Source organism: Carassius carassius, chromosome 41 (assembly GCF_963082965.1).
Source record: "Carassius carassius chromosome 41, fCarCar2.1, whole genome shotgun sequence".
In the NCBI taxonomy this organism is placed as follows: Eukaryota; Metazoa; Chordata; class Actinopteri; order Cypriniformes; family Cyprinidae; genus Carassius; species Carassius carassius.
The window spans coordinates 22,983,737-23,055,825 of NC_081795.1; the positions used below are offsets into that span (position 1 = coordinate 22,983,737).

At 40.1% G+C, this 72,089-nt stretch overlaps 2 pseudogenes; both read right to left on the bottom strand.

Annotated features, from left to right (window-relative positions):
* Window positions 1–25,442: 25,442 nt before the first annotated feature.
* LOC132123253 (uncharacterized) lies at window positions 25,443–28,875 on the bottom strand (annotated as a pseudogene).
* A 33,561-nt stretch (window positions 28,876–62,436) lies between these two features.
* LOC132122836 (olfactory receptor 4L1-like) lies at window positions 62,437–62,938 on the bottom strand (annotated as a pseudogene).
* Between the last annotated feature and the right edge of the window lie 9,151 nt (window positions 62,939–72,089).

Genomic DNA, 72,089 nt, shown 5'->3' on the forward strand with positions numbered 1-72,089 from the left:
ATTTTTTGAAGGGTGAAAGCCCTGCAAGAACCAGAGGTGGAAAGTCCAGGAGCCAAAGAGTAAAAGTACCACAACACCACATACAGAGAGAGATCTAGCACAACAAGTCAAGGGTCAAGAGCACAACTAAATCAAATACTGATCTCCATGATGGTGGCATCATTTTAACCAATAAAACATCAACATCTGATCCTCTGTAATTCTCAATAACAGCAGGTGTTCATCGCTAATGCACAATCATCATTTAATTAGTCACTATATCATCTCATTAACTTTAACCCTTTGAGGACTTGGGATTTGACTCAAGACTCGGTTGTGACTTGGAAGGAATGACTTGGTTCCTCCTCTGGTGAAATCAACTGCTGAGTTCATGGGTGGAGCAAAAATATGGCAGTAATATTTTTACTCTTTGGCCCCTGAACTTCCCGCCTCTGGTTGGAAAGAGCCAAATTTCCCAAATTCACAGTGCGAGAGATCCTTTCTTAATGTTTTCTTTAGACATTTATGTCTGTTAACTGTGCTAAATTTGGAGGGAAAAAAAAACTTTTATTCTTTCTGCCTCAACAAGAGTCACCACCGTGGTTTTGTCTTGTAAATGTGGCATGGTGTTCTTGTAGCACAACAAACAGTGTAAGACCTTTCAGGCTTGAATAAAGGTGTCTTCAGTGAATGGTGCAAGAATGAAATATCCCATAGTTGTGTTTGTACTGAGTGGACTGACTGAATGGGAACATTTTCACTGACCATTAAAGAAAATACATGCTTCTTTCCAAAAGGGAAAATCAATTTACACTGAAATTACATTTTAAGTAATATTACGATATTAATGTTTTAAATTTTGAATATAGAAACATGAAATCTTGGAAAAACATTATGCAATTATATATGAAACTAAAACTGTCAGTAGTGTGGCAGCAAGTATTAATCATTCAATTACAGAATCATTTGTTTTACTGATTAGTTCAAACCGGCTAATTCATTCATGAACTCAAATTGACGGTTCCTTGTTTTCTCATTCCTATCTCCTCCAAACCATGACCCAGATATCGATCAAAGTTAGCCATCTTGTAGAACATCTCAATTCCATAAATGTTCAAAGAGGTGAGAAGCAAGGTGTCATGGTTCATGAATTCACTGTTTTGTTCGTGTCCCGTGTATTTGTTGTTCTGTGTGTGAGTGGGCGTGACCGCTCGTTACTGCTGATCAGCACGCCAGCTGATCTCATTCACCGCACCAGCTGCTGCCTATTCACTCACCTATAAAAACTCATCGCACTCTCCTCTCTTTGTCAGATCGTTGTTTTGGTGTCCTCAGTGTGTGTGTCATCGTGTGCCGTCTCCAGTCCTGTTCCTGATCCTAGTTTACTGTTCGGTGTCTTTGTGGTGTTCGTTTCATCTGGATGTTCACCGTCACTGGATTCACCATCACCGGTCTTCACCAGCACGCTGATCATCTAGTTCCTGCGCCACCAGCCCACCCGAGTTCCGGTACTTCTTTGCATCTCTTGACTTTCAATAAATAATTATCACTTGCATCATTGCTTCCGCTTCTTATATCATGACGGACCGATCTGAATAAGCGATGGAAGCAGCAAGCGGATCCTCTTCACCTCTTCACGGATGGATGCCCAAGAGAGGAACATGACGGATTCGGGTTGGGCCATTCAAGCTCAATTATAACATCTACGAGCTCCCACTGCGCCACCCACACCAGCCGCTTCCCCTGTACCGCCACAGAGCGTCTCCCAGTCAGAGCCCCGCCTACCGGTTCCCGAGTTATACAACGGTGAGCCCAACTATTGCAGAGCATTCCTAACACGCTGTTCTATGCATTTTTCTCTGCAGCCCAGGACCTTTGCCACCGAACAGAGCAAGGTGGCATTTGTGCTCACACTACTGACTGGGAGGGCAGCACTATGGGGAACGGCGGTGTGGGAGAACCAAGATCCATGCTGTGCCTCGTTCCAGACACTCGCCGCAGAGATGAGGAGGGTATTTGACCGTGCAGTCGTGGGAAGAGAGGCGGCGCAGATCCTTGCGGACCTCAGGCAAGACGGAAGATCTGTATCTGATTACACTATCGAGTTCCGGACTTTGGCGGCAGAGTGTCAGTGGAACGAGGAGGCGCAGTGTGATATGTTCCTGCATGGGCTGGCTGACCGCGTCCAGAGAGAAACCTATGCTCTGGACTTACCCACTACGCTCAATGGGTTGATTGAACTGGCGCTTCGTGTGGATTCCCAACTCTCCCGAGTCGAACGTTTGAGGTATCCCACTCGGATCTCTGGAGCGGCTGAGACAACGCGATCCAGCGGTGGGGACGCGGTCAGCCCTGTCTACGATCACGAGCCCATGCAGGTCGGGCGAGCTCGGCTTTCCCGGGAGGAGAAGGAGAGGCGGAGGTCCCAGGGCCTTTGCCTTTACTGTGGGACTGCGGGACACTTTGCTTACAACTGCAGGGCAAGCCCGGCAGTAAATCTGAGGCTACTGTCGGGTGGGATCTCCGCTGAGAAGACCTCATCAACATCTACGCTCCTCCCGGTAAGACTAAGATGGTCAGCCAACACTCATGACTGTCGGGCACTTTTGGACTCCGGGGCAGAAGGTAACTTCATGGACTACACATTTGCATGCAAGACTCAAGTTCCCCTCTTACCTCTCACCCGCTCCATTGCAGTTCACGCTCTTAACGGCCAAGCTCTTCCTACCATTTCATTCACCACTGGACCCATTACACTCATTGTATCTGGCAACCACACGGAAACTACTTCCTTCTACATTCTGGACTCCCCCCTCGCACCCATTGTTTTAGGACACCCCTGGCTCATTAAACACAACCCCAAGATTGACTGGCAGCAAGGATCACTGGTGGAATGGAGCAGTAAATGTCATGAGTCCTGTCTTGTGTCTGCCTGTTCGTCTGTTTCTGTTTCTGTGTTTCAGGAGGAAGCAGTGGATTTGTCAAACATGCCCACGGAGTATCAGGACCTGAAGGAGGTGTTCAGTAAGTCTCGAGCTGCTTCTCTCCCTCCACATCGTCCCTATGACTGTGCCATAGAGTTACTGCCAGGTACGTCTCCGCCTAAGGGCAAGTTATATTCACGTTCTGTTCCAGAAAGAGAGGTTATGGAGAAATATATTTCTGATTCTATAGCAGCGGGGTTCATCTGTTCTTCCTCTTCTTCAGCGGGGGCGGGGTTCTTTTTTGTGGGGAAGAAGGACGGATCCCTGCGACCTTGTATTGACTACCGGGGGTTGAACAGCATCACGGTAAGGAATACTTATCCTTTACCGCTGATGTCTTCAGCCTTTGAGAGGTTGCAGGGAGCGTTGATCTTCACTAAATTGGACTTACATAATGCTTATCATTTGGTCCGCATCAGGAAGGGGGATGAATGGAAGACTGCTTTTAACACCCCCAGGGGGCACTTTGAATACTTGGTGATGTCCTTCGGCTTGTCCAACTCCCCAGCAGTCTTACAGGCACTCGTCAACGACGTGCTGCGAGATATGGTCGCTCAGTTCATATATGTCTACCTGGATGACATATTGTTTTTTTCTTCTTCTCTCCAGGAGCACATGCAGCACGTTCGACGAGTGCTTCAGAGGCTGCTAGAGAATGGGCTTTTTGTCAAGACAGAGAAATGCGCTTTTCATGCACAGTCTCTTCCTTTCTTAGGGTCCATTGTGTCATCTGAGGGAATGCGTATGGATCCTGAGAAGGTTAAGGCTGTGGTGGATTGGCCAAGTCCAGATTCCCGTAAGGCCCTACAGAGGTTTCTGGGGTTCGCCAATTTCTACTGGCTGTTCATTCGCAATTTCAGCCAACTAGCCTCGCCTCTGACCGCCTTGATCTCCCCCAGAACTAAGTTCAGGTGGTCTGATGCAGCTGAGGCTGCGTTTGCCAAACTGAAAGGCCACTTTGTTTCAGCCCCCATCGTAGTTACCCCTGATCCATCACGTCAGTTCGTGGTGAGGGTCGATGCGTCAGAGGTGGGGGTAGGTGCAGTGCTATCCCAACGTTCTTCTGCAGACGACAGATTCTTTATTACGCTTTTTTGACCGTTCCGATCGCCCGTCTACTCCCGAGTGCATTTTTCCGGAAACCCTAATTGTCTCTACACTCTCATGGGAGGTCGAATCGAAGGTCAAGACGGCCTTACAAGGGGTAACGCCTCCGGTCGGCTGTCCACCCAACCGTTTATTTGTGCCAGAGGGATTACGGTCCAACGTTATTCAGTGGGGGCATTGTTCCAATGTGGCTTGCCATCCAGGAGTCAGTCGTACTACATCTTTAGTCAAGCAACGATTTTGGTGGCCATGTATGGCTCGCGACGTTCACAGTTTTGTTTTGGCTTGCTCAGTTTGTGCCACTGGTAAGACTTCCAATCGACCCCCAGATGGGCTCCTTCAACAGCTGCCGATCCCTTCGTGACCCTGGTCCCATATCGCTCTAGATTTTGTAACCGCCCTCCCACCCTCTCAGGGTAACATGGTAGTTTTGACCATGGTGGACCGATTCTCGAAGGCGGTCCATTTCATTCCCTTGCCCAAATTACCCTCAGCCAAGGAGACAGCATTAACAGTCGTTAACCACGTCTTTCGGTTACATGGCCTCCCGACGGACGTGGTTTCCGACAGAGGACCCCTTTTTTTATGTCCAAATTCTGGCAAGAGTTTTGTAGATTACTGGGTGCGACTGTTAGTCTATCCTCAGGGTTTCATCCCCAGAGCAATGGCCAAACTGAGAGAGCCAACCAGGATTTGGAGAGAACGTTGCGATGTCTGGTCTCCAAGAATCCTTCCTCATGGAGCCAACATATGTCAGAATCAGAATCAGAATCAGAATGAGCTTTATTGCCAGGTATGTTCACACATACGAGGAATTTGTTTTCGTGACAGAGCTCCGCAGTGCAACATAACAGCGACAGAACAAAAAACACAATAAGGAATAAAAAATACAAAAAAATACAAATAGGTGGGTAAGGATTGACAATATACAAATTGACAATGTATGGCAGGTATATTAAAAAGAGCATTTATGTATGTACATGTATATTATGTGGAAAAATTGTAACTGTACGCTAAGTATGTGTGTTTGGATAAATAAGTGTATGTGTATATAAATATAAATATAAGTAGTATAGTGTGTTCCATGTATGTACATGTATATTATGTGCAAAAGATTTACGTGTACGCTAAGTATGTGTGTTGGATAAAAAGTGTAGTGTATATAAATATAAATAGTGTAGTGTGTCCCACAGTTATTATATATGTCAATGGTGGAGTACGCCCACAATTCGCTACCAGTATCATCTACGGGCCTATCTCCGTTTGAGTGTAGTCTAGGTTACCAGCCACCGATTTTTCCTAGTCTGGAATCTGAAGTCGCGGTTCCCTCCGCTCACGCCTTTTCCAGAGGTGGTGGCAGTCCGCCTCAAACTCCCTCCAGTGTACAGGAGGATTCATTCCGCCTTCCATGTTTCCAGAATAAAACCCGTATTTCATTCTCGTATTAATCCGCCTGTCCCGGTTCCTCCCCCGCCGCGACTCGTAGAAGGGGAAACTACATATTCGGTTAACCGTATTGTGGACTCAAGGCGGAGGGGACGCGGAAGGGGACTGGGCGTGACCGCTTGTTACTGCTGATCAGCACGCCAGCTGATCTCATTCACCGCACCAGCTGCTGGCTATTCACTCACCTATAAAAACTCATCGCACTCTCCTCTCTTTGTCAGATCGTTGTTTTGGTGTCCTCAGTGCGTGTCATTGTGTGCCGTCTCCAGTCCTGTTCCTGATCCTAGTTTACTGTTTGGTGTCTTCGTGGTGTTCGTTTCGTCTGGATGTTCACCGTCACTGGATTCACCGTCACCTGTCTTCACCAGCACGCTGACCATCTAGTCCCTGCTCCACCAGCCCACCCGAGTTCCAGTACTTCTTTGCATCTCTTGACTTTCAATAAATAATTATCACTTGCATCATTGCTTCCGCTTCTTATATCATGACACAAGGAGTGAGGAAGTTTTCAGAGGAACTATGAATGAGGATACACAGGTGTATCCTATGCGGCAGTGTTTCTTCTTCTAAAAAAAAAAAAAAAACTTAAACACTTTTTAATATGCTGGCCATGCAAGAATTGGGATGTTTTCAGCTTCCAGGAATTCTGTACAGATCTTTGCAACATGGGGCATTATCATGCTGCAACATAAGGTGATGGTCGTGGATGAATGGCACATTAAAGGGCCTCAAGATCTCATTACGGTGTCTCTATGCCTTCGAAAAGCCATCGATAAAATTCACCCGTGTTCGTTGTCCATAACATACACCTGACCATACCATAACCCCACTGCCACCATGGGTTACTTGTTCCACAACACTGACATCAGCAAGCCTCTCACCCACATGACACCATACATGCTGTCTGCCATCTGCCCTGTACAGTGAAAACCAGGATTAATCCGTGATGAGAAAACCTCTCCAAAGTGCCAGACGCCATCAAATGTAAGTATTGCCATTGAATGTAAGCATTCTACATGGCCTACATGACCACACTAAGTGTTGCACATCACCTCGGACTACAGTTCCCATCATCCCTTGCACTAATTACACACATACAGCTGAGGAGGGACGAGAATCTGGAAGTTCAGCTGAGACGTGACAAGACTCTGGCATGGCAGCCATTTTGTAAAAAGTCTTCTCAGCAACTCCCACAGTGAAGGGTGAACCACAAATTTGCAATGCAATGTCAATATAATGTTCAAGCATCCAATTAGGAGCTGAGTGACTTGGAAAGCCCTGCATGAAAAGAAAAAAAATTTATTAAACATACCTCATCCAATGAAGTTACAGTAGGCAGAGACGGATTGCGAACTGAATGTAACAGTCATTACATATAAGGCATACATGGATTAAAAGCTAAATGTTTTCGTTTCGGTTCATTCTTGGTTAGATCTACAGAAATCTTCAGGTTCCATATGCAGAGTCCAATGAGAACAATCCAGCATTTAGAAATAATTCTTATTGATTTTTCAAACTGCTAACACTTTGCATTTTTGGATTATGGCTTTACTGTGTGATGCTTACATTGTTGTAAAGTGAAGGTAGCTAAAAATATCATGTTGGTACATTAGCCTATAGAATTATTTAGGCCTGCCGTTATTATTTCTAAATTTAATAAAATGCAACTCTCACAAACTTAATTTATTTTTTATTGTGTTTTAGTGTATTACAAACAAACAAACAAAAACATGCAGCAAACGAAAATAGCCAATTAATCGGTTCAAATGTGTTATTGTGGGTTAACAAATTTACATTATGTACTTAGGAACAGAGTATGGGCCTAATATAGGCTATGCTGTTAACTATTTACAAGTTTTGTGTATGTTTTTATCAACCTTTTTTCCCACTGCTTCTGAAAATGACTTTGTGCATGCGCATTCACTTCGCACGCTCAACCTGCCTCCCACATTGCTCAGCTGTGGACGAATTTCAAAATGTTTAATATAAAGGTTGCTGTCACATTTTATATAGGAATTGTTCATAAAAAAAAAAAAAAAAAATTCAGAAACCAAGCACCCACTTTTTTTAAATCTATTATTCGCTCGCCTATCTGCTACTGTACAAAGTTTTTTAATGTTTTTTATTTTTTTTTGAGCAAGTCAGGGGAGTCAAAAGATAATTACATCATCAGTAGAGTTGCCAATTAACTTCAGCAATGGAAAATAAGGGCTAATTGAGGTTCTTTAATTCTTTATTTATAATGTTTATTCTTTTAGAAAATAAGTGTTTATTCTTTAATAAAATAAGGGATAGAATAAGGGACGATCCAAATATTTGCAATGTACAATAATATAGGCCTATATCTGCCTGCAGTTAAAAAGTTATCATATTTCTTTTGATTCACCCATTTATGTAGGCTATAATTATTCAAAAAAAAAAACTGTAATAAATAATGTCATTAAAAATGTCATCGGCCTGAGTAAATTTTACCATTATAGAATTGGGGTAGTAATTTAGGAGGAGAAAATACTGTGAAATTACAAATGGCATGGGATTTTAAAGTATAACAACTGAAGGTCTATGAAATGTTAGCCAATAAAGCATTTTTTTAAACAATGGCACTAAAATATTATTTCAACCATATTGCCTGTGAATAAATAAAATGCATACTTTTCAATGAAAGAACACTGAGAGTGTAGGTTGCTTCTGGTGTTTGGAGGGGGCATCTGATGGAGGATTCTGCTTGGTCTTAAAGCCTTCTTCAAACACCTAGGTTTACAAATAATGATTTTCACAAAAATAATGATTAATTATCAGTAGTAATTATTCTACACCTTCTGTGATGATGATTTATGACTTTGACCTTTGACCTTTTGACAGGTTGAACTTCCGGTGACCTTACGATGGATGGGCTGAACTTCCGGAATGAGTTCATGGGCTAACCTATGACCCTTTCCCACGCATCGATCATGTGGTTTTGACAGAAAGTTTTACCCTATTGACCTAGTTAGTTCTAAATTATATATTTTGACGGGTAGTTTAAAAGGTAAAGGAAACACTCCCCACGCATCGATCATGTGGTTTTGACAGAAGCTTTTACCCTATTGACCTAGTTAGTTCTAAATCATGGTTTTAGGAAACCCTCCCCTACGCTGTTTGAACTTTGTGTCAGTTAGCTTGTTTGAAGTTTATCCCAGTTATACGGTTATGTGTGTGTGTGTGTGTGTGTGTGTGTGTCTCCCACCCCCATTACATTCCTGAGCGGTGTATAAATGGGATCAGTGTGTTCTACGTTTATATATAAAACATCCTATAATTTATATAATATTTATATAATTTATATAATATAATTAATTATCATGCTAAGGTTGAAAAACATTTCAGTTATTTCACATTCATATATAAAACATTATATCATTTATATAATATAGTAATTATCATGCTAAAGTTGAAAACATTTTAGTTATTTCACATTTATATATATATATAATATATTTTTATATATATATATATATATATATATATATATATATATATATATATATATATATATATATATATATATATATATAAAACATTATATAATTTATATATAAAACATTATGGAATTTACTAAAACAATTAAAGGTTTAAAACACATTTTAGTTATTTCATATATGAGACATTCAGTTATTTCACATTTATATTTAAAACATTCTATAATTTATATAATATAATTAATTAAAGGTTTAAAAAACATTTTATTTATTTCATATATGTGACATTCAGTTATCTCACATTTATATATAAAACATTCTATAATTTATATAATATAATTATCATGCTAAAGTTGAAAACATTTTAGTTATTTCATATATGTGACATTCAGTTATTTCACATATATATATATATATATATATATATATATATATATATATATATATATATATATAACATTATATAATTTATATGATATAATTAATTATCATGCTAAGATTGAAAAACATTTCAGTTATTTCACATTTATATATAAAACAGCCTATAATTTATATGATATAATAATCATCATGCTAAAGTTGAAAACATTTTAGTTATTTCACATTTATATATAAAACATTCTATAATTTATATAATATTTATATAATTTATATAATATAATTAATTATCATGCTAAAGTTGAAAAACATGCCGTTCTTTATATTCTATCTTTTATATAATATACATAATCTAAAAGCAATTTAACTAAGGTTGAAAAACATTGTGTTCTTTTAAAAAGGTTATAAATGAAACGTTTATAAAAAATATACTGAAACCGACGGTTTCAGATAAAACAAGATCCATTTTTTTAGGGGGGGCAGAAGAAGCTGTTTTCATATCAGCTTTGATCCTGACCCTCTGTGTCCCACTGTCTACGTCTGCACGCTACAGTGCACACTCGTCCGAATTTACTACAAAATCACAATATCTTCAAAGCCATTGCTAATTAAAACTAACGTATCTCACGTAGGAGTACCGTGTTTTGACAGTTTTCTGACGGTTCACCTATGAATTACGGTTGGTGCGCGGCTAGCATCTCTTGTACCCCTCTCTCTCTCTCTCTCTCTCTCTCTCTCTCTCTCTCTCTCTCCCTCTCATACATTCATTTGTCTCCAAGTCTTATTTTCTTCTTTTAATGAATATAAACACATTACACATTCGCAAACAATATAAAACAAAACATTTACATTAGTTTTAGTCATCACTAAAAATATACATATTACCAGGATCGGGGAAAAAATATATAATTGAACACAATGAAGAATATGGTCTATTGAGGAACCCGGATGTGTCATTGACACAATTCAGTTAAATTCATTTCACATTAATCGTTGCAAAACATTTTCTATATTATATTTAAAACCTTTTATATCCATCTTTATATCATATCTTTTTCAAAAAGCTGTTTAATTATTTATTTTAACCGTACACCTACAGTACCACCACACACTAAAATGCTGCATGCACGTACATTTTTAATTAAATTTAGTTTTTAAGCGATCTGAATTATGACTACCCTATACATTTAATCATAAACCACACGTACCTTGTTATATCACTATAATATCCATTCCACTATACAATTTTGTATTCTGATAAACCATATAAACAAGCGGACATACATATGAACATATCAAGTTAAAAAGAGACTTATCTATTTTAAAAAATATGAAAAAAAAAAAAAAAAAAAAATATATGACAACGTGTTACTAAACCAGAACACACGTTTTAAACAAGTATTCATCATGTTTATAAAACACATCACAGTAACAGACATGTTACTAAACCAAACCAAATCATTTATCATACATTTTTAATCATGTATTCAACATATACTTATAACACCAATGTCTGGGGGAGGCCAAAATACCTCCAGTCACCCCAAAACCCACTCAGACTCCAGGGGTTAAAGAATATGGAAATAAATAATTATATAATGACATCAGGCTACAAAAGCAATTCATTAAACAACAAAAAAAAGTATTAAACATTTAAGTTAATCAAACTTATAAAACACACCATTCTCTTCTTTTTAAAAAAGAAGAAGAGCATTTTTCTTATTTTAAATCTGATTTTATATATAGCATAGTATATAAAATAAACATTTCTTATGATACATATAAAAAAATATCCCTTACATTTTTTTAGACCGGTAAGATTTGTCCAAACATGAATGAAATATCCCCAAAATAAAATAATACGACTTAAAAAAATAAAATAAAATGTTTAAAGTTAAAACAAGATCTCACAGGTCCTAGTCCGGGTATTCTTCTGTATGTGAGACCTGAAGGGGTGCTTCACACACACCAACGCGCGGCGAGGGTGGAGTTCCAGACCGTATGATCTAAGTCAATGGGTACATTATTTCAAAGCTAACATTAATGTAATGTTTGAATAATCCGATCCCTCACTACATCTGATGTAATTCATTACATCTGTTTAAATGTTTCTTAATTCAACAAAATGATGATATATATTACCTAAAATATTTATATTTTTATATAATATTATATAATAATTATTTATATCATATCATAAATATGATTATATTATATTAGATGCGTTATGCATTAATCACTTTAGATTCTTTAAAGTTCTTATTTTTTGCACGATCTTCAAAGTTTTTAATACCATCTTTCTCTCTCCATCTCCCTGTCTCTCACACCCACGCACACACACACACACACACACACACACACACACACACACACACACACACACACACACACACACACAGAACAGGAAAGACATTTGCAAGGCCTCTGTTTAACCGTTCCAAAATACCTCCATTTAAAAGCTTCGGGGCTTTTTACGTAGTGCTTTTCAGTTACTGTAAGATCGCTTTACACTAGTGTAATGAAAGTTAACTTTTCTTAAAGTTTATAGTTGTATTTTACTGTATCCGCATCCTTCTATCCTGTAGATTGTATGTGTACTGTAAAATAACAAATATACATTTTGCTTAAAGTCAGTAAAATAATTACACCTACAATTTGAAACGAGTTTAAACACATTGTGTGTCACTAAAGCAAGGCACACCGTCTATCGTCTTATTTTTTAAATAACCTGATGACCGGCATCGTCTCTTCATATAATTTATGCACCCGAGTGCTTTTCTCACACGAGTAGAAAACTCTGTCTCTTTGGATGTGTTTGGCAGAAACATAATTTCTACATCAGAAACATTTTTTTAATGTACGGCTGAACTTTTCTCATTCGACAGAAATACTATTTTCAAATTATTTACCCGGCCTATAACACTCGGTGTAAATGTTCTTACCTAGAGCAGAAAGCATATGCTTTGATTATTTTGTAGGCATCGTGTAATGTTAAATGGTTTACTAAAAAAATTAAAGCACCGGCAGCTGTAATTTTCAAAATGAAAGAAATGTATGAGCTAAGGATGTGTCAACTATTATCATCATTTCCTTTTGAGCCCGGATAAACCGGTAATTAATTTTCTATGCGAGTGACACAATATACAGTTCTCATACTATAGGTGTAAATAGCCGTGCTAAACATTTATGACTATTGGTGTAAATAGCCGTGCTAAAACATTTATGACTACTTTGCAGGCCAGCAGATCATGTCAAGGGTGTTTCACATCTAAGAATCACAAAGTTTTGTAAATGACATTTTTCTTACACCTCGAGATTATCAAGATTTTCGACGGCCGTACGTTTTTAGGTGATCTTTGTGCGCCGTCATCGTAATAGAAATAAATGAAAATTAAGAAATTAAGTTAGTCTTTCTCTTCGAGATATTTCTTTTAGTGCAACTTTGTGTCTGTCCAAAAAGTGTGATCGCATGAAGCATCGACGCAAAAATGAAGTCTACCTGTTTTACACTTAAAACTATTACAACCTAAACAAATCAAACGGTACACTCGTTTAAGTTTGAGCGTGTTAAAGTTTCCACACTCTTGGTGAGATACATTTTTTATCCATAACCTTTCGTGTATTCGAGCGACCAAATCACTAAGAAAGACAGTATAGCGAGAAAACTAACGTTTACAACGCATATAGAATTCAGAATACAATTGTTAAATTTTTTTTTTTTTTTTTGTTAAATGTTGATTTGTAAATTATATTTTTATTACTCCGTTAGATTTAGTCATTGTGCTCGGATAGCCTATGACACAATTCACATTTTGTTTTAAGACTCCTGTAAGTTCATGCTAACTCTCACGTGGGGTGAGCGCATTCTATTCATTTAAGAAAAATTATTAAACATTTGCCCAAACTTTTTTTTATTATTTTGACAAAACACGACGACATTAAAGAATGTTATCAGTTCCTACGGCCATCTTCTTTGATTCAAATAAAGCAACATCTCTGCTGTACGTGTGTATGTGCTAAACATCTTTGCTTCTCCACTCCTCCAGATTTGTTAGATGGGCTACCGTTGTAATACAATCACATTTGAGAACTACGATGTTCTCACTTTTGTAACGGTTATAGAAAAATTCCGTACACACTTTTGCATTTCACAATTCAGTGATTTTAGCTGTAATGAGCACATAAGACAAAAATTGTCAATGTGTGACTCGTAAACATGTATAATTTTATTTATTTATTTTTACCAGAGATAGGTGACCGATCTGTTGACACGTTGTTTTGCAGTTTTCTCTGACTGTGGTCAAAGAGTTTTCTCTGACTGCGGTCAAACATACAGTCCCTGTTCATAGGAATTTTACAGCATAAAAATATCGCCCCTACATCTAGAGCTCTTGTTCATATAGCCGATGACCACGTTCACATTTTACTCGTCGTACTTGTTTCAGCATCTCCGCTTGACATTAAAGAGTAGGCCTATGCCCCTCGGTCGTAAGCATTATCATCTGCCGTGTGCTGAGATTTTTCTGCTTTGTCCACTTTTGACGGATTTGCTAGGGGACTATGTCACTTTGTTGTAACGTGATTACGTTTAAGATCCATAAGATTGCGCTAAATGCCCTTGAATAGGTTATAGACATACTCTTTTATACAGGAAACGTGTATCAGAATAACAAATACCTAATAGCTGTTGGGAACTCAGAAACGAAGACCAGGAGACTCTTGGGTAATCGTCAGCAGGATTCTTTATTGAGTACGGTCTGCGTGGCGCTGCAGTCATCAAGAAGTCTAACTTGTCCCTAAGACATTGTAGTTTATGTACATTTTAAGGGGGCGGGATACACAGAGGTGGAGACAAACCTACACAAAGCATGCAAATGCATTTAGGAAGGTGCCAGACACTGGCATCTTCCCAGCCTTGATCTCATCAGCTTAACAGTGTCATTTAAATACAGAGGTGCCTGACAGTATCACTGATACCTTCACATTATCATAGAGACAAAAGGCACAGCTGTGTCTTGAGCTTAAAAAGCCAAATGGCAAGGAAGAGACAAAAGGACATTATCTCAGACAACTGATTTTCCTGATTTACCTCAAAATGTATATCAAAACGTTTTCAGTTCATATGCTATTACATTGGAACCTAGATTTAACATTTTAGAAATTTGTAATCCCACATAGCGAAATCCAGTATTCTAAACTATTGTGAAAGTTTTAATCCAGTATTCTAAACTATTGTGAAAGTTTTAATGCAACTCTGTAAATAGCTTCTTTTTTTTTTTTCTATTACTGTATACATTATTGTTTGGTTGATATTTTTTGTAGAAATAGTTTACTGTGCTTGTACATTAACAACTTTAGACAGTTTATGGTGTAATAGCTTTAACCATGTGCTGTTTTCTTAGTGTAATGCGATGAGAAAGTGTGTGGTTTACAGTTTGCTATGGCGCGATGAGATCTAGAGTCCGTTAAACACGGCAAAGTCAAGAAATCTCGCAATTTTAGGGCGAAAGAGTTAAGCTATATTGAACTCACGGTCATTATAAAGTTTTGTATGTTTATTTTCATTTCAACATATTAATGAACACTGTTACAGATTTTGTCTTAGTAACACGCATACAATAGTTTGTTAAAAGATAACGCTATGGGCTGTTTGAGTAACACCGTCGTCTACGATGCTTGAAGTTTTCACCGCTTACAGGCACCCCACTAACCTAAACCTGTAACTCTATCATAATTATTTAAAATAACTATAAACTTCATGCGTGACGACTATGTAACTGACTAAAACTAATATGTATGCTAAACAAAACATTTGCAGTTGTGAAAAAAAGAAGTATGGGAAGTCGTGGCCTGGTGGTTAGAGAATCGGACTCCCAATCGAAGGGTTGTGGGTTCGAGTCTCGGGCCGGCAGGAATTATAGGTGGGGGCAGTGCATGTACAGTTCTCTCACCACCCTCAATACCACGACTTAGGTGCCCTTGAGCAAGGCACCGAACCCCCAACTGCTCCCCGGGCGCTGCAGCATAAACGGCTGCCCACTGCTCTGGGTGTGTGTTCACAGTGTGTGTGTGCACTTCGGATGGGTTAAATGCAGTGTCCAGTGTCTGGCACCTTCCTGATTGCATTTGCATGCTTTGTGTAGGTTTGTCTCCACCTCTGTGTATTCCGCCCCCTTAAAATGTACATAAACTACAATGTCTTAGGGACAAGTTAGACTTCTTGATGACTGCAGCGCCACGCAGACCGTACTCAATAAAGAATCCTGCTGAAGATTACCCAAGAGTCTCCTGGTCTTCGTTTCTGAGTTCCCAACAGCTATTAGGTATTTGTTATTCTGATACACGTTTCCTGTATAAAAGAGTATGTCTATAACCTATTCAAGGGCATTTAGCGCAATCTTATGGATCTTAAACGTAATCACGTTACAACAAGGTGACATAGTCCCCTAGCAAATCCGTCAAAAGTGGACAAAGCAGAAAAATCTCAGCACACGGCAGATGATAATGCTTACGACCGAGGGGCATAGGCCTACTCTTTAATGTCAAGCGGAGATGCTGAAACAAGTACGACGAGTAAAATGTGAACGTGGTCATCGGCTATATGAACAAGAGCTCTAGATGTAGGGGCGATATTTTTATGCTGTAAAATTCCTATGAACAGGGACTGTATGTTTGACCGCAGTCAGAGAAAACTCTTTGACCACAGTCAGAGAAAACTGCAAAACAACGTGTCAACAGATCGGTCGCCTATCTCTGGTAAAAATAAATAAATAAAATTATACATGTTTACGAGTCACACATTGACAATTTTTGTCTTATGTGCTCATTACAGCTAAAATCACTGAATTGTGAAATGCAAAAGTGTGTACGGAATTTTTCTATAACCGTTACAAAAGTGAGAACATCGTAGTTCTCAAATGTGATTGTATTACAACAGTAGCCCATCTAACAAATCTGGAGGAGTGGAGAAGCAAAGATGTTTAGCACATACACACGTACAGCAGAGATGTTGCTTTATTTGAATCAAAGAAGATGGCCTTAGGAACTGATAACATTCTTTAATGTCGTCGTGTTGTGTTTTGTCAAAATAATAAAAAAAAGTTTGGGCAAATGTTTAATAATTTTTCTTAAATGAATAGAATGCGCTCACCCCACGCGAGAGTTAGCATGAACTTACAGGAGTCTCAAAACAAAATGTGAATTGTGTCATAGGCTATCCGAACACAATGACTAAATCTAACGGAGTAATAAAAATAACATTTACAAATCAACATTTAACAAAAAAAAAAAATGTAACAATTGTATTCTGAATTCTATATGCGTTGTAAACGTTAGTTTTCTCGCTATACTGTCTTTCTTAGTGATTTGGTCGCTCGAATACACGAAAGGTTATGGATAAAAAATGTATCTCAACAAGAGTGTGGAAACTTTAACACGCTCAAACTTAAACGAGTGTACCGTTTGATTTGTTTAGGTTGTAATAGTTTTAAGTGTAAAACAGGTAGACTTCATTTTTGCGTCGATGCTTCATGCGATCACACTTTTTGGACAGACACAAAGTTGCACTAAAAGAAATATCTCGAAGAGAAAGACTAACTTAATTTCTTAATTTTCATTTATTTCTATTACGATGACGGCGCACAAAGATCACCTAAAACGTACGGCCGTCGAAAATCTTGATACGGCTAAATCTCGAGGTGTAAGAAAAATGTCATTTACAAAACTTTGTGATTCTTAGATGTGAAACACCCGTGACATGATCTGCTGGCCTGCAAAATAGTCATAAATGTTTTAGCACGGCTATTTACACCAATAGTCATAAATGTTTAGCACGGCTATTTACACCTATAGTATGAGAACTGTATATTGTGTCACTCACATAGAAAATTAATTACCAGTTTATCCGGGCTCAAAAGGAAATGATGATAATAGTTGACACATCCTTAGCTCATACATTTCTTTCATTTTGAAAATTACAGCTGCCGGTGCTTTAATTTTTTTAGTAAACCATTTAACATTACACGATGCCTACAAAATAATCAAAGCATATGCTTTCTGCTCTAGGTAAGAACATTTACACCGAGTGTTATAGGCCGGGTAAATAATTTGAAAATAGTATTTCTGTCGAATGAGAAAAGTTCAGCCGTACATTAAAAAAATGTTTCTGATGTAGAAATTATGTTTCTGCCAAACACATCCAAAGAGACAGAGTTTTCTACTCGTGTGAGAAAAGCACTCGGGTGCATAAATTATATGAAGAGACGATGCCGGTCATCAGGTTATTTAAAAAATAAGACGATAGACGGTGTGCCTTGCTTTAGTGACACACAATGTGTTTAAACTCGTTTCAAATTGTAGGTGTAATTATTTTACTGACTTTAAGCAAAATGTATATTTGTTATTTTACAGTACACATACAATCTACAGGATAGAAGGATGCGGATACAGTAAAATACAACTATAAACTTTAAGAAAAGTTAACTTTCATTACACTAGTGTAAAGCGATCTTACAGTAACTGAAAAGCACTACGTAAAAAGCCCCGAAGCTTTTAAATGGAGGTATTTTGGAACGGTTAAACAGAGGCCTTGCAAATGTCTTTCCTGTTCTGTGTGTGTGTGTGTGTGTGTGTGTGTGTGCGTGCGTGTGAGAGACAGGGAGAGGGAGAGAGAAAGATGGTATTAAAAACTTTGAAGATCGTGCAAAAAATAAGAACTTTAAAGAATCTAAAGTGATTAATGCATAACGCATCTAATATAATATAATCATATTTATGATATGATATAAATAATTATTATATAATATTATATAAAAATATAAATATTTTAGGTAATATATATCATCATTTTGTTGAATTAAGAAACATTTAAACAGATGTAATGAATTACATCAGATGTAGTGAGGGATCGGATTATTCAAACATTACATTAATGTTAGCTTTGAAATAATGTACCCATTGACTTAGATCATACGGTCTGGAACTCCACCCTCGCCGCGCGTTGGTGTGTGTGAAGCACCCCTTCAGGTCTCACATACAGAAGAATACCCGGACTAGGACCTGTGAGATCTTGTTTTAACTTTAAACATTTTATTTTATTTTTTTAAGTCGTATTATTTTATTTTGGGGATATTTCATTCATGTTTGGACAAATCTTACCGGTCTAAAAAAATGTAAGGGATATTTTTTTATATGTATCATAAGAAATGTTTATTTTATATACTATGCTATATATAAAATCAGATTTAAAATAAGAAAAATGCTCTTCTTCTTTTTTAAAAAGAAGAGAATGGTGTGTTTTATAAGTTTGATTAACTTAAATGTTTAATACTTTTTTTTGTTGTTTAATGAATTGCTTTTGTAGCCTGATGTCATTATATAATTATTTATTTCCATATTCTTTAACCCCTGGAGTCTGAGTGGGTTTTGGGGTGACTGGAGGTATTTTGGCCTCCCCCAGACATTGGTGTTATAAGTATATGTTGAATACATGATTAAAAATGTATGATAAATGATTTGGTTTGGTTTAGTAACATGTCTGTTACTGTGATGTGTTTTATAAACATGATAAATACTTGTTTAAAACGTGTGTTCTGGTTTAGTATATAATTTTATTTATTTATTTTTTCACATTTTTTAAAATAGAGATAAGTCTCTTTTTAACTTGATATGTTCATACGTATGTCCGCTTGTTTATATGGTTTATCAGAATACAAAATTGTATAGTGGAACGGATATTATAGTGATATAACAGGGTACGTGTGGTTTATGATTAAATGTATAGGGTAGTCATAATTCAGATCGCTTAAAAACTAAATTTAATTAAAAATGTACGTGCATGCAGCATTTTAGTGTGTGGTGGTACTGTAGGTGTACGGTTAAAATAAATAATTAAACAGCTTTTTGAAAAAGATATGATAGAAAGATGGATATAAAAGGTTTTAAATATAATATAGAAAATGTTTTGCAACGATTAATGTGAAATGAATTTAACTGAATTGTGTCAATGACACATCCGGGTTCCTCAATAGACCATATTCTTCATTGTGTTCAATTATATATTTTTTCCCCGATCCTGGTAATATGTATATTTTTAGTGATGACTAAAACTAATGTAAATGTTTTGTTTTATATTGTTTGCGAATGTGTAATGTGTTTATATTCATTAAAAGAAGAAAATAAGACTTGGAGACAAATGAATGTATGAGAGGGAGAGAGAGAGAGAGAGAGAGAGAGAGAGAGAGAGAGAGAGAGAGAGAGAGAGGGGTACAAGAGATGCTAGCCGCGCACCAACCGTAATTCATAGGTGAACCGTCAGAAAACTGTCAAAACACGGTACTCCTACGTGAGATACGTTAGTTTTAATTAGCAATGGCTTTGAAGATATTGTGATTTTGTAGTAAATTCGGACGAGTGTGCACTGTAGCGTGCAGACGTAGACAGTGGGACACAGAGGGTCAGGATCAAAGCTGATATGAAAACAGCTTCTTCTGCCCCCCCTAAAAAAATGGATTTTGTTTTATCTGAAACCGTTGGTTTCAGTATATTTTTTATAAACGTTTCATTTATAACCTTTTTAAAAGAACACGATGTTTTTCAACCTTAGTTAAATTGCTTTTAGATTATGTATATTATATAAAAGATAGAATATAAAGAACAGCATGTTTTTCAAATTTAGCAATTAATTATATTATATAAATTATATAAATATTATATGAATTATAGAATGTTTTATATATAAATGTGAAATAACTAAAATGTTTTCAACTTTAGCATGATGATTATTATATTATATAAATTATAGGCTGTTTTATATATAAATGTGAAATAACTGAATGTCACATATATGAAATAACTAAAATGTTTTCAACTTTAGCATGATAATTATATTATATAAATTATAGAATGTTTTATATATAAATGTGAGATAACTGAATGTCACATATATGAAATAAATAAAATGTTTTTTAAACCTTTAATTAATTATATTATATAAATTATAGAATGTTTTATATATAAATGTGAAATAACTGAATGTCTCATATATGAAATAAATAAAATGTGTTTTAAACCTTTAATTGTTTTAGTAAATTCTATAATGTTTTATATATAAATTCTATAATGTTTTATATATATATATGTGTGTGTGAAATAACCAAGGGTGTAACTTTGGTTTGAGAAGTGGGGGGGGACACAAAATGGGGAAAAATGTTTTCGATTTGAATCCCATTTCCTCCATTTACATACAGTTAGGGACTATGGTGATACAAAATCCAGGAAATAATTAAGTTGTTAATAATGATAAATTATGCCAAAAAGAATAATAGGCTACTATGTATAAGAAAAAGATGTCTTACTTTATTTATTGTTGAATAGCCAAGACTTGAGGGAATAATTATTGAGGGAATAATTTTTAGTGAAAGTCAAAAACTTTCACTAAAAATTTTCACGTTTTGTGTGTGAATATAATTTAAATAATGTGAAACACAATTTCCACTGTTAAACAAACTTTTATTTCAAACTAACTGTTAAATCTGACATTTGTCAGAGACACATCCACCAAACCGCAGGTACACAAGATTATTTGTTACACAAGATGCAAAATTGAAAGGGTCATCTTCACATCTTACTTTCAGTAATTGGTTTAAGTTACCCTCTTCAGCTTCATGGCCCCTAAGAGCAGCTCCCTGGCGTGCCAAGAGCTGTACAGAGCCTGCAATTTTCAGGAGACACCATCTTGATTCCTGTTGCTGTGCAGCTTTGGCTGAAGATAACTGGACATCTACTGGTTTTGTTTTTTGGCAGTGGGTAGTGACAGCAACTTTGTGTGCATTGCTTTGGACATGTTCTGCAAATTTTTGAGTTGCCTTTTTCCAGTTTCGGAAACCAGTTTTGACAAATGTTGGATCTGCATTCTTGGCCAAATTAGATTTTTCATGCCCAAAAGCTTGAGCACAGAAAAAACATAGGATTCCATTGACTCCTGAACTGTAATGGAGCCAAGGAAATTCGCGGTACCACTTTTCTTGGAACCTTAGAGTTTTGTTGGTGAGCTGCTGCACTGCAATGAGCTTCGGGTTAGCATGGTTGGGTTCAGCATCCTGCCTGCCTACCTGCACGTCTTCTCTTGCGCCTGTTCCCTGTCTCACCTATGAAATATGAAAATGTGCTAGCGTGTTTCTGACATGACATAATTAAAATTAATTACCTGACCCTTTACACAGCACATACCTGCAACTCTGAGCTACTTCTCCCTGTCTCACACTCCCTGTATTTAAGCAGCTTCACCTCATCTGTTCTCTGATATGAAAGCATGGCATAAAAAAAAATAAACAAAAGTTCATCACAACTGAAACTATATTATAACAGTCAACAGAAAAATATCAGGGCCTGATTCTGTTTCTCGCCCACCACACAAGTAAGCAGGTAAATAATATGAAACCACACCCATGTGATGATGTGACCATGTTAAAAAATATTCTAAACAAATAACAACACGCAATTTGGCTCCTACAAGAAAAACATTTAATTTGATAATATTCAAACTGTATTCACTATTTATCATGCACACTTCTTCCCTTTTATCACCAGCAAATTAAAATCACATGGCCTTTCATACAGCACATAACCTACCTGTAACGTTGTGCTGCTACTGCTTTTCCCTATCTCACCCTCTCTGTTCTGAAGCAGCTCCACCTCATCTGTGCTCTTATATGAAAACAACTGAGTTATGATCATATTGAGTCCACATAGCCAGAAAAGAGTCTCTGGATGTACATTTTAAAAACTGGGTGTGCCACATTCATTTTCAGATTAATGTGTAAAAAAAAACCTGACTGCGTATCAATAACTTTACAGACTAGACTGGGCTGATGTGTAAAACTATACTCAGGCTCACCACATAACCATAACACTATATAAAATATACGCTAACTCAGGCTAGCTCGACATTAAGCCTTTTCTTTGAACAAGTTAAACAATTTTTACAAATTAACTTCCATTTTAAATGAACAAATATTGTAGGTGAACAACAATAGCTCAAGTTTAGAAAAACATTTATTATTAAGACTTATTTTATTTCTGCATCTGAGTATAATGAGTTGAGTAGCCTATAACAGCATCTGTTTGTCATACATTGCTGACAGAAAACACTGCTGTTTAAAGTGGACACAGAATGTTCTAGGCAACATTAAATGTTTAGGTTAGCTAGCTAACGGTCTGAAGTTACCTAGCAACAGTGTATGTTAACATTAGCTCATCAACAGGTGTAGACCATAGACTGTAAAAAAATAAGTAGACAGACATTTTGATTACCCTGACCTAATTTGCTGAATCAACCAACTCACATCTCCTTTCTTTTTTTTTCATCCATGAAGACATTAAAGTCATTTGTTGCTGGCGTTTCATGACTGACTGCGATACCGGCTGCTCAGCAGAACTTTCAGTGCGCTTACACTATTTAGAGTGTGCATGAGACGTACCTGCCTGTACACGGACGCGCGCATCGACACACACAGGCAGGATGTCTGTTCTGCTCGGTCCTGCTCCTCCGTGACGATGACGGCGCGCGGTAAAAAAATAATAACAAACTAATTTGAAAGTGGGGGGGACACGAACGGGATTTTGAAAAGTGTGGGGGGGGCATGTCCCCCCTGTCCCCATAGGAAATAACGCCAGTGGAAATAACTAAAATGTTTTCAACTTCAGCATGATAATTACTATATTATATAAATGATATAATGTTTTATATATGAATGTGAAATAACTGAAATGTTTTTCAACCTTAGCATGATAATTAATTATATTATATAAATTATATAAATATTATATAAATTATAGGATGTTTTATATATAAACGTAGAACACACCGATCCCATTTATACACCGATCAGGAATGTAATGGGGGTGGGAGACACACATAACCGTAAAACTGGGATAAACTTCAAACAAGCTAACTGACACAAAGTTCAAACAGCGTAGGGGAGGGTTTCCTAAAACCATGATTTAGAACTAACTAGGTCAATAGGGTAAAAGCTTCTGTCAAAACCACATGATCGATGCGTGGGGAGTGTTTCCTTTACCTTTTAAACTACCCGTCAAAATATATAATTTAGAACTAACTAGGTCAATAGGGTAAAACTTTCTGTCAAAACCACATGATCGATGCGTGGGAAAGGGTCATAGGTTAGCCCATGAACTCATTCCGGAAGTTCAGCCCATCCATCGTAAGGTCACCGGAAGTTCAACCTGTCAAAAGGTCATCATGACAGAAGGTGTAGAATAATTACTACTATTATCAATTGATAATGTAGTGGCACCTAGTTGCTTCTAATTCTTCTGTACCACTTTTTGAATTCAGTCAAATTATAACCAGTATTTGAAAAACAAGCAAACCACGATCTTCTTTTTTGAAATGTTTACTTCCAAAACATAAAATAATAAAATGTAACATGGTACGCACGGTCAGGCTCAGGGTGCCCCACGACGACCGTTCTTTTACGTGTGCCCCACGATCACAAACTCAACAGTAGTCAGAGGTTATGACTGAAATAGTTGTAAGCGGCCTACCGTTGATGATGCTTTCGACCTTACACATTATTATCAGAAGTAGTGTTGTCAAACGACCCAGTACTTCAGTACCAAGTCGGTAGCAGAAAACGCGGACGGAATCTCAAAATCCAGTCATGAAAGTGAAACCGTCAAAACACCCCCCTACATTGCGAGTAAATCACTCGCATATGCGACTAAATTTTTACTCTGGGTGACTAAATTATGTCTATTGTTAGCCATTGGCTAATAAATTCTTAGATTTTACTCGCTAGTGTGTGTGTTCAAGGCTATTATAAGATTAGCACATTTTCACTCGCTGATCACTGACTGAGCGCTTCAGAGTTCTCTCTCCATAAAGCAATCTGTACTTTTCACTTCATCTCAATGGATGCACAGTGCAGTGCACCTGTAGTTGTATCTTTTACTGTCTATGGTATTTGCTGAACTGTAAACTCTGTGTGAAGGCGCACGACTCGTGGCCTAGTGGTTAGAGAGTTTGATTCCTAACCCTAGGGTTGTGGGTTTGAATCTCAGGCCGGCAATACCACGACTTAGGTGCCCTTGAGCATGGCATTGAACCCCCAACAGCTCCCTGGGTGCCGCAGCATAAATGGCTGCCCACTGCTCCGGGTGTGTGTGTGTGTGTGTGTGTGTGTGTGTGTTCACTGCTCTGTGTGTGTGCACTTTAGATGGGTTAAATGCAGAGCACGAATTCTGAGTATGGGTCACTGTAAGGTCCAGGCACTTGGTCCAAGGAAGGTATTTGGTACTGGATGAAGGTTTCCTGCGTGTTTGGTCTTTCAGTGCTTAGAGTTATTCAATTTAGGTTAAACTCAAATCTGACTCCATTTTATTGTCTAATCTGACTCCATTTTAGTATGACATCGAATTTAGGTTGAAAGGCAAATTGTTTGTTTGTTGGTCTCTAATTAAAATTGTTATTCTTCTGACATTTGATTATTCTAATTTAACACTTTACTTCATTTTACTCGTTCATTAGGAATCTATGTCGCTCAGGGTGCCCCACGACGACCGTTCTTTTACGTGTGCCCCACGATCACAAACTCAACAATAGTCAGAGGTTATGACTAATACTATTTAACAGGTTACCCATACTTACCATATTTTAAATAGTATTTCCGTTTAGTCCCCCTCAGCTACCCATGTCCAACTTAGTTAAAGCTCAAAACAATAATCAGTGGTTCTGCTAGCATTATCTGTCTAGGCCCCCCGACAGCCATATAACTACGTACAACTTAATTAAAGCTCCAACAATAATCAGCGGTTATGCTAGCACTACCTGTCTAGCCCCCGACAGTTATATAACTACGTACAACTTAATTAAAGCTGAGACAATAACCAGCGGTTATGACCAGTACTTTTACTAGCCCCCCATAGTTAATGCAACTGAGTACATCTTAACTAAAGTCAAGCGGTTTAGCCAGAAATCTAAAACCTCACCTGATGTGCCCTATGCTCCATCTATTGAAAACATCTGAATGATGCTATCTTGCTCAGTAACTGACTGTATTGCATGACTGTAGCTTTCGGCCAGGAGAAGATGTCATCAGGTGGCGTCCAACTTTCACGGGGTGTTTCGACCCTGAACCACAACACCCTCCAGTTGGCGGGTCGGCAGTGGTGGCCAGTCACTGCCCTCCTCCTCCTGGCCCCCAGCTCAACTCCTCCCTCCTACTCCAGAGCCAACAAGACGCTCTTTCTGCTGCCTCACCCAGCCTACGGACAGCTGCCTTCCTCTCCCTTCCTGCTAAACCCAAAGCAGTGAGTGTCTTCCACACAGACTGTGCCGGGAAACCCCTACACCCGACCTCAACCGGGAATAGCCAGGTCTGCCACCCTTTGGCCCTGCACTGCTCAACAAGGTCCTGATACTTTGTGGCTTTCCGCTCATGGGCCTCCTCACACCCGTCTTCCCACGGGACCGTCAGTTCGATCAAGATTATCTTCCTTGCCTCCTCAGACCATAAGACCATGTCTGGCCTCAGCAGCGTTTGCACAACCTGGGGGAAGACTAGTTTCTTTCCCAGGTCCACCACCATCTCCCAGGATTGTGCTGCTTGCAAGAGGCTATTTTTGATCTTCTTGGGGGCTGCTGGTTTCTCCCCTTCTCTGATGAACTGAATGCATGTCCTCGGCCTTGTACTAGTCTGGCGCTTTTTCTGCCTCTCCCGCTCCAAGATGTCAGCCAGTGCAAAGAGAACCTTGTCATGGCGCCACCTGTATCTTCCTTGGCTAAGGGCTGTTTTGCATCCTGCCAGTATGTGCGCCATTGTTCCCCTCCCTCCGCATAGCCTACACGATGGGTCCTCCCTCATACCCCATCTGTGGAGGTTTGTTGGTGATGGAAGGGTGTCGTAAACTGAACGGAGCAGGAAGGAGATGCGAAAGGGCTCCAGTCTCCAGATCTCAGGCCATGTGATCTTCCGCTTCGGCAGGTCCCACTTCGTCCAGGCACCTTGTACTCCAAGTTCGACGGCCCTAGACATGCGCCTTTCTTCCTCCAGGTGTCGGACCTCGGCTTGAATCATGTCCCTCCTCTGCCTTGGGTCTGCTTTTCCCCACTGCTGAAAGTGGGTGGATCCGAATCCTTGCCCCCCTACGCAGGGGTTCCCGATGACGTCCTTCAGCTTCAATGCACATTCGGCTTGTGCCACTGATGTGTCAGCCACCCACTTGCGTCCTGATCTCGTAGTGACACCTGCTCTCCTGACTTTTTCATCAGTGGAGTCTTGGTACATCATCACAAGCCGGCACTTTGCCACCTTGAACTCCTCCACCACTGATGAAAAGGGTAGCTGTACCTGACCAGACCTGGTGTATAGCCCTACTGACGTGAAGCTTGGTGGGATTCCGAGCCACTTGCGAAGGTGTTTATTCACTCGCCTCTCGACTCCTTCCACTGCTGTCATAGGTACTTCGTAGATTGTCAGTAGCCACATAAGCCGTGGTAGCAGGCCGTGCTGGAAGAGCCAGGCCTTGAACTTTCCTGGCAATCCTGACCCCTCGATCTTACTCAGCCATCCATCTGCCTGTTTCTCTGTCCTGGAAACATTGCATCTGTCGGTCAGGGATGCGTTGTACCATTTACCTAGGCACTTAATTGGGTTTTCCTCAATTGATGGTATCGTCTCCCCCTGTACTCGCAGCTGGAACTTGCTTGTCACTTTCCCATTTCGAATCACCATACTTCTTGATTTCCTCGGTTTGAATTTCATCCGAGCCCATGTTGCTCCATCTCCAAGGGCCTTCAAGATCCATCTTGCTTGCACATGGGTTGAAGTTGTTATGGTAAGGTCATCCATAAAACCTCTTATTGGAGGTTGGCGGATGCCAGACTCCATTGATGGCCCTCTGGATTCCTTTTCTGCAGCTGTTATGAGCAGGTTCATTCCCATGACAAACAGGATGGGGGAGATGGTGCAGCCTGTCACGATTCCCTTTTCCAGGACCTGCCACTGGGTTGTAAAGTGGGCAGTTTTGAACCTTAGTTTGAATCCTCCGAAGTAGCTGGTAATTATACCCCTGGTGTGGTAGGGGATATGGTAGTGTTCCATAGCTGTGTTAATGATGCCATGTGGGATTGAACCGTATGCATTAGCCAAGTCGAGCCAGACAACCGTTAAATTACCTTTGCTCCTCTTGGCCTCTCTGATCAACTGATTGAGGATGCCCGTATGTTCCAAGCACCCGGAGAAACCTGGAATGCCACCCTTCTGGACTGATGTATCAACATATTTATTCTTCACCATGTAGGTAGTCATCCTTTTTGCCAGGACAGAAAAGAATACCTTGCATTCGACACTTAGGAGAGAAATGGTTCGGAACTGACTGATGTCAGAGGAGTCCATTTCCTTGGGTACAAAACACCCATCTGCTCTTTTCCAGGATGTTGGAATGATACCTTTTGTCCATATCCTTCGCAACAGTTTCCATAACCTGCGGAGGAGCATCGGGCATCTCTTTTATACTTTATAAGGTATACCGCTTGGTCCTGGGGCAGATGCTGAACGGGCTTTCTGCACAATGACCTGGACTTCTCTCCATGTTGGTTCACTGGTATCAAGCTCTTCCTCAGGAGTTTCAGCAGTTCTGCTGATCTTTGGGTGTGCACCACAAGCCTGGTTTCTGAGGGCGTCACTGTGGCTCTCCTTCAGGAACTCCTCTACAACTTCCTTAGGGCTGGTCAGTCTTCCAGATCTTGCTTCCCCAAGCAGGGTTTTGGTAAACCTGTATGGGTCCTTAATGAACTGAGCCCGCTTCACTTCCTTCTCTTTCCTCAGTTTCAGAGACCTTTCTGCCCTTCTCAGTCTGCGGAGTTGCCCTCGAAGCCCACTAGTTAGCTCTTGTATGCCCTTCCTTTCTTCAGCACTTGCTATTCTGAACTGCTTATTGAGGATCTTGATCTCCTTCCTCAATTGCCAGATCTCTCTTGTCCTCCTGTTTGGCCGGTTTACATGAGTTTTGCTGCTACCCATTCTCTCTTCTGTGCCAAAGCGCTCTCTGGCCATGGTGGTGATGATTGTTGTCATACTGTCAATTTTCTTCTCAGCTGTTCCTGCTAAAGTGGCCTCAAGTACTCTGTCTAGGTCCACATCTAGTTGTTTCCATGCAGTGTTGTTGTTTGCTTGGGGCCATCTCACTTTCTCTTTCATAAGTTGGGTGTCTGAGGTAGTGTTAGGAGAGCCCCTCCTGTGGCTTTGGGATGGAGCAGGTGCTGAGAGGTCTCCTGTGCTGTGGGGCGCTTCCTGACTGGAGTCCTCCTGCGTCTCACTTAGTGTCTCCACTATGCGCTGCATCTGCTTCTTCCCTTCTCCACATTGGGTCTTGGATTGGTGTATTTTAAGTCCCCTTGCATTTTTGCAAAGCTTCCCGCAGTGGCACTTTATTTCCAACACTTCCCCTGTAAGTGTGGTTTGGGTGAGCCGTCTCGTAATCTGTGTGTTTTCCATAGCCATAACCGTTGTGTCCGTCCTATTGGGTCTCTCATCCTCCCCCCCTCTCGGGAGACCCTGGGGGTATTGCTCATTATTTTGTTCTGTAGCTTTAGTTGGTGCCCTCTTGCGAGTGCTGTGATTGAGATTGCTAGCCTCGCCCACCCACGCCAGTCTTTCCTGGAGGTCATCTGTCTTTCCAGCGTCACCAATCTTCCTTGGTTTCCATCCAGCCTTTCCTGGAAGTCACTGGTGTCCCAGGGGAAATACTATTGAAAACATCTGAATGATGCTATCTTGCTCAGTAACTGACTGTATTGCATGACTGTAGCTTTCGGCCAGGAGAAGATGTCATCAGGTGGCGTCCAACTTTCACGGGGTGTTTCGACCCTGAACCACAACACCCTCCAGTTGGCGGGTCGGCAGTGGTGGCCAGTCACTGCCCTCCTCCTCCTGGCCCCCAGCTCAACTCCTCCCTCCTACTCCAGAGCCAACAAGACGCTCTTTCTGCTGCCTCACCCAGCCTACGGACAGCTGCCTTCCTCTCCCTTCCTGCTAAACCCAAAGCAGTGAGTGTCTTCCACACAGACTGTGCCGGGAAACCCCTACACCCGACCTCAACCGGGAATAGCCAGGTCTGCCACCCTTTGGCCCTGCACTGCTCAACAAGGTCCTGATACTTTGTGGCTTTCCGCTCATGGGCCTCCTCACACCCGTCTTCCCACGGGACCGTCAGTTCGATCAAGATTATCTTCCTTGCCTCCTCAGACCATAAGACCATGTCTGGCCTCAGCAGCGTTTGCACAACCTGGGGGAAGACTAGTTTCTTTCCCAGGTCCACCACCATCTCCCAGGATTGTGCTGCTTGCAAGAGGCTATTTTTGATCTTCTTGGGGGCTGCTGGTTTCTCCCCTTCTCTGATGAACTGAATGCATGTCCTCGGCCTTGTACTAGTCTGGCGCTTTTTCTGCCTCTCCCGCTCCAAGATGTCAGCCAGTGCAAAGAGAACCTTGTCATGGCGCCACCTGTATCTTCCTTGGCTAAGGGCTGTTTTGCATCCTGCCAGTATGTGCGCCATTGTTCCCCTCCCTCCGCATAGCCTACACGATGGGTCCTCCCTCATACCCCATCTGTGGAGGTTTGTTGGTGATGGAAGGGTGTCGTAAACTGAACGGAGCAGGAAGGAGATGCGAAAGGGCTCCAGTCTCCAGATCTCAGGCCATGTGATCTTCCGCTTCGGCAGGTCCCACTTCGTCCAGGCACCTTGTACTCCAAGTTCGACGGCCCTAGACATGCGCCTTTCTTCCTCCAGGTGTCGGACCTCGGCTTGAATCATGTCCCTCCTCTGCCTTGGGTCTGCTTTTCCCCACTGCTGAAAGTGGGTGGATCCGAATCCTTGCCCCCCTACGCAGGGGTTCCCGATGACGTCCTTCAGCTTCAATGCACATTCGGCTTGTGCCACTGATGTGTCAGCCACCCACTTGCGTCCTGATCTCGTAGTGACACCTGCTCTCCTGACTTTTTCATCAGTGGAGTCTTGGTACATCATCACAAGCCGGCACTTTGCCACCTTGAACTCCTCCACCACTGATGATAGGGGCAGCTGTACCTGACCAGACCTGGTGTATAGCCCTACTGACGTGAAGCTTGGTGGGATTCCGAGCCACTTGCGAAGGTGTTTATTCACTCGCCTCTCGACTCCTTCCACTGCTGTCATAGGTACTTCGTAGATTGTCAGTAGCCACATAAGCCGTGGTAGCAGGCCGTGCTGGAAGAGCCAGGCCTTGAACTTTCCTGGCAATCCTGACCCCTCGATCTTACTCTAGTATAATAATTTAGAAAATAATTTCAGATTAAGTCAGAGTAAATCAAATGTAACAATTTATTATCAGTCAGGTAAAGATTATGCCAATTACATAGCCAACTCATAGATATCAAATCAATACAAGACATCAAATTCTCAAAGGTGAATCTAATAGTAAAAGATGCATACCTGACTTTTAGAAAAATACATAGTGTGAAGTGTGTGGACACACTTCATGCTATGGGCTCATTCCAGCTACAGAAGGCCCTGATCCTTTTGCTGCAGTCCTTTAAATACATCAGACCAAGACAAACATCCCCGAGATTTTATTTTATTTTATTTAACCTTTATTTAACCATAAAAAGCTCTCTGAGATTAAAAATCTCTTTCACAGGAGTGTCCTGGCCAAAATGTGCAGCAGTACAATCAATTCCATCACAGATAAACATCACACAAACAGATTAAAGACACTTAAAAGCAGTTGCATATAGTTAGATCAACTTCGTCAGCAGATTTACTAATTTTAATTTAGATTGGAGGAAATTCCAATCAAACGGCGCTGCATACATAAAAGACTTCTTACCTAGCTCAGTTCGAGTAAAAGGAACAGAAAGAGTATAAAAGTTTTGCGAACGAAGAAAATAATTCTTGATAATTTTCTGTTGCATAAAACAACAAAGATAAGAAGGCAACAACCCCAAGATGGCTTTGTAAATAATTAACTACCAGTGCATTATTCTTCTGGTAGACAGAGAAGGCCAACCTACTCTGTGGTACAAGGTGCAATGATGAGTTGAAGATTTACAATTTGATATAAACCTTAGAGCACCATGATAAACGGCATCTAAGGAAGAAAGAAGATAAGAAGGTGCAAACTGATATACAACTTCACCGTAATCAAGGACAGGGAGAAAAGTAGCAGAGACTAATTTCTTTTTTACATTAAAAGAGAAGCAAAACTTGTTCCTGAAATAAAACCCAAGCTTGATTTTCAGTTTATTCTTCAGTTGAGTGATATGAGAGCTAAAAGATAGGGCATCATCAACTATGATGCCTAGATATTTGTACTCTTTTACTAATTCAATCACTGTACCTTGAAAGGTCTGAAGAGATACTAAAGTATTTTCAAGTTTTTTGATTTGGAAATTAACATATACTTGGTTTTATTAGTATTCAGAACAAGTTTTAAACTGTGAAGCCTTAACTGAATGATATTAAAGGCTGACTGAAGCTTAGACAAGGCTTGCTGTCCAGAGGAAGCGCTGCTATACACGACAGAATCATCGGCATAAAAATGAAAGTTGGCATCCTGAATGTCATAATCAAGGCTATTTATATAAATGGTGAATAAAAGGGGCCCCAGCACCGATCCTTGGGGAACACCTTTGGAAATCTCTAATGAATCAGATTGTTTACCTTCGGCTTGAACACACTGGGTTCTTCCACTCAGATAGATTTTAAACCAAGGAATAACGTGACTTGATAAACCAACAACCTTCAATCTGTGCAGCAATATTCCATGATCCACTGTATCGAAAGCCTTTGATAAATCAATAAAAAGCGAGGCACAAAATTCACCATTATCCATTGACCCTACAATATCATTTAAAACTTTCAAAATAGCCGTTGTAGTACTGTGTTTTTTGCGAAACCCAGATTGATTGATAGACAACACTCTGTTTGCATTCAAATAGCATGTCAACTGTTCACTAATAAGGCTTTCTAATATCTTTGATAAAATGCAGAGCTTTGAGATTGGTCTGTAATTATTCATTATAGTGGGATCCCCCCCTTTTAATAAAGGAACAACAAATGCTGATTTCCAAATTTCTGGAATAACACCAGTATTTAAAGAAAGATTAAAAATATAAATGAAAGCGGATATAATATAATCTGCTGTTGGTTTCAGATACACAGGCTCCACACAATCAGGACCTGAGGATTTGTTTATGTCAAGCAAACAGAGTGCTTTATAAACGTCAGTGCTCTTAATTTGTTTAAATCTAAACTCTAACTTTTCTAGATGACTTTCTGCATTAATAAAATCAAAATCAGAGCCTGTAAAATTTAGTGATTCAAATAGAAACCCAGAGGCAACAAAATGCTTATTAAAGCAATTGAGCATATGTTCTTTATCTGATATGCTAGTTGAATCCATTTTTATACATGAAGGAAAGCTAGACTTGTTTTTACTACCTGATATCAGTTTTATATTCTGCCAAAATTTCTTGGGATTATTTGAGTTAATAGTAGTATTTTCAATAAAATAATCAGCCTTTGCTTTTCTAATAGTGACCATGCATTTATTCCGGAGCTGCCTAAAATAGATCCAATCGGAGCCAACATCAGATTGTCTAGCTTTTGCCCAAGCAATATCCCGCTCACGAATTTGAACAGAAAGGGCTTCAAAAAACCAGGGATTATCCCTACCTTTAACACGGAATTTTTTAAAAGGTGCATGCCTGTTGATGATTGATAAGAATCCATCATAAAAGTATTTCCAGGCAGACTCAACATCGGGAATAAGAAAAATCCTGTCCCAATCATAGCGTGCTACATCAAAAAGAAAGGCTTGTTCATTAAAGTGTCGTGTACATCGTCTAGTGATAATACGTGGTTTATGCTTGGGTAATTTGGTATCTCTGACTATGGCTACGACGCAGTGATCACTAACATCATTAGCATATACAGAGGCCAAAGAGTACTTATGAGGCAAATTGCTAAAAATAAGATCAATTAATCTGGACTTTTTGTAATCCTTCAAGTTAGGTCTGGTAGGTGTCTCAACTAGCTGAAAGAGATTTAAAGAGTCACAAATTGCTTTGAAACAATCAGATACTGACTGTAGCCAGTTCACATTAAAATCACCGAGAAGAACAAGCTCCTTGTAGTTCAAAGAAGTCATTGAGTGCATCAGAGAGGAAATGGCATCAGTACTAGCTGATGGGGGTCTGTAGCAACCAACTACAGTAAGATGTAAAGTCTTGGAAACTATAAGATTTAAAGCTAATAATTCATACTTTTTAACTACTGACTCAGAGAGCAACACAGTAACTTCAAAACTGTCCTTAAAATAAATTGCTACCCCCCCCCCTCCCCTTTTTGGTCTATCAGTCCTATAAACAGTATAACCATCAATATCTATGGCATTATCTTTTTTTAAGCCATGTTTCGGATATTACTATAACATCAGCACTGGTATTTTTTACCCAGATACGCACCAAGTCCAACTTAGGAAGCAGGCTTCTCACATTCATATGAATAAAACCTAGTCCTGATCTAGATTTAAAATCAGCAGGAACTTTAAACGTTAGGGAAGTGTCATTGAAAGGACCAGGATTTGGTAATACATTTTCTGATATCAGTAATATAAGAACTATAGAACTCCGACGCCTTACTGTTTCACTTACATTTCCAACAGAAAAATTCAAACAAGTGGAACAGTTGAAGATGCTGGGCTCCTTATTTGTTTGAACAGAAACTATAAAGTCCTCGTACACAAAGTTTGAAAGCAGTGACTTCAAACGGCAGTTCAAGAGAACCCTAAAGTTTGTATATATACCAATCCCCGTCCAATTTGTCCATTTTAAAGTTAAAAAAATATTGTTATATGACGAAAAGTCTGAGTCATACCTGTAGCCGATGTTTCCCTGGTAGAGTATCACAACCAGAAATGCCACCAGAGCCGCGCAATTAGATGAAACAAACCGCATTGTCCTTTCAAAGTCCAACTGAGCCGACAACCAAAAATAAAATATGAAGGTTTCTTTGCTGACGTGTAGTCTTGTGGTACTCCAAATCTTTTCACAGAGTGCTGCCCGACACCACGATGCAAAAAAGAGGGATCCAGGCTGACGTCAAACCGCGCCCCGCACCGAAAGAAAACCAAAACAAAGACAAACAGAAAAGCATCAGTGCCAGAACAACAAACAGCGACCAATTTCTCAAAACGCTAGTTTATGGACGAGGCCACAAGCGTTAATGAAATAAGCACTTTCCTTAGCGAAGTAGAGCCTAATACATTTAATCCAGTGGGTCGGCGTCCTCCCTTCGTTAGTAAAGATAAAGATATCCCAGCACGATTAACTCTTCTCTTCCGTTGGTGGAGATATAAAACCACACACGATCAGCAAACAATCCCCAGCTTGTCTTAACATAAGACGGCGAACTCCATAGGTAAAAAAAGTAGATAAACATAAAACAAATAAGATTATCTTTGACATAATTTTAAGACAAGCTAAAACGTGCTACACACAAACATGGACATGCTGCCATCTTGGATTGGAGTTGGAGCGGAGTTAGACAGGAACTAACAATTGGAATTTGCATTAACTGGGTGGTTTTACAACTCAGTGGGAACAGGGCGTAATTTACATGGAGGACACTGGGAAGTAGGGCTGCAACTAACGATTATTTTGATAATCGATTAATCTGTCGATTATTTTTACGATTAATCGATTAATCGGTTTATGTACTTATATTTTAGTTTTTTCCATTTTTTCCCCCCAAGTAAATTATTAATAAATGGTCTTTATCCTTCAGCATAGATTTTTAAGAGATTTTAACCATTTTGCACTGTCATATCCTAATCAAAAATATACCTGGAGTTGTTTTATTGTGTTAGTAATCCTTTTTCGAACTCTTCTGCAATCAGAACACTGACCCATACTTTAGCAAATTTCACAAGGAGATTTAAAATAATGTTTTCACCATGGCAGTCCTTAGAGCTCCTAAAGTAGTTTAACATCCCGAACGAAGCTTATTAAGGAATCTTTCAGAACATATTTTCACGAAGAATAAGGATAAAACAGAATAAAATTGCAGTGCATTGTATTTTATTATTTACTGGGAAACAGCTTTATAGCTTTTGCTGTGAAATTGTAAACAATCCTTCGAATAAAGTGCCAGTGGCATGAAACCTGAATGGAACTCACAATTTAAAGTAAAATCCATCAGAAGGTTGTCCAGAAAAAAAAATTGGACAGTCACACACAAAAAACCTGCTGTGTGAAAAAGAGCAGTGAATACTTAGAAAAAAAGTGCATTTCAAATATCTTTAAACATTTACCTCTCTCATTCAGTCATAATTAGGCTGCACGACTGAATTTTGAACTGGTAAACTACAAACTGATCACAGAACATGTTTGTAAAGCTTTAAATGTTAACTGTTAAAAAGCAATGTTATCAGCTTTTACGACTAAACATTTGCAAACAACATTGTACTGGAGAATCTGCACAAATAAAAGTCTTAGGGGCCGTTCACATATCGTGCCTAAAAACGCGTGGAAAACGCTAGGCACGCCGCTTTCTCCTTCTTTCCAAATCGATCGGGCTCTTGTGCCCCTGAGGCGTCTGCCTTTGATAAGCAACCATGACGTGCTCTCTCCTTGAAGACGCGGAAATTTCAGCAAATGATAAATGGATTTGCAGCTCAAAAATCGCTTGCAGTAGCTCTGCTACTAAATTTATTTCAAAATGGAAATCCATATACAACTATGATCAGCTGTTCCTTTCATCTTGACTGAGCTTTTAACGTTGTTACGGGAAAGGATGAAGCTGATTGGTTAGTTCTTGTCACATGACCCGCGATGCGCTTGCAGCATTCTGAAAAGTTGAGATGTTTTTAACTCGATGCGGTGCGGTGTTGGAAATAACGAACTTGAGCGCGCAAAAGATGCGATATGTGAACGTCCCCTTAAACAGTTCAGTAGTGCAGAGTTTACAGGTTACTCTTCTTTTTTGAAGGCTCAAAGTAAAGTACTCCCAGTCTCCCACATCCCGCTAAATGCTGCAGAGACGCTGTTCGGGAAGCATGTGACATAAAACGAGGCCAGCTATTGGCTATTCGCTACTTCTCCTGCTGTACTGGCTGAGTAAAACCTCCGGTGGCTCATTACTGCCACACTTTGGTCACCGCAGATTTGAAATATGCACGAAATGAGCCGCTTACGGCAAATAAAAGTTATTTAGCAACGAATCGATGACTAAATTAGTTGACAACAATTTTAATAATCGATTTTTATCGATTAAATCGATTCGTTGTTTCAGCTCTACTGGGAAGGGGCACTCCTATTACAGTAGGCAAAATATCTCTTAACTCTTAGGATCTGTATTATCTTTTAATCTACTTTTGTACAACCCGAATTCCGGAAAAGTTGGGACGTTTTTTAAATTTTAATAAAATGAAAACTAAAGGAATTTTAAATCACATGAGCCAATATTTTATTCACAATAGAACATAGATAACGTAGCAAATGTTTAAACTGAGAAACTTTACACTTTTATCCACTTAATTAGCTCATTTAAAATTTAATTCCTGCTACAGGTTTCAAAAAAGTTGGCACGGGGGCAACAAATGGCTAAAAAAGCAAGCAGTTTTGAAAAGATTCAGCTGGGAGAACATCTAGTGATTAATTAAGTTAATTGATATCAGGTCTGTAACATGATTAGCTATAAAAGCTTTGTCTTAGAGAAGCAGAGTCTCTCAGAAGTAAAGATGGGCAGAGGCTCTCCAATCTGTGAAAGACTGCGTAAAAAAATTGTGGAAAACTTTAAAAACAATGTTCCTCAACGTCAAATTGCAAAGGCTTTGCAAATCTCATCATCTACAGTGCATAACATCATCAAAAGATTCAGAGAAACTGGAGAAATCTCTGTGCGTAAGGGACAAGGCCGGAGACCTTTATTGGATGCCCGTGGTCTTCGGGCTCTCAGACGACACTGCATCACTCATCGGCATGATTGTGTCAATGACATTACTAAATGGGCCCAGGGAATACTTTCAGAAACCACTGTCGGTAAACAAAATCCTCCGTGCCATCAGCAGATGCCAACTAAAGCTCTATCATGCAAAAAGGAAGCCATATGTGAACATGGTCCAGAAGCGCCGTAGTGTCCTGTGGGCCAAGGCTCATTTAAAATGGACTATTTCAAAGTGGAATAGTGTTTTATGGTCAGACGAGTCCAAATTTGACATTCTTGTTGGAAATCACGGACGCCGTGTCCTCCGGGCTAAAGAGGAGGGAGACCTTCCAGCATGTTATCAGCGTTCAGTTCAAAAGCCAGCATCTCTGATGGAATGGGGGTGCATAAGTGCATACGGTATGGGCAGCTTGCATGTTTTGGAAGGCTCTGTGAATGCTGAAAAGTATATAAAGGTTTTAGAGCAACATATGCTTCCCTCCAAACAACGTCTATTTCAGGGAAGGCCTTGTTTATTTCAGCAGGACAATGCAAAACCACATACTGCAGCTATAACAACAGCATGGCTTCGTCGTAGAAGAGTCCGGGTGCTACCCTGGCCTGCCTGCAGTCCAGATCTTTCACCTATAGAGAACATTTGGCGCATCATTAAACGAAAAATACGTCAAAGACGACCACGAACTCTTCAGCAGCTGGAAATCTATATAAGGCAAGAATGGGACCAAATTCCAACAGCAAAACTCCAGCAACTCATAGCCTCAATGCCCAGACGTCTTCAAACTGTTTTGAAAAGAAAAGGAGATGCTACACCATGGTAAACATGCCCCGTCCCAACTATTTTGAGACCTGTAGCAGAAATCAAAATTGAAATGAGCTCATTTTGTGCATAAAATTGTAAACTTTCTCAGTTTAAACATTTGCTATGTTATCTATGTTCTATTGTGAATAAAATATTGGCTCATGTGATTTGAAAGTCTTTTAGTTTTCATTTTATTAAAATTTAAAAAACGTCCCAACTTTTCCGGAATTCGGGTTGTAAGATTGAGACCATTGTACCAGTTGCACTGAGACATTTCAAATGATACCAGACATGACTGTTAGTTCACTTGCATTGACATTTTCATGTAATAATTTTGAGCTGATTGAGTAGAAGGAAGAATGGGTGAAGGGATTTATAATGAAACAAATGGCCAGAAGGGTAGGAGGTCTCCTGCTCCTCCACTCTGTGGGGTGTCTCGAAGATGCCCGTGCATGTTTGTATTGTCTGTTTCTCAGGAGTTCAAAGTATCTCAGGGTCTTTCATCCTTACAGTCACCATACTTGGCTGAATGTCATGCCACTTTAAAAAAAGACTCACCGTCGCTTTACTGATAGCGCTGTTTCTCACACATGCAAAGAGAGAGAGCGAGAGTCTTTCTACGCTGAATCGACACGCTATATGTAAACTATACTATTCGTTGTATTTTTTTGTCAACATAATGGAGTTCATTTGGAATTATTCAACTTTTTCGAACAAGCAGAAGATGTGCCGGTTTCTCCGGTAGTGGGCAGAGCTAATGTGCAAATGGCAATTTCAGTGGGTGACGCTCATCTATTACCATCCCTGTTTTGATTTCAGCAAATCAGTTCTACCGAACGCAGACAACGTGATTAATATTCATGAAGCCAGCAGCTCATCAATCCATTGTGCATTGTGTATTGTTAGTATGGTATTAAAATTAGTAGTAGTATTATCTTTTAATAATAAGAAGTAATATGATCTATTACTATTTTTTTTACAGAAACCCAAAATGACAAATATGCATTCATACATGGGTATCAAGTTTTAGTTCTAATCACTAAAGTTCTATCATTAAATAGTGCTTAAAACCATTATATAGTGCTTGACTGACTGATTAAGAAGCTAAGATTTAAGAAGCTGTGCCATTTTACAAAGATATGTGTGTTGGGTGTAAAATAGTATATCAGTCTGGCGAGTAAACTAAAAATTTTACTAGCCAATGGCGATTATATTGCCAAGGTGTGTGTAGAGGGTTACAAAATAAAAGTTCATTTTAACTTAAATGCATTGTGCTAGAAATATTACTATTATTTAGTCAAATGTATGCAATACTGCTACTACTGTTGAAAAAAATTATAAAACTTAATTTTTTAAAGAAATAAATCACACAATATTTCTTCCATGTTTTAATTTTAATAGCAAATCCCCTTTATTTACCAAAAAATTAAATGTGTATACATTTCATTAATTAAAAGACAAATTAAATTTTGGTGAAACTTGTTTACTGTTTTTCATAATTATATTACTTGTAGAAAAACTTCAAACACAATTGTAAATAAGTATAAGGAATGGCATTGGTTTTATTTTTAGTGATTAAAAAGTGTTTTTTTTTTTAAATTAGCATGTTTTTGTGTTTTGCTTTGGTACCAAGAACCGTGGATTTTCTCTGGTATTGGTACCGAATACTTAAATTTTGGTACCGAGACAACACTAGTCAGAAGACAATCATCATTCACTGCTTGCTCTTTCAAAAGGGAATTAAGGATTCTTCGCACAGTTCGAATTTGTCTTTCCCAAATCCCGCCTTGGTGCGAAGCAGCTGGGCTATTGAAAATCCATTTTATTCCCTTTGGTTGCAAGGCCTTTTCAATCTTGTCATTATCCAACCGTTGAATGGCTTCCCTAAACTCTCTTTCAGCGTCCACAAAATTTGTGCCATTGTCAGAACACATGATGGTAACTTGACCTCTCCTGCACACAAATCGATGAATTGCATTAATGCAGGAGTCTGTGTCGAGGCTATCTGCAACTTCGATGTGCACCGCTCTGAGAGTGAGACAAGTGAACATTACGCCATACCTTCTGACTGTACTCCGGCCCAGCTTGACATCAAACGGCCCAAAGAAATCAACATATAGGTATTTGTGAAAGGAGGCATATCTGGCAAAAGCCTACCTTCAGGCAGGTTTGCCATCTTTTGCTCACCAACCTTTCCATTAATCCTGCGGCACACTGTACATTTGTTGATTATCTTTTGAATTGCAGAATTAGCTGTTGGGATCCAGTACCTGCACCTCAGTTGTGCCAAGACATAACTGCATACAGGTGTCCTGTTCTTTGGTGTATGTCTCTCAAAATCAATGTAGCAACTCTGCTGTGCTTTGAAATAATTGCTGGATGTTTACAGTGTTGGGGTAGTTACTCAAAAAATGTAATTAGTTACTAGTTTCTAGTTACTTCTGTAAATTGTAATGAGATTACTTTACTAGTTACTGCATTTGAAAAGTAACTTCACTACTTATTACTTTACTTTTTATTTTTCTCAACTCCTTTTTAATGGTTACATTTAATTGTATTAATCAAAAAGCATGTCTAATTCATTTAATTCCTAACACATACATTTTCACAGCAATTTATTAAAAGTTTTAACAAAAATTACATGTTCAGGGCCCTATGAAATGTATTATTTTTTCTTCACCATATGTTTTATTTTTTTTTAGCATGTGTAATTATTTAAATGCATAAAAACAACTTCATTTATTATTTTTTTCTTAAAATAGCCTTATGAAATGTTTTTTTCCCCTCAGAAATTCTGTTGTGTATTTACATTTTTCTGGTTATCAAATGAAGGCATAAAACAAAACAAATTTAGATTTTATTTGAAAGAAAATTGCATGTCTTTTTTCTTCTTCTGAGAAATATATTTTCAATCTGAGTATGAACAATAAACACAAACTATGCAGCATATAGTAAAAACAATTGCACAAATTGTCTTCAACAATACAGTGCAATAACAGTGCAAATGATTCACAAACTACACACAAAATGAGTGAGAAATATTCAGAGTGCAACAGAAAAAAATTGTGCAACTACCTTTATGAACTGTATAATTATATAATGATTTACTTAGTATATATAATATACATATTATAAATGATCGATTCATTGGCTGTAATCTGTGTCAGAATCGATTTTACTGGGACATCGCCTAACGACCGAAGACATAAATCCCAGTGCTTTATCAGATGTGTTTCATCCTTGTTTTTGTTTTTTTTTATGTCAAAGTACTCTGTCGAGTGTTCTTTGTGCTTTTTCTGAAAGTTTTCGGTAGCACTTTATTTTACAGTGCTGTTCCTCATGTACATACTATGTACTTATTATAGTAATTACAATAACTATGTAATAACTAGGTACTAACCCTGAACCTACCCCTAAACCAACCCCCTACCCCATGTAGTTACCTTGTATTACCAGAACTTTCTTAGATAAATACACTGTAAGTACACTATAAGTACATGTTAGTACACGTACTGTAAAATAAAGTGCAACCAAGTTTTCTCATGCAAATGTGTTATTGTGTGTTTGTATTCATGCACTCACGACAGACTTTACTTTCACTTTGTTTTCATTCATTTTTCAAAGCAATAGGCTATGTTAAGTAGTAGTTCAAAAGACTACTTATTGGTTTAATATGGGAGAGTTTGAACCAATCTGCGCACGGGGGTGGGACTAAGCGTCAACAATCATTTCTGTTTGGCTCAGAGGAACGAAAGCATTGGTTTCTGACGAATCAATGTTGTCAAAATGCGATGACGTAATCACATACACTACGGTGCCTCTGAATATCCATAATGAGTCTTTGAGGGTTAAGCGCTAAGATCAATCGTTATCAGGAAACCCCAGCAAGAACTTTACACACAGGCAAACACGGCATGTGTAACGCAGGAAAGCGCGTTCCTATAGTCTAGTAAAGTAGTCTAGTTACCAATATTATTAGTGTAATGTGTAACTTTACTTCGTTACCCCAAAAAGTAATATAGTTACTGTAATCCGTTACTTTGTAACTCGTTACCCCCAACACTGGATGTTTAGCGTCTTCCGCCAACCCTTAACGTTCCATCTTAAAGAATTGGATCCAATTTAAACAGCTGACTGCTGCGACTGAGCTGTTTACCTTTCTCCAGTACTTTGATTTCTTCTCCAAACTGCTGTCTTTGACTGAATTTGATTATTTCAAAATCTGCGACAACCAGATCATCCAAAGTAAGTGATTTATTTTCTGTTGCTTTGAATTTCTTCATTTGTTGTTCTAATTTTGAACTTTCTTTTTCAGGGTCTGTTTCAGTTTCCATGATCTTTCTTGATATTTCCTTTCTTTCCTCTTTTAGTTTCCACAGATTTTCCTTCACCTTTAAAATCCAGGCCACTGCTCTTTTTAGTTTATGCCAGTCTGAGTAATAGCTGATCAGTTTGTTGATTGGTTCCATGTTTTCTTCAACTTTGATCATGTTGACTGTAGCTCCATTCTTGACTTCCGGATCATTTTGAAGGCTTTTCTTCCTTCGCACAGGTTGTTCCGACCAATCACATTCCTTGTCCAGCAAGAAGTCCGGCCCATTGATCCAGGTTCTGCCTTGCATCAAACATTTAGCTTGATCTGCAGGATTTTCCGTTGTTCTGACTTACTTCCATTGTGATGGCTTGGTTGCCTCTCAGATCAACGAGATTCTGTTTGCAACAAAAGTTTTGAAACGAGCAGTTTCACTGTCAATATATTGGAGCACAGTAGTACTGTCTATCCAAAAAATAGATTGCTGCAATGGAACTTGAAGCTCTTGATGTAACATCTTGTCTATTTTAATAGCGACAACTGCTGCAGTCAACTCGAGTCTGGGAATGGTGACCAGTTTGAGTGGAGCCACTTCCCCACCTTCCCCATAAGGAATGCACAATCTCTCACCTTGGCTATTCTCTAGCAGCAGATAAGACGCAGTGCCATATGCAGACTCACAAGCGTCTGAAAAATGAAACTGTGCTACTGCAGTGCATCCAAAATCTACAGGCTTCAAACACCTGCTCACATGAAAGTTAGAGAGATGACTGACATCTTCAATCCTTTTCCAAACTTCAGCATGTTTTTCGCCAATGTTCTCGTCCCATCCGTATTGTTCTTTACAAAGATCTTTCAGCAGGAGTTTAGCGGGCAAGATGACTGGAGCCAGAAAGCAAGGGGCTCATAGATGGAATTCACGACTGATAAAATGCCTCTTCTGGTCATCGGCTTGTCTTGCAGCTTGATACTGTAGGTGAAAGTATCAGTTTCTGTGTCCCACTGTACAACGAGGGTCCTCTCGGCTGTCAGAGCGTCATGTCTCAAATCCAGGTCCTTCACTTCGCTGGCTCTATGCACTTCAGGGATTGTCATTGACACCTTCCTGCTATTGCTCACCCACTTTGTTAGAGTGAAGCCTCCCCTGGCACACAGGGTACGAAGATCTTTAGCCAGGGTCACTGCATCTTCTTCTTTAGCTACACTCTTCAAACAATCATCTATGTAGAAGTTGCGCAGAACTGTGTGGACAGTTTCTGGAGATACATCAGCCTTGTGATCTTCAGCAGTTCTTTTTAGTGCATATGAGGCAACACTTGGTGAATATGTGGCTCCGAAGAGGTGCACAGTCATTCGGAATTCCTCCATAGGCTCGTTCAACTTGCCATTGGGCCATCAAAGAAAACAGAGTAGGTCTGCATCACGTTCCGGCACCTTGACCTGATAAAACATTGACTCGATGTCCGCCATTATAGCTACTGGCTCCTCACGAAATCTTAAAAGCACACCAACTAACGTGTTGGTCAAGTCAGGTCCTTGGAGCAGTTCACTATTCAGAGACCTATCTTGAAACGAAGCTGTGCAGTCGAAGACCACTCTCAACTTTTCTTTCTTCGGGTGATACACCCCATGATGCGGTATGTAAAACAGCCTGTTGTTGTCACGGTTCAGCTGTTGGACTGGAACTTGAACAGCGTAGCCTTTGTCAATGATGGTCTCCATGAAGCTCTTGTACTCTTCAAAAAATGCAGGATTCTTCTTGAACTTTCTAAGTTCTTCATAACTTCATATTACTTCATATAACTTCATAGTAACTTTATATTTCCTCTAATTGCTGCCATTTTAGGTTTAAACCAGATCTCTTGACCAGCTGTTTTTTCATCTTCAGTCAAAAGATTTGCAACTTCATTGTTGAGATGGTTAAACTCATTTAGTGATGTTGCAAAATCATTTTCCATCATGTTTTTCACCCTGTGTAAATTTTGAGCATCACTCATCATTGATTCTAACTCCTTTCTTTTGCTTGTCAGAGTTCCTAATGTTCTTCTTTTCAGTGAAATACACCTCTGCAATCTCTCTTCTAATGCCTTCTCTGTCAGCTTATGTGACCTTCCCTTTTCCATTGTATTCTCAATACATCTTTGTTCATCTTCTTCAGCCATCTTTCAAATAGCAGAGTTAATGCTTTAGTCGTATGCAAACGTTTCAAACACTTTCTTCAAAGGTACTTTTCTAAATAAACAGAGTGCAAAACAACTTCTTAAAGATCGCCATAACTCCATATTGACTGAATCAGAGCTTGCTAAGCATACCTTTTACAGGGAGAAGCTGATATATTTTTTTTCTCTTCCAAAACGCACTCATTATCTTCATGCGTTTGTATCCCGTCTTTTGAAGAAAAAAGTCCCCACTTCAGTGCGCAGCGTCACTTCTCTGTTGACTGACAAGCCAACTAGCCGTTAGCTAGCGGGGCGGAGGAAAGCTCGACAAACAGCCGCTCCGTCGAGGGTCTCTTGAGTAGACTGGTCCCAGCTCTTTGGGTTGTTTGCGGTGCTAAAATCCAATCCGCTGTTTCTTCATCCAACAACAAGCTAGCCACATCCTCCTCTTATCCAAGTAATCCAGCGGCGTTTCAGATTAGTGAGTTATTTGACTAATGTAGTGGCACCAGAGGGGGATAGTCCAGGGGTCAGAAAGTAAAAGTCCTGCCATATGTTTATTCCACCCATGAACTCAGCAGCTGATTTCACCAGGGGAGAAATCAAGTCATTCCTTCCAAGTCACAAACGAGTTTCAAGTCAAATCCCAAGTCCTCAAAAAGTTAAAGTTAATGAGATAATTAAGTGACTAATTAAATGATGATTGTGCATTAGTGATGAACACCTGTTGTTATTGTAAATTACAGAGGATCAGATGTTAATGTTTTATTGGTTAAAAAGATGCCACCATCCTGGAGATCAGTGTTTGAGTTAGTTGTGCTAGATCTCTCTCTCTGTAGCTCTATATGTGGTATTGTAGAGAAGAGAGATTAGTGATATACAATAATCATACAAGCACAATGAGCTGGTGTGATTATGTTCAAAATAATATATATCTTTTTTTCCGTAAGTTTAGAGTTTGAATAATCATTCCAGTGAAACTACCGCACGCAAAAAAATAGTACTGCTCTATTTACAGGGAACACTGTACTTTTAAATACTTTTATATTTTTAAATCTGTGTAACGCATGCAGAAATTTTAACTCAAGTGCTTTTTAGACACACACAGATTTCAAGAATCAGCATATAAATCTCTACAATGGTGAAAATCAACAAAATGCTTCATGTTGCAATACATGAAATACTCCCATAATGCATTGCAGTATGAATAATTGTTTGTCACCACTGTTGTGGATCATATGATAAATGTTCATGGCTAAATACCTAATCCTAAATATGATTTTTTTTCCTTTTCTTAATATTGAAGTATTATGGTGGCAATGTGTAATGACATATCACTCTTTTTTTTAAGGAAATTCAAATCAAGGCAGTTGTCTGCCTTTACAGTCGTCAAAGGCATAAATTGCTAGTGATGGGAAGTTTGATTCTTTTCTGCGAATTGATTCTTTCAGACGGTTCAATTCAATAAATCAGTTGAAAAAAACTGTTCACCGGTTCTTGTATGCTCGACGTAATGATATCATTGGCGATGACATAATAGCGTCAAGTCTATCAAACATTCAAATATATAAAGTCAGTAATCATAACTTTAGTCAGTTAAAAACCTCATAACTATGAAAAGTTTACAATTAAGTTTTGCAACAACGCACCCAAATACAGTAACAGCAATAATGTGCATACGAGGATTTCAGTCTTGAAGATATAAAGTAAATAAATTAGGTGTCATCAGCGCAGAAACCATGATCCACTTACTATACATAATCCATTGCGATGTGTTTGTTATTAAATGAACTTACGTTTCGCCAGATTGCCCTTCATTCAAGCCTTCGGTTTACCCGCGCTCAAAATAATTAGCACAGAATCAGTTCAGAATCAATCACCAAAAGAATCAGTTCGGTTCAGATGCGCTGTGAGTCGGTCAGCTTCACGCTGAATCACGCATGCGCAGTATCATCAGCTCCTAAAAAAAAAAAGCAAAATAAAATAGTTATTTTATCACACTTCCCGATGTTTAACAAAATACTTGAAAAATTACACCTATGTGCACCTATGTGTATCATCAGTTCATCAGTTCTCAAATAGGACGCATCCGAAAGAAATAGTTTTCGGTTCTGGTGTACTGGTGATCCGAAACCCGATGCAACCGGTTCTTGACTCAAGAATGAGAACCCCAGATGGCAAGCAGACGTTGATTCAACGTCGATTTTTGGTTGTAAATGTCAGTATCGGTCGTCGATCAAATTTCGAAGTTGAATCAACGTTCACTATTTGGTTGGAACATCAGAACGTTATTTAATGGAAAATAAAGCATCAATTCAACGTCGAAATCACGTTGACTCATCAACCGACACAGCCGACGCATCTGATCGAAATCATAACATCTGATATATGTAGAAACTTGATCAGAGGAATCGGAGATCTGCGTGTGCACTCTCACTGCAACTAAATGTAATTTTCTTAATTATTTTATATAGCCTCGTGGGTTGTCCGTCTGCCACTGTATATTATTGGCTAAGTTACTTAAAGTCTGAAGTGGAATTTTCTTTTCTTTTTTTAAGGAAACAAGCGGTGAGAAAACAAATAGAGAGTGCAAGTGTTAGAGGGTCAAGTAAACTATTAGATAGGTCTCATAGTATACACACACAAGCAGACTCTGTAATGGGCTAATCGGGGGTTGAGTGTTTCTGTAAATTCTGCGTGTTTTACTGAGCGCGCACTGAACACTGGAGTAGCGTTCATTCAGATTCAAACACTGGAGCGGAGGGAGTTGCCATGGAAATGGGGCGATCGACAACACTGTCAAGCTGAAGCTCTGTTCTCACTGCTGTGTTCACTGCTTTCCGTAAGTTTAGTAAATAAAAAATTGCACAAATATCATATGCCACTTTTCCGGACATGTCTCTTGCTTGTATTTGACCCGCATCTGTTGAATTTACTTCATAGAAATGGTTTAGTGTTTTCGAACAAGTCCGTGAGCAGCTTAACAGTTATTAGAGGAGGTAACGTATGCTTACTCAATAGACTGAGCTTTTATGAAGAGTTTGGGATTTTAATAACACATTTATATGATGAGAGGCATTAACAGTTTTGTAAGATATTTGCTGATAATTTTTCAATGGAGGATTGAAAATAGGCTTTTTTATTTAACCTAAATAACGTTATACACTAACGTTACCGTTAATTTGATCCGATCTCGTCTAATGATAAACAAATATTGATAAAAACTGTTCAGGATATTTATTAAATACATATTCTTTCTCTTTTCTACATTTCTAGTAGTTTGGTTCCTTGTGATAAAACTGTCATTGTTTTCTGAATATTGTTGTCTCTGTGACAGATTGCTTTTGTTTGATGGCCTTCTGCATCCCAGAGTCTGAGCAAGCCTCCTGTCCAACAACATCACCAAGGCACACTGAACCATATGACTAGCAGGTTAATCCCAAACATATACTGAGGGTCCTTTCACATCTCTAGTTCGGTTCATTTGGTCCGAACCAAGGGCAAACAATTATACATTGTAGCATTTTTCAGCTTTTTTGGTTCATTTTCACACCACACTGATTGCTTTGGTCCGAACCAGTTGAAACGAACCAAAATGCAGTCACATGGCAACATCCACATCACTCATTGGCCCTAACCTGTTTTTCGATTGGTCAGAATTTACGTGCGGGAAAATTCCAACATAAAGATGGCATACAAGAATAGACTGACTCGTTCACGAGTCAAGAACCGTTTGCATCGGTTTTCGGATCACCAGTACTTCTCTCGTACAGTTCGATTCAATAAACCGGTTAAAGAAAATGGTTCATTGGTTCTTTTGCGCTCAACGTAATGCCGTCATTGGTGATGATTGCCCTTGATTCAAGCCTTCGGTTTACCCGTGCTCATAACACTAGCACAGAATCAGTTCAGAATCAATCACCAAAAGAATCAGTTCGGTTCAGACACTCTGTGTGTCAGTCTGCTACACGCTGAATCACACATGTGCAGTATCATCAGCTCCTTGGTTCTCGAATCGGACGTGTCTTACAGAAACTGTTCTTGACTCGAGAACTAGTCAGTCTGTTGTTCGTTATCTGGCTCGGCTCGGTGTTCATCTTCAATTCTCTCTTCACAGCAGTTCAGTCAGTGTACTGTTTGAGTACATGAATTACTCCGGGATATTGGTTTCTTTGAACTCAGAGGGAGTGTCAGCCACATTAAAAAAGTTAACAGCTTAAGTCATTTGTGGATTAATGCTTATTGGAGATGTGAACCGTTTAAAACGATTCAGTTCAATTTGGAGAAATGGTTAAAAAAGATCCGGTTACATCGAATGATTCGTTCGCGAGCCGGATATGACAAACTGCTTTGTTTTGAACTCTCTCTCACAACAGACACGGAAGAGAAGACAATGCTGAATAAAGTTGTAGTTTTTGCTATTTTTGGACCAAAATGTATTTTCGATGCTTCAAAAAATTCTAACTGACCCTCTGATGTCACATGGACTACTTTGATGATGTTTTTCTTACCTTTCTGAACATGGACAGTATACCGTTCACACAGCTGCAATATCTTATACTGTGTTCCAAAGATAAACAGAGGTCTTACGGGTTTGGAAAAACATAAGGGTAAGTTATTAATGACATAATTTTAATATTTGGCTGAACTAACCCTTTAAGTCATTTGTGGATTAATGCGTATTGGAGACACAAACCGTTTAAAATGATTCAGTTCGATTTGGTGAACTGGTTCAAAAAGATCCGGTTACATCGAATGATTCGTTCGCGAACTGGATATCACAAACTGCTTTGCTTTGAACTCTCTCACAACCGACACGGAAGAGAAGACAATGCTGAATAAAGTCATATTTTTTTTCTATTTTTGAATCAAAATCTGTAGAAGCGTAGGACTCTTATTATGTTTTTAAGACTATTATTATGTTGTAATGTTCGGTTGACCAATCATCGAAGAGGGGCATTTCATTCCCGCCCACATGTAAAGATCGAATATTCAAGTTGTTTATTTGTTTTCTGTCCATGAACGTAAAAAGGAAAAAAGCAAGTCGATGGTTATGGGTGAAAAGAAGAGAATCCACCTGGGCCCCTAATAACACTTGAGGCATGTACTGTAAGGGTGAAAGCAGAGGGGGGCACACCCTGGATGCCAGGTGCTGCCGATGAGCCCTCTGGAGGTGTCGTGGGCTGCATCCGAAAACTTAGGCAGGTGACTTGCTGCCCCGCTGTCATATCAGGCAATGACTTTGCAGGCAGCGTTTTTGCACGAAGGCACCTCATGAAACTGATTTTGGACAGACTTCTGAGGCAGTGTAATGGTTTAATGATCTACAGCAAAATATAGAGAGCTTTGGTGATAACTAAGTGGATAATTTGTTACTGCAAATATGATCAGAAACATACATTTACACACAAACTGACCACCGACCGAACCGAACTTTCAGATGCCATCTTTATTTTTTTGCTTAACTCTCACAGAATGTAACGCACAGGATTGTGGGATATCAAAGGCAGCGAAGGATACATCTATGCTGCCTTCAAAAATCGGCCAGATAAAGGCATCTCAGGAGACAGGAAGTGAAGCTAACATTGAATTCAGACGTGCCTTGGTGCCTCACAACCTTGGAATGCATCCTCTGAAGGCAGCATTTTTCAGTTTTCGGATGCAGCCGTGGGCTTATCATTGAAACACCAGAGAGGGTGCCCACCTGATGACCCCAATGAAGCTTAAATCCCACCTCCCTTTCTAATCTCACTCAACCAGACCGGTTGCCATTACAGCGAGGAAACCACTCGGGATGCTATGTTACCACTCAGGTTGTTTAACAGGGGATTGTTTCACCTAGTTCTAAAACATAATAATTGTTCACCAAAACCAAAACATTGCAGAACTGCACACATATAGGTCAACTCTTGAATGTGAAAGAATTTTCCTGCGTCAAGTGAAAAAAAAAATGCATAAGGACTCGGAGGAGAGTCTGCAAAATCAAGTACATGAAACATATTATCAGACGCATGACACCCCTTAATAAAACCAGTTTGTTCCTCTTTAATTAAGCTATGAATAACTTTTTGATGCAAAAGGCAAGAGTTTTAGCATAAACTTTTAAATCACATGGGATGAGTGATACTGGTCTGTAGCTAGAGCAATCTAACGGAACTTTGCCTTTTTTAAGAAGCAATAATATCAAATTTTTTTTTGTCTCTCTTTTTTTAAAGTCTTTATCCATCTGTGTGATCGGAGGCAGTTCTAATTTATCCTAGTACTCTCTACAAACAGACTCATTAAAATCAGTTTCAGTTTTGTACTGATTTGTGTAATACCCTTTAAATATGTCGTTAATTAACATATAGGATTTGTGGTTACCTTGTCATGCAAAGATTTTATTGCACTGATACATGCCCTAGACACACATTCCCTCAGCCTGAGGGCAAATAAGTGGCTAGGTCTCTCCGATAGGAAATACTATTTTTGCCTGTGTAAAATAAACTGTTTTTGATTGTGAAAGTAAGTTATATTCATCTTTTAAGGAGGACAATCATGTAGCTTGTTGATAAGAAACATTTTGTTTTTGTAAGTTTTTTAATAATTCGATCTTATTTTTTAATTGTGTAAATTGGTGGGTTTTTTGCTTTGGCAAGAGCAGAAGAAATAGATATACAGAATCCTCTCACTGTACACTGTCGTTTCTTACAATATTTGAGTGTTTACATTACAAGATATATTCATTTCAAGACACTCCTTTAGATGATCTTTTAGAAAATTAATGAATGCTTAATTGTTTAGTAATGATGTGTTAAGACGCCATCTAGGGTCCTTGGTTTTAAATGTTGGAAAGGTGAAGAGAGATATTGGTAATATAGAGATGGAAGAGTTAGAAGAAATTAGAGATGGGCTGAGAAATATGTAATCTATCCTAGAGAAAGTCTTATGTCTATAAGAAAAAGTTTAGTCCTTCGACGTAGTATTCTGAATTCTCCAAAGATCAATTACATTAAGTTCCATGATAAATTTATTCAATAACTTAGATGATTGGTAAGCTGTAGTATCAGGGCAAGATTTATCCAGAGTAGGCTGCAAAATGTCTGCCTCATTTGGGGAGTAAATGGAGACCAGTGTTAACCAGCCATTATATATTTTACAGTTTATAAAAACAAATCTACCTTCATCATCATTCCCAGTATGTTCAATAGTTAAATTTAACCTCATATCGACTAAGATATGCACCCCTTTCATTTTATTACGAGCACAAGAGAAAGCTGCCAGTTTGTAATACTCATTTTGAAAAAGTGTGCCACATCACATTCTTTTATGGGACTCTTGTAACAGGGCAAAGGTAATCGACTTATGGTGCAAATATTGTTATATACGGGTACGCTTAATAGGAGAATTTAGGCCATTAACATTCAATGACAAAATATTCAGAACCTGCATTGTGTGCTCGCAATGCCAAGATTATGTCTATGTGAAGATAATCAAAAGCAATCCCATACTGCCAGTGACATGTAAACATTAGTACTGTATGTAGCCTAGATACCAATCCAACTAGAGGCATAATCCTTTTAAAAGAAAAGCAAAATAAATAAAAGTATTTATGTCTGTTGAAAAGCATAGAAAAAAAAATTTAATAAGAAAAAGGAACGACAAACAACTATGTACAAAAGCCAGAGCAGACCACACATTACCTACGAGTGTAGGTCTGCATAAATAAAAGAAACAAATGTTAATGCGTGACCAGTCACCTTCAACACAACACATGTCCCCAAAAGCCTTACTGGGCCAAAAGCTTAGAGATCTGATGCTCCATTCCATGCCTACTCTCCATTAGGCTGAAAAATTGTAATAATAAATGAAAAATGAATAAAACAATAGGGGCCATATACAATTACGGGGCCAAGCACTCCAGAAGCTAATTGAGGAGCTAAGCATGGAATGGAGCATCAGACCAAATGCAATGAGTAATAAAATCAGTTTTAGGATGATTGTAATTGAAATGGCTGAAAAATCATAAATACAATCTCTAGTAATATGATTAAATTGCTTATCACTTTTGACCAACAGGTGGAGCTGTAATCAAATCCTTTTGGTGTGTTCTGTGTGAGCTGGCAATGGCACACACAAAATTTGGTGTCAATGTGCCAAAGCTTTGCAGAGATACGGCCTAAAGTGTCAATTTGGCATCATGCCTCAAATTCGTTTCTGTGCTGTGCGAATCAACACAAAATGTATAACTTTTTGTCAGCATGAAGATGATATGATGATGAAAATTGGACCAACAGTCTAGGAAGAGTTAGAAAATTAAGTATTGCTGGACTCTGCAAGGTTTCAGGAGTCTAAAAAGGTGACTCCCAGGAAAATAAGTAGACCACACTCAAAGTTTTAACCATGTGAATTATTCTGGCTCGAAACTTCTCAGGCTACTTTAGGGCATCATGCTGATGACCCATACCAAGTTTCATGATGATACGTCAGTGCATTCGTAAAATATAGCATTTTACTACAAAATTCAAAATGGCCAATGCCCAAAATGTCCGATATGGGAAGATTGGATATGGTTCGACTTGGCATGCTCCACTGAATCTAAAGAGACCAGAATTTTGGTCAAATGATTCAGAAGTTATAAACAAAAATAGCAATTTTCCATATATCCTGGCCACTAGGTGGCACTGTGCTGAAACAATGCAGGTAGCCTCAAGACATGCTTGTAATAAACCACACCAAATTTGGTTTCAATATGCCAAACCGTTGTGGCGATATAGGTTCACATCCATTTTCCATGCTTTTTGGCAAATTAGTTGTGCGTTATTTAAGAACGTTTGAAGAATCAACTTGAATTCCATAACTTTTTGCCAGCATGGTCTGAAGATGATCTGAGACAGTTTTGGGGAGAATCATACAGATGGTCTAGGACAAGTAAAAAAAAAGGAAGGTTTTTCGAAAACATAACAAAAAAAAACCTAACCCTTGCAATGGATACAATAGGTGTCTACACACCTTCTTAGACCAACTGCAGGAATGAGTAATTAAAACCATTTTAAGATTATTTTAGTCAAAATGGATGAAAAATCACAAATACCACCTATTAATATGATTTCTTGGCTTATAACTTTTGACAAATAGGGGGCGCTGTTACCAAATTAAAGTGGCCTGGTCAGTGTGACGTTATAATGGCAAATACAAAGTGTTGATCAAAAATCGGTCTTTGTCCCCTTATAATTCAATCACAGGGCCGAATACCAGTTGCCTTGTCAAAAATCTTTATTGACATATGTGTTAGGCATAGGAGAGAAACTCGTTGTCTTTGCCAGTTGTATGTTCTTTCTCCGTTTCCAAATCCCCGTTTCTCTGAGGCTTTAACAGTGACCGTAGCTTATATACCACTGACCAAATTCCTTACAAGGTACAGAAATAGGCGGTGTTGTTACCAAATGGTCAGGGTGAGGTGATAATGACACAAACAATAGTTTGGTATCAATATGTCAAATATTTGCAGATACCGCCTCAAATGCAGTTTGGCACTGTGCCTAAAAGTTTTGCAGTGCTGTACGAAAACGGTTTCACTTACGACACAAAATCCATAAAGTTTGGAAAACCACTGATGGAAAATCTCGACTCGATTTTGGTGAAAATTGGACCAACAATCAGAAAAAGTAAGTTTTCAACATACTTCAAAATGGCAGACAGAAAGTTTTGAATGTCTAAGTGGAAATTGGTATCTATGTTGTCGGCCCACGGAATATTTTGACACCAGTTTCATTACTATACTGTAGGTGAATGCAATCAGAAGTTATTAGAAGTTATTTTGTAAATGTAATAATTAACAGTTAGTGAAGGGTTTATTACTCTTGACAAATAGGTGGCGCTGTAACCAAATTGATGTAGCGTGATCAGTTTGAGGTGACAATGCTACATATGTAGTTTGATGTAAATATGTCAAAGCATTGCCAAATACAGCCTTCAGATGCAGTTTGGCATCTTTCAAATTAGTTAATGGTCTAAATGAGAACCATTTCTTATATAGACACAAAATCCATAAATTTTTGCCAGCATGGTCTGAAGATGATCCGAGTCAAATTTATTAAAAAATTGGACTGACCGTCTAGGACTAGTTTGAAAAAGTAGGTTTAGAAACATAAATCAAAATGGTGTACAAGAAGTTCAGTCAATTATGGCAAAAATTGGTATCGATGTTCTCTGCATGATTTAAGGAATCTATCAACATCAGTCCCATTATCAACAGTTATTAGCATCTTTATAAATGTCATTATAACTTTTTGACCACAAGGTGGCAATGAACCAAAAACTTTTTGAATACCATCAGGGCATGGTTTCAAAGATGCTTACCAAGTTTTGTAATGTTAAATCAATACGTTTGTAAATTATAGCATTTTATGACAAAATTCAAAATGGCCGACCCCACAAAATGGATAACATGGGAAAATTGGATATCATTCCACTTGGCATGATGCATCGAATCTAATGAGACCAGTTTTTTTTTTTTTTTTTACATTTTTGGCCCAGCCATATAAGCAAAAATATATTTCAAATATTTTTTATATCTCTGGACCAGTAGGTCACAGTGCCGAAACGCTGCAGGTCGTCAATGTCAATGTCAATGTCAATGTCACCTTTATTTATATAGCGCTTTAAACAAAATACATTGCGTCAAAGCAACTGAACAACATTCATTAGGAAAACAGTGTCAATAATGCAAAGATGATAGTTAAAGGCAGTTCATCATTGGATTCAGTTATGTCATCTCTGTTCAGTTAAATAGTGTCTGTCCATTTATTTGCAATCAAGTCAACGATATCGCTGTAGATGAAGTGTCCCCAACTAAGCAAGCCAGAGGCGACAGCGGCAAGGAACCGAAACTCCATCGGTGACAGAATGGAGAAAAAAACCTTGGGAGAAACCAGGCTCAGTTGGGGGGCCAGTTCTCCTCTGACCAGACGAAACCAGTAGTTCAATTCCAGGCTGCAGCAAAGTCAGATTGTGCAGAAGAATCATCTGTTTCCTGTGGTCTTGTCCTGGTGCTCCTCTGAGACAAGGTCTTTACAGGGGATCTGTATCTGGGGCTCTAGTTGTCCTGGTCTCCGCTGTCTTTCAGGGATGTAGAGGTCCTTTCTAGGTGCTGATCCAGCATCTGGTCTGGATACGTACTGGATCCGGGTGACTGCAGTGACCCTCTGATCTGGACACAGACTGGATCTGGTGGCCACGGTGACCTCGGAACAAGAGAGAAACAGACAAATATTAGCGTAGATGCCATTCTTCTAATGATGTAGCAAGTACATAGGTTGTTATGGGAAGTGTTTCCGGTTCCGGTTTACCTAATTAATGCAGCCTAAAAATCCTTTAACGGATTTGGATAATAAAAGCATATTAGTATGTTATGTGTATGCCAGGTTAAAGAGATGGGTCTTTAATCTAGATTTAAACTGCAAGAGTGTGTCTGCCTCCCGAACAATGTTAGGTAGGTTATTCCAGAGTTTGGGCGCCAAATAGGAAAAGGATCTGCCGCCTGCAGTTGATTTTGATATTCTAGGTATTATCAAATTGCCTGAGTTTTGAGAACGTAGCGGACGTAGAGGATTATAATGTAAAAGGAGCTCATTCAAATACTGAGGTGCTAAACCATTCAGGGCTTTATAAGTAATAAGCAATATTTTAAAATCTATGCGATGCTTGATAGGGAGCCAGTGCAGTGTTGACAGGACCGGGCTAATATGGTCATACTTCCTGGTTCTAGTAAGAACTCTTGCTGCTGCATTTTGGACTAGCTGTAGTTTGTTTACTAAGCGTGCAGAACAACCACCCAATAAAGCATTACAATAATCTAACCTTGAGGTCATAAATGCATGGATTAACATTTCTGCATTTGACATTGAGAGCATAGGCCGTAATTTAGATATATTTTTGAGATGGAAAAATGCAGTTTTACAAATGCTAGAAACGTGGCTTTCTAAGGAAAGATTGCGATCAAGTAGCACACCTAGGTTCCTAACTGATGACGAAAAATTGACAGAGCAACCATCAAGTCTTAGACAATGTTCTAGGTTATTACAAGCAGAGTTTTTAGGTCCTATAATTAACACCTCTGTTTTTTCAGAATTTAGCAGTAAGAAATTACTCGTCATCCAGTTTTTTATATCGACTATGCAATCCATTAGTTTTTCAAATTGGTGTGTTTCACCGGGCTGCGAAGAAATATAGAGCTGAGTATCATCAGCATAACAGTGAAAGCTAACACCATGTTTCCTGATGATATCTCCCAAGGGTAACATATAAAGCGTGAAGAGTAGCGGCCCTAGTACTGAGCCTTGAGGTACTCCATACTGCACTTGTGATCGATAGGATACATCTTCATTCACTGCTACGAACTGATGGCGGTCATATAAGTACGATTTAAACCATGCTAATGCACTTCCACTGATGCCAACAAAGTATTCAAGTCTATGCAAAAGAATGTTGTGGTCAATTGTGTCAAACGCAGCACTAAGATCCAATAAAACTAATAGAGAGATACACCCACGATCAGATGATAAGAGCAGATCATTTGTAACTCTAAGAAGAGCAGTCTCAGTACTATGATACGGTCTAAATCCTGACTGGAAATCCTCACATATACCATTTTTCTCTAAGAAGGAATATAATTGTGTGGATACCACCTTTTCTAGTATCTTGGACAGAAAAGGGAGATTCGAGATTGGTCTATAATTAACTAGTTCTTTGGGGTCAAGTTGTGGTTTTTTGATGAGAGGCTTAATAACAGCCAGTTTGAAGGTTTTGGGGACATGTCCTAATGACAATGAGGAATTAATAATAGTCAGAAGAGGATCTATGACTTCTGGAAGCACCTCTTTCAGGAGCTTAGATGGTATAGGGTCTAACATACATGTTGTTGGTTTAGATGATTTAACAAGTTTATACAATTCTTCCTCTCCTATGGTAGAGAATGAGTGGAACTGTTCCTCAGGGGGTCTATAGTGCACTGTCTGATGTGATACTGTAGCTGACGGCTGAATGGTTGCAATTTTATCTCTAATAGTATCGATTTTAGAAGTAAAGTAGTTCATAAACTCATTACTGCTGTGGTGTTGGGAAATGTCAACACTTGTTGAGGCTTTATTTTTCGTTAATTTAGCCACTGTATTGAATAAATACCTGGGGTTATGTTTGTTTTCTTCTAAAAGAGAAGAAAAGTAATCGGATCTAGCAGTTTTTAATGCTTTTCTGTAGGATATGTTACTTTCCCGCCAAGCAATACGAAATACCTCTAGTTTTGTTTTCCTCCAGCTGCGCTCCATTTTTCGGGCTGCTCTCTTTAGGGTGCGAGTATGCTCATTATACCATGGTGTCAAACTGTTTTCCTTAACCTTCCTTAAGCGTAAAGGAGCAACTTTATTTAAAGTGCTAGAAAAGAGAGAGTCCATAGTTTCTGTTACATCATCAAGTTGTTCTGAGGTTTTGGATATGCTAAGGAATTTGGATACATCAGGAAGATAACTTAAAAAGCAGTCTTTTGTGTTAGAAATGATGGTTCTTCCATACTTGTAACAAGAAGTAGAATTTACAATTTTGGCTATATGAATTTTGCAAAGAACTAAATAATGATCTGAGATATCATCACTTGGCTGAATAATTTCAACACCATCAACATCAATTCCATGTGACAGTATTAAATCTAGAGTATGATTTCGACAATGAGTAGGTCCTGAAACGTGTTGTCTAACACCAATAGAGTTCAGAATGTCTATAAATGCTGATCCCAATGCATCGTTTTCATTATCAACATGGATATTAAAATCACCAACTATTAAAACTTTATCTGCAGCCAGAACTAACTCAGATGTAAAATCACCAAACTCTTTAATAAAGTCTGCATGGTGCCCTGGTGGCCTGTATACAGTAGCCAGTACAAACATAACAGGGGATTTATCATTAACATTTGTTTCTTTGGATAATGTTATATGAAGTACCATTACTTCAAACGAGTTATACTTGTAGCCTGCCCTCTGAGAAATCCTGAAAACGTTGTTATAAATTGAAGCAACACCTCCACCTTTGCCTTTTAGACGTGGCTCATGTTTATAACAGTAATCTTGGGGGGTGGACTCATTTAAAATAATGTAATCATCAGGTTTTAGCCAGGTTTCTGTCAAACAGAGTACATCTATATTATGATCAGTGATCATATTATTTACAAAAAGTGTTTTCGTAGAAAGGGATCTGATATTCAATAAGCCAAGCTTTATCATTTGTTTATCCATATTGCTTCTGTTTTTTATTTGTTGAACCTCAATTAAATTGTTAATCTTAACCTGGTTTGGACGTTTTTTGTTTTTTCTAGTTCGGGGAACAGACACAGTCTCTATAGTGTGATATCTAGGTGAAAAAGTCTCTATGTGCTGAGAATTAACTGACCTCTGTGACGGGAGGCAGCTAGCAGACGGTCGGTTTAGCCAGTCTGTCTGCTTCCTGACCTGGGCCCCAGTTAGTCAAGTATAAACACTAAGACTATTTGCCATATTTCTAGAGAGAAGAGTGGCGCCACCCCAGGAGGGATGAAGACCATCTCTTTTAAACAGGTCAGGTCTGCCCCAAAAGCTCGTCCAATTGTCTATGAAACCTATGTTATTCTGTGGGCACCACTTAGACATCCAGCCATTGAGTGATGACAATCTGCTATGCATCTCATCACCACGGTAAGCAGGGAGGGGACCAGAGCATATTACAGTGTCTGACATCGTGCTTGCAAGTTCACACACCTCTTTAATGTTATTTTTAGTGATCTCCGACTGGCGAAGTCGAACATCATTAGCGCCGGCATGAATAACAATCTTACTGTATTTACGTTTAGCATTAGCCAGCACTTTTAAATTTGCCAAGATGTCAGGCGCTCTGGCTCCCGGTAAACATTTGACTATGGTGGCTGGTGTCTCTATATTCACGTTCCGTACAATAGAATCACCAATAACTAGAGCACTTTCATCAGGTTTCTCAGTGGGTGCATCACTGAGTGGGGAGAACCTGTTTAATGTTTTGATCGGAACAGAAGAGCGGTGTTTTGACCCACGACTACGCTGCCTCACTGTCACCCAGTTGCCCTGCTGCTGGGGCTCTGTTTCCGGAACCGAACAATGTACAGGAATCCCTGAGCTAGACGCATCCAAAGCCGTATCTAGAGCCCTAACATTTTTACTATCCTCAATTAAAGTTTGGATGCGTGTCTCTAATTCTGAAATCTTCTCTGTCAGCCTAACTATTTCCCTGCATTTATCACATGTGAATCCCTCATCAGCGACAGAGATAGATAAACTGTACATGTGGCAAGAGGTGCAAGAAACAATGATAGGAGAAGCCATTACTCACCGTGCTTGATGAAAATTCTTACTGCGGTTGTTTGATGAACTTGTGAAAAACTGGAGCGAGGGAGAGGAGAAAAAAAAACAGCGATAGGTTCGAATGAAGACGCTAATGACAAGCTAACGAATGCTAACGCTCCAACGAATGCTAACGCGTCGTCTCAGGTCATGCTTTTTATAATAGACACCAAGCTTGGTTTCAATATGCCTAGCCGTTATGGAAATATTTCCAAGAATTCTTTTGCATGTTATTCATGAACGGTTGGACGAATCAACTTTATTTCCATATTTTTTTGCCAGCATGGTCTAAAGATAATCTGGTTCAATTTTCTTGGCAATCAGTACAGTGGCCTAGGACAAGTTTGAAAATGTAGGTCTTACGAACAATAAAAAAAGACAAAACTAAACCTTGCAACTTTTTCATTTTAGAGTTAATTCAACTTGGCATGAGCCAAGGATTCAGAGGAAAAAAATATTTTATAATTTTTCTGCTTATGGATCAAAAGCTATTTGCAAAAACATGAGTGCAACTTTGGATAAGTGGTGGCGCTAGAGAGTTTGAGTTAGAGACAAATTTGCTATGGTGACTTTTCTCACTGTCCTCTATCAGTATGCCAAATTTCATAACTTTCCCGAAAGCAGTTCTATGGGCTGCCATAGACTTGCGATGGAAGAAGAAGAAAATCACACTAACAGATACAATAGGTGCATAAGCACCTTCGGTGCTTGGCCCATAATAATTATTTATTATTAAATTATTATTTACCAGTCAGTGGATGAGTGTACAGGACAGGGCAATATTCCAAAAAGAAATTAGCAAGTGTCCAAGGCCACCTTGTTATTGTTCTCTTCAGGGCAGTTAGTTCCACCACAGACCTCATCTTGTTGAGGTGAATGGATGGAGACGGTGGCCGTTGCTTTCCCGCTGCTTTGTAGCTCTGCAGCATATGTCTTCAGTGACAGAGAAGTAAAAAAATCCTCCACCTTTTGAGGAGAGTCGAACAACATCTTCTCACATTTGTGTCGTAGTTAAACTACTGCCGGATAGGTGAGGAAGGGCTGGAGATCGAGTGATGTGATGTTCTTCAAGACTGGATTAAAGCTTCTATGGTAGTTGTGGCTGGACTAAAGTCGTGAAAAAATAGTAGTGTCACATTGTCCTGCACATATTTCACTGGATATGCCTGCCGAGCACCTTTCAGGATCACCAACCTGTCATGCCATCTTAGTACACGGAAGATAAGAGTGTGCGGCCGATCTGAGTGTTTCCTTCCATCATACACGCGATGTGCCCAGTCATTCTCGGTGTCATGGCCTTTCAGTGAAGGAATCCACTTGGAAAGATAAGCTCTGAGAAAGCCAGCTGCATTGGAGCCCTCTGCCCAGTGGTACATTATTCCTCCTGCTTCTATCTTCAATGTCCGTAATTTTTCCGGTGAGTTGTTCCAGCTGATTTCTTAAATTTGTATCCATCCTCCTATCCTCATGCGCAGCTTATTGAATGGAATCGACCTGGTCCCGTGTATGTTTTGCTGCATTGGCTAGCTTTTCAACTTCTGCTTTTAGCTCTTTTATGGAATTTATGTTCATTTGTATATTCAGATGTAGATCACGGAGCACTGGGGTCAGTACAGAGTAGGGGTGGCACGGTTCACTGAAAAGAAACCGACCGTTCGGTTCACCACACACGGTTCAGCTCGCGCTGGGACCACGGTTCAGTTTAAATCTAACAAAGCACCTTTAATATGGTTTTGCAATAAATACAGTACCTAAAAAAAAAAAAAAAAAAAAAAAAAAAATGAAAATCACTGTTTATTTTTTGTATCTTTACTCTGTCGTATTTATTTGTGCTGGTGCTTGTAGTTGGATAGAATCATCTTATTTTTTTAGAAAGTAGTTTTTCCATAAACATAGCACATACCGAACTGTACCGAAAACCGTGACTCTAAAACCATGAAACAAACCGAACCGTGAAAAAGTTGAACCGTGCCACCCCTAGTACATAGTCTATTGCTTTCTCTTACAGTTGAAGCCACAACCAAATCAAGTGTACTTTGTTGCTCTTTGAGTGCTAGCTTGATGAAGTTAGCTATAGCAGTGTCCAGATCCTCTCTGAAGAAGGTGGAATCTTTGAATTATTTCTTTATTGGCGATTGTTCAATCGCTTTTTTTTCCCGACCTTCCTGCACTGCTGGGGTACTCATAGTTGGCTAGGTAAAGTATGGTTAAAAATTTGCTGACAGAATACAATTTCTGACAAAGTGAGCAGAGTGAAGGACTATGCATGCATTACTGCCGAATGGTTACGTGATCTCAATTTACATCATTTTGAAGGTATTTTCATGGAATGTGAAAATAATTATTATAATTTATTTTTAAAATGCTCATTGTGGCTCATTTTGCCAGCACAGGTCACAAATGTCTGGCTTTATTTTAACTCCCAGTTAAAAACAGTGATCAATTATATTTCCACAAAATGACAGTTTTTCTGCTAAAGAGACCATGGTGACCATCAGAAATCCATTTCTGATTAATGGCAGAAAAACAAACTTTGAAAAGTTAGTCATTTCCATGTATTTATGATAATGAAGAGGTTTGCATATTGCAAAGTAACGATCCATTGCCATCCAAAAAAGCAAAGTAGACTGAAATGCTCCAACAAAATGAATGCCAAACATTTGTATCAAACAACCAGTTAGAGAAATCCCACTCCAATTGAATAAAAAGCTAAGAAGCATGTTAGATACAAAAAATATTGGCAAGATCAAGTCTAAAACTGCCATAACACCTATTAATACATACATAGGAGAATGCAGAGACTTGAGAGAGATTTGATTAAATATATGAGAAAGGCATAAATAAAAAGGGCCTCCATTCTCTTAGGCTGTAGAAACCAATCAGTCTGAAGTCTGTGAATGAAATATTCCCTGCAGGAATATCATTCATACTGAATTTGTCGGGTCTCGGGGCTAATCACCTGTCTTTTTGGTGTGGGTGTGTGTGTGTTGGGATGGTTTGACAGCTCACCACGTCTGCCTGTTTGTTTTCCCCGCCTCCCTTGTTTCCCCGTTGTTAACCTTAATTGCTCGCCACCTGTTCTCTATGTCCTTCTAATTTTTTCCCCTTTATTATTCCCTGTGTTTCTCTGTCTATTGTCAGACTGTTGTTATTCATACCAATAGCTCCGATCATCTAGCAGCTCTTTGTACTCACCTTGTCGTGTCTTGTCCTCAGGCTCCAGTGTGTTTAGTTGATTCCTCTGCCCTTGTTCTTACAAGCCTTGAGCTCCTAGTAGCTTCCAGCTGTTCATCCCTCCGGTCCGGCGGTTATACGTACTTCTGTGAAACGTGACTCATCTGCTACTCATCCTGTCACTGCGAGTGAAACGTGACTCATCTGCTACTTATCCTGTCACTGCGAGTGAAACCTGTGAAACGTGACTCATCTGCTACTCATCCTGTCACTGCGAGTGTAACCTGTGAACCGTGACTCTTCTCCTGTTTCGAATAAAGCCTTGAGTTTACCCGCATCTGAATCCAGCCTGCTTTCTCCTGACAGAACAGTCTGACCAGATTATGGATTCAGCGGGATCTGATCCGCTTCGCTCGGCTCTCGTTCAACAGGGAGTGTTGTTAGGGCAGCATGCCACCCAGCTCAACACCACCGTGCAGGATGTGGACGTTCTCAGTGCCCGAGTCTCCGAACTCCTCACACGGGTGGACGATCTTCAGCGAGAGGCAACGAGCCGGGGGCCCGTTCCTCACACCAGTATGTCACACGAGTCCGAACCCCATGCCAACAATCCGCCGGTCTACGATGGCGATCCTAACGCCTGTCAAGCGTTTCTCTCCCAATGCTCGCTGGTGTTTTCTCTGCAGCCCCGGCGTTACGCAAATGAAGAGACCAAGGTGGCTTATGTCCTTACACTCCTCTCGGGCCGTGCCCGCGAATGGGGAATCGCCGTATGGAGATCGCGGGCTCCCTGTTGTGCCACTTTCGCGGATTTCAGTCTAGAGATGGCCAAATTGTTTGATCGCTCTGCTCAGGGTGACGAGGCGGCGGCCCAGTTATCACGACTGTCTCAGGGGAGGAGCTCCGTCACTGACTATGCTATCCAGTTCCAGACTTTAGCTGCGGCATGCGGCTGGAATGAGAGCGCGCTGCGCGCTCGTTTTCTTGAGGGGTTGGATTTCGCCATTTCGGATGAACTCGCGGCCATAGAGCTCCCGCGGGAATTGGATAGGCTCATTAGTCTCGCGCTCCGCATTGAGGGTCGTCTTAGCCGGCGCCGCCAACGACGGCAAACACCCGCCCCGTGGCGCCACCTAGAGTCCTCCTCTGCCAGTTCAGCCGGCCGACAGCCCTCGGAGGAGGAGCCCATGCAGTTGGGTCGTCTACGGCTTACACCACGGCAGAAGCAGGAGCGTCTGTCGTCGGGGGCGTGTCTATACTGCGGCAAGGGAGGCCACTTCGCCCTTCAGTGTCCGTTAAAAGCCAGGGCCCACCAGTGAGGAGGAGAGTCCTGGTGGGCACGGTTCTCAGCTCAAGCTCTCCTGCAGCACGCACTCAGCTGCCGTTCCAACTCTCCTTCCAGAGTCGTTTACACACTGGTCTCGCCCTTGTGGACTCAGGGGCTGAGGGGAACTTCCTTGACGCTGCCTCTGCTCAACGTTGGAGAATCCCACTTGTTCCTTTAGTTAGTCCCGTTTCAGCATGGTCATTAGCTGGCCGTCCCCTTACCACCATCACCCACGTCACTCCTAAGATAGACCTCCATATTGCTGGCAGTCATCATGAGCGGATTGAACTGTTTATTATTGATTCCCCTAAGGCTCCTTTAATTCTGGGACACCCATGGTTGCACAAGCACAATCCCCACATTGATTGGGTTAGTAATTCTGTTTTAGCCTGGAGTCAGTCTTGTCACGTGTCATGTTTGGGTGCTGCTTTTTGTCCTGTCTCTGTGTCTTGTGTTCCTCAGGAGGATCCCTCTGACCTGACTGGTGTTCCGGCGGAGTACCATGATCTTCGGGCGGTCTTCAGTAGGGCCCGGGCCACCTCGCTACCTCCGCATCGCCCTTACGACTGTGCCATTGATCTCCTCCCGGGCTCTTCTCCGCCTAAGGGTCGTTTATATTCCCTTTCAGGTCCTGAGAGAGAGGCCATGGACAAGTACATACGTGAGTCACTTCAGGCTGGGCTCATCCGCCATTCCTCCTCTCCCGCTGGTGCAGGGTTTTTCTTTGTTCAGAAGAAGGACGGCTCCCTGCGGCCTTGTATTGATTACAGAGGTTTGAATGACATTACTATCAAGAACAGGTACCCCCTACCTTTAATGTCTTCTGCTTTTGAATTATTACAGGGAGCTCGGGTCTTCACCAAGTTAGACCTGCGCAACGCCTACCACTTGGTGCGCATTCGGGAGGGGGATGAGTGGAAGACGGCATTTAACACCCCTTCGGGACACTACGAGTACTTGGTTCTTCCGTTTGGTCTGACCAATGCTCCAGCCGTTTTCCAGGGACTCGTCAACAGCGTGTTGGGTGACATGATTAATCAATTTGTCTTTGTGTATTTGGATGATATTTTGATTTTTTCTTCTTCTCTCCAATTACACACCCAGCATGTCAGACGGGTTCTCCAGCGGTTACTAGAGAACCAGTTGTTTGTCAAGGTGGAGAAGTGCGAATTCCACGCTGAGTCTGTTACGTTCCTTGGCCATATTATTTCTACGGAGGGGATCAAGCCTGATCCCGCTAAGATTGAAGCTGTTGCCCAGTGGCCGGTCCCTGACTCCCGGAAGGCTCTGCAGCGTTTCCTGGGTTTTGCCAACTTCTACCGGCGTTACATCCGGAATTTTGGTCAGATCGCTGCACCGCTGACAGCCTTAACCTCCACTAAGGTGTCCTTCAGGTGGAACCGGGAGGCGCAGGTAGCCTTTGACATTTTAAAGTCCCGTTTTGTCTCTGCACCTGTTCTGATGGTTCCAGATCCGGAGGCCCAGTTTATTGTCGAGGTTGATGCTTCGGACGTTGGGGTTGGCGCAGTTCTATCTCAGCGTTCCCTCCATGATGGGAAGGTTCATCCTTGTGCATTCTTCTCTCATCGTCTCAGCCCTGCAGAACGTAACTATGACATCGGCAACAGAGAGCTGCTGGCGGTACGATTGGCCTTGGGTGAGTGGCGTCATTGGTTGGAGGGGTCAGCGCAGCCCTTCTTGGTCTGGACGGATCACAAGAACCTTGAATACGTCCGTTCGGCCAAGAGGCTGAGCTCGCGTCAGGCCCGCTGGGCGCTCTTCTTTGCCAGATTCAACTTCACCCTCTCGTACCGGCCGGGATCAAAGAACACCAAGCCTGATGCCCTCTCTCGCCTGTTCGGTGCTCCGGGAGGGGAGTTTGCGGCCGATGCCATCCTTCCTGAGGGGGTGGTGGTCGGGGCCCTTTCGTGGGGTATCGAGCAGCGAGTTGAGGAGGCCGGTCGAGGGGTGCAGGTGCCGGGAGAGTGTCCGGCGGGCAGGTTGCCGGTGCCGGCTGCGCTTCGCTCTGAGGTCCTTGAGTGGGGTCACTCATCCAGGTTAGTCTGCCATCCAGGTATTCGGAGAACGTTGTCTGCCATCCGACAGCGTTTTTGGTGGCCTACTATGGCCGCGGATGTTAGACAGTTTGTGTTGGCCTGCCCCACATGTGCCCAAAGTAAGCCTGTCAATCGCCCTCCTGATGGTCTACTGCATCCTCTCCCTATCCCTTCCCGTCCTTGGTCACACATTGCCCTTGATTTCGTCTCTGGGCTTCCTCCTTCGAAGGGAAACACTGTAGTTCTCACGGTGGTGGATCGCTTTTCCAAAGCGGTTCATTTTATTCCCCTGCCCAAGTTACCCTCCGCCCGGGAGACCGCCCAACTGGTGGTGGATCACGTCTTCCGTCTCCACGGGTTACCGGTGGATGTTGTTTCAGATAGGGGTCCCCAGTTCGTCTCCCGGTTCTGGAGGGAATTTTGTACACAGATTGGGGCCTCTGCTAGTCTGTTATCTGGTTTTCATCCTCAGACCAATGGGCAGTGTGAGCGGGCCAACCAGGATCTAGGAAGAATGCTCCGCTGTCTAGCATCCAACAATCCGAGTTCCTGGTGTCAGCAGCTCTCCTGGGCAGAATACGCCCATAACACCCTTCCTGCGGCCGCGTCAGGTATGTCCCCTTTTGAGTGTGCTGTTGGTTATAATCCACCTCTGTTCCCATCACAGGAACCCGACGCAGCGGTTCCATCCGCCCTGGCTTTCGTCCAGCGCTGCCGTCGCACCTGGGAGAGAGTCAGGAGGATTTTGGTCCAAACCTCTGACAGAACCAAGGCTGCAGCTGATCGTCGCCGGTCCTCTCCTCCTACCTATGTGTGTGGTCAACGGGTTTGGCTCTCTACCAAGGATCTGCCTCTCCGGGCGCCTTCTCGTAAGCTGGCACCCAGATTCATTGGGCCTTTCCGCATCACCAAGGTGGTTAGTCCGGTGGCGATCAGGCTCAAGCTCCCTCCTACTCTTGGTCGGGTTCACCCGGTGTTTCATGTTTCCAGGGTCAAGCCTGTGTTCTCTTCCCCCCTTAATCCTGCTTGCAGTCGCCCCACCCCCCCACCCCCTCGTCTTGTGGATGGATCTCCTACCTATACGGTTAAGAGATTACTCGATGAGCGGCGTCGCGGCAGGGGGTTTCAGTATCTTGTGGACTGGGAGGGGTATGGTCCAGAGGAGAGGTGTTGGGTGCCGTCCCGGGACATTCTGGACCGCTCGTTGATTGAGGACTTCCGGCGGCATCGAGGTAGGCCCCTTCCTAGAGCGCCAGGTGACGCTCCTGGGAGGGGGGGTACTGTCGGGTCTCGGGGCTAATCACCTGTCTTTTTGGTGTGGGTGTGTGTGTGTTGGGATGGTTTGACAGCTCACCACGTCTGCCTGTTTGTTTTCCCCGCCTCCCTTGTTTCCCCGTTGTTAACCTTAATTGCTCGCCACCTGTTCTCTATGTCCTTCTAATTTTTTCCCCTTTATTATTCCCTGTGTTTCTCTGTCTATTGTCAGACTGTTGTTATTCATACCAATAGCTCCGATCATCTAGCAGCTCTTTGTACTCACCTTGTCGTGTCTTGTCCTCAGGCTCCAGTGTGTTTAGTTGATTCCTCTGCCCTTGTTCTTACAAGCCTTGAGCTCCTAGTAGCTTCCAGCTGTTCATCCCTCCGGTCCGGCGGTTATACGTACTTCTGTGAAACGTGACTCATCTGCTACTCATCCTGTCACTGCGAGTGAAACGTGACTCATCTGCTACTTATCCTGTCACTGCGAGTGAAACCTGTGAAACGTGACTCATCTGCTACTCATCCTGTCACTGCGAGTGTAACCTGTGAACCGTGACTCTTCTCCTGTTTCGAATAAAGCCTTGAGTTTACCCGCATCTGAATCCAGCCTGCTTTCTCCTGACAGAATTAAACCCCTTTTTGCACACGTCGTGTTCTGTTTAAACAGGTTATGTGGATGAAATGGATAAATTATTGTTGATCAAATTTTGCTTTTAACAACGTAAGGATAACCTGAAATCAAATGCATATTTGTGTTCATAGTGAGTAAATACAACCCTGTGGTGTGAAGCAAAATCATTGCTTCTGTAGCAATAAATATCTTGAAAATATTAAATTAACTGCCAGTCAGATAAGAGGTGAATTTTATTATGCTTTGACCTGTCATTACACTATAACATATATCATGAGCTCTAAATATACTGTCTTTTATTCCCCTGTGTCTGTGAGCTACTCCCATGGAGCAATAGAGATAATTTCCTTTTTGTGGTTTTTGCTTCTATGGTACTGTAGTACTCGTTGTTTTTTTGTTTTGTTTTCTGGCAATATTGTTGACATGATTGCACAGATAATATTTGAACTGAACTGAGCTGGACAATGACATTACTGAATCAATGATGAACCGACATTAATTGAATTAATTAATCACGTGTTTAATATTGTCCTCTTTCAATTTCAAAACCATTTTTCTGTTTAAAATTTTAAAACTGCTTTGACACAGTGCTATATAAATAAAGGTGACTTGACTTGATGACTACAAATAATGCATTTCAAAGAAATGGAGATGTTTTACTGTTTTATAATTGTGTCAATTTATTTGGCTATATGACAATATTAATCCTTCAAGTACCTCAAATAACACATTTATTATGTTATTAAGTCAGAGTATTTTCAAGCCTAATCATGAGTTGGCCTGTGAACTCTGTGTAGAAGAGGATAATCATGGTCTTTTGGTTTCCATATAATAAAAAAAAAAACAGTAGCTATAACTAAATCCTCGTTACTGAACTGTTTACTTGGCTAGATTTATCCCAAGGGCCCTATATGTTTCTGCTGCTATAACTATAGTCAAGGGTCGAACTTACTTCATCTCTCTAAAAACACACCAAATAGCACTCAGGGGACCCAGGCTTCTCTGATTGTGTTAAATAATACAAAGAGTTCAAGAACCCTGTTGTCTATACCTGCTTATTGCTCCTTCTAAATTCATTGTGAAGTTATGCTGTATCTCCAACAGGTGACATACAGTACAGACCAAAAGTTTGGACACACCTTCTCATTTAAAGAGATTTCTTTATTTTCATGACTATGAAAATTGTAGAGTCACACTGAAGGCATCAAGGGCTATTTGACCAAGAATGAGAGTGATGGGGTGCTGCGCCAGATGACCTGGCCTCCACAGTCACCGGACCTGAACCCAATCGAGATGGTTTAGGGGTGAGCTGGACCGCAGACAGAAGGCAAAAGGGTAAGTGCTAAGCATCTCTCGGGGAACTCCTTCAAGGCTGTTGGAAGACTTCAGGTGACTACCTCTTGAAGCTCATCAAGAGAATGCCAAGAGTGTGCAAAGCAGTAATCAAAGCAAAAGGTGGCTACTTTGAAGAACCTAGAATATGACATATTTTCAGTTGTTTCACACTTTTTTGTTATGTATATAATTCCATATATATAATTCCACATGTTTTAATTAATAGTTTTGATGCCTTCAGTGTGAATCTACAATTTTCATAGTCATGAAAATAAAGAAAACTCTTTGAATGAGAAGGTGTGTCCAAACTTTTGGTCTGTACTGTATATCAGTGTCAGGTTCAGAAATTCACTGGAAAACAAGCTGGAACAAAAGTTGCATCTGACATGGTATTTATGTTTATTTACAAATACTGTTTAATGTAGCTCAGTGACATTACACAAAAAATACATAATGCAAATATCCTATATATATATATATATATATATATGTATATAAACAGGAACTCAGAGGGTGAAGCTGCAATATGACAAAATCAAAATCAATATTGTTTATATATTGACTATTAATGTTGATAATTGTTTTTTTTTGGGGGGGGGGGGGGGGGTATATTATATTCTGGCTACAGACAAAATGAGTTAGGAACGGTTTTGAAATTGTTTATTGACTTCACAATACTTATTGAATGAAAAACAAAACTAATTATAGCAGCTAATAATAGCCAACCTTCTACAGACAACTTGGCAACTGAATCGCCATTTGCTAGAAAAATTTTCAGTTTACTCGCTAGACTGATATATATATAGACGAGGTCAGAGTGAAGATTTTGTCGCACATGTGAGTGATATACTCGCAATGTAGAGGGTGATAGCAATGCATGAAGTCAGTCTGTGAGTTATGCACTTCCACAACAATTACATTTCAGCCAGGACCACTCTGTTCGAGTCAGAATATTGCAGAGGTCCTGAACTTTATATTTGGTGGCAGGCTTCGCTCTGAAGGGTTCAGATTCTGAGCTATCCACAGGCAAACCTCACTGAGGTTTGAACCCCCCAGAGCCAAAGCGATTGTCAGATATGTTAATATGCACAGTTACATATACATTACATTTACATTTATTCATTTAGCAGACGCTTTTATCCAAAGCGACTTACAGATGAGGACAGTGGAAGCAATCAAAAACAACAAAAAGAGCAATGATATATAAGTGCTATAACAAGTCTCAGATAGGTTAACACAGTACACGTAGCATGGGATTTAAAAAAAAAAAAAAAAATAAAAATAAAAAAATAACCGATAGAATAAAAAAAAGAATAGAGCAAGCTAGTGTTAGAGATCTTTTCACATACACATACACACACACACACACACACATACTGTCATTTGTGCGTTATTGGGGTAGCCAGTCCAGAACATGCATTATGGGAGCCACCCTTTCCTGAGGCCCTAGAGCCACAAAAAAAATCATGCATGATCAACTGATTTTTCTTAACACAAATGTCACTTCAAATTTCCAGTATGACAAAGTTTAGTTTTGAGCATGACCTGATCGTCACATCTGGGGACTTTTAAAGGCATTGGTAGATTTGGGGCCCCTTCTTCACACACTGCAGTTAAACCTTACTCGTGGGTCAACAATTCACACACTCTGATAAAACCTTACTCGTGGGTCAACGATTCACACACTCCGGTTAAACCTTACTCCTGGGTCAACGATTCACACACTCCAGTTAAACCTTACTCCTGGGTCAACGATTCACACACTCCAGGTAAACCTTACTCGTGGGTCAACGATTCACACACTCCGGTTAAACCTTACTCCTGGGTCAACGATTCACACACTCCAGTTAAACCTTACTCCTGGGTCAACGATTCACACACTCCAGTGAACCTTACTCCTGGGTCAATGATTCACACACTCCAGGTAAACCTTACTCCTGAGTCAACGATTCACACACTCCAGGTAAACCTTACTCCTGGGTCAACGATTCACACACTCCAGGTAAACCTTACTCCTGGGTCAACGATTCACACACTCCAGGTAAACCTTACTCCTGGGTCAACGATTCACACACTCCAGGTAAACCTTACTCCTGGGTCAACGATTCACACACTCCAGGTAAACCTTACTCCTGGGTCAACGATTCACACACTCCAGGTAAACCTTACTCCTGGGTCAACGATTCACACACTCCAGGTAAACCTTACTCCTGGGTCAACGATTCACACACCCCGGTTAAACCTTACTCCTGGGGCATCAATTAACACACTTCAGGAAAACCTGAAGTGTTATTA